The 72,089-nt window shown below is 35.0% G+C and overlaps 1 protein-coding gene and 2 pseudogenes across 1 annotated transcript in view; all 3 read left to right on the top strand.

Moving 5' to 3' along the window:
• Positions 1 to 15,149, top strand: part of NCAM2 (neural cell adhesion molecule 2) — a 517,778-nt gene extending 502,629 nt beyond the window's left edge. Inside the window, exons 17-18 of the mRNA XM_032406278.1 lie at positions 6,093 to 6,212; positions 9,635 to 15,149. Coding sequence (XP_032262169.1) covers positions 6,093 to 6,212; positions 9,635 to 9,746 — 232 coding nt within the window. The 3' untranslated portion in view covers positions 9,747 to 15,149. The remainder of the gene's footprint in view (positions 1 to 6,092; positions 6,213 to 9,634) is intronic.
• Positions 15,150 to 29,965: 14,816 nt separating this feature from the next.
• LOC116633617 lies at positions 29,966 to 30,571 on the top strand (annotated as a pseudogene).
• A 10,045-nt stretch (positions 30,572 to 40,616) lies between these two features.
• On the top strand, positions 40,617 to 41,411 carry LOC116633494 (annotated as a pseudogene).
• Positions 41,412 to 72,089: the final 30,678 nt, after the last annotated feature.

Genomic DNA, 72,089 nt, shown 5'->3' with positions numbered 1-72,089 from the left:
TGTTTGAATTGGGAAGATATTATAGTTTTTTTTCTCAAAAATGTTACATAAAATCACAATGGGAAATAGAATATAACTGATTTGGATGGACTGGATCTCTATTGGCCTCTAAACATGATCGGAAGTATTCTTAGACTAGTACTTTCATGTTATCACAATTATAAGACTGTGCAGATTTTTACAGAATATGTTAATTACACACTTAGAGTATTCTTGTTTAAAGAGTATCAAGTTCCAGAAAAGAGAAATTAAAGTCAGTGGCATACAGAATGTCATTCATGTAAAGTTCTAGAATATTCCATTATTTGGCTCTTATAAATTTAAATTAAACTTACCTTTATCTTGCATTCTCATCATTTATCTAATAAAAATGGTGAATGATTTATACTTTATCAAACTATGCTTATACTCTTGTCTGCCCAAGCATTAATTTATGCTAATAAATATTTATTGAACACCTACATAGTCAGGCACTATTCTAAGCCCGAGAGATACAACTGTGAAGAAAAGCAAACTAGTCCCTTCCATCATCTAGCTTTTACTCTGCTGGGAAACACGTTTCAGTTAAAAAAAACAATCAAATGGATGAATAAATAGTTTCTGTTATAAATGCTATTTTTATAAATAAAAAAAAAGAAAGAATTTTCCTGGTTAGACTTAAGTTGTAAAGGAAGTAAAATATTAAAAACTAATAGAAAGTAATTAGCCAGAGTGTGTGTGTGTGTGTGTGTGTGAAAATGGCTTTTCAATGTACAGAGAGATATCCAAACCAGCCCCCTTTACTGCCAGGTGAGAGAAGGCAAATATATAACTCCAGTCCACTCCAGCCATCCTGACTCACTTCAAGGGGGGAGTCCCGAGAAACAATGGTGAAGTTTAGAGTCCAGGGGTGCAGACTTACTAATGACTGAGGCCTAATGATAGGATTATTGAATGCACCCTCTCCACACCCCACTATTCCACCACATTAGTAAATGCCTATATTTAGCAGTTCCTTCTAACCAGTACATCATGTCCCAGGATCAAGAAAATCTATAAGGTATACTCAAGGCAACAATCATTTTGAAGAGGTAGAACTAGCATCAGGGCTAGATTCAGAGAAGGCAGGGATGTTGGAATTATCAGACCAAGATTTTTTTAAAGTATATGATTAATATGGTGAGAACACTATAGGACAGCATGAGAGATGGGCCATATAGCAGAGAGATGGAAACTCTGAAGAAGAATCCAAAAGAAGTGCTAGAGACCAAAAACATCCTAATAGAAATGAAGAATGTTGGGTGCCTGGGTGGCTCAGTTGGTTAAGAGACTGCCTTCAGCTCAGGTCATGATCCTGGAGTCCCGGGATCGAGTCCCACATCGGGCTCCCTGCTCGGCAGGGAGTCTGCCTCTCCCTCTGACCCTCCTCTCTCTCATTCTCTCTCTCTCAAATAAATAAATAAAATCTTAAAAAAAGAAAAAAAAAAAAGAAGAATGTCCCTGAAGAGCTTACTAGTAAACCAGACATAGCTGAAGAAAGAATCTCTGAGCTTTGTGGAGATCTTAATAGAAAATACCAAAACTTAAAAGCAAACAGAGGGGCACCTGGGTGGCTCAGTCGGTTAAACATCCAACTCTTGATTTCAGCTCAGGTCATGATCTCAGGGTTGTGATATCGAGCTCCATGTTGGGCTCTGTGTTGGGCATGGAGCCTGCTTAAGATTCTCTCTCTCTCTCTCCCTCTGAACCTCCCTGCCTCTCTCTCTAAAAAAAAAAAAAAAAAGCAAACAGAATAAAGACTGAAAAAAATCCACAGAAAAAGAACTATGGGACAACTACACAAGGTGAAACATATGTGTAATAGGAATACCAGAAGGAGAAGAAATAGAGACCGAACAGAAATATCTGAAACATTAATGACTGAGAACTTCCCCAAATAAATATCTGACACAAAACCACAGATCCAGGAAGCTCAGAGAACGTTGAGGAGTGCAAATGCCCAAAACAAAACAAAATAGAACAACAAAAACTATACTTAGTCATATCATTTTCAAACTACAGAAATTCAAAGATAAAGAAAAATTCCTGAAAGAAGCTAGAGGAAATAAATACCTTATCTATAGGAAGCAAAGGTAAGAATTGAATCTAATTTATGTACACAAACACACACACACTGCTATGTATTAATATGCACATATATATGTACATCTATTATTGCAATGTTTTCTCAGATAGCAATGAAGCTTCAAAAAGTACCTTTTCAGCATGTAAATTTCTGGCTCATTCTTTTTATAAATAAGTAGTATTCTATAGTATCAATTACCATAATGCATTTATCCCCTTGTCTTTGATGACAATTTAGATGAAACTTTCAATATTTTATCATATTGAAGTATAATATGCAGTTTGAACTTAACTTTTATATAAATCTTGTTGTAAATGTACATTATGCTCCTAGACAGGGAATGTAAATCAAAACTGAAAAATACTAACAAATTGCCCACAAAATTCTATACTAACTCATACTGTTAATAAAATCAGAGAATATATATTTCTCTATAGCTTTTTAAACAAACATTAAATATTATCAATTTATGTTTATTTTTGTCAATATAGTAAGTGAAAGATACTGTTTAAAATTTGCATTTTTCTGATCCAGGTTAAGTCTGAGCTTATTTGTTTTATGATTTCTCTTTGGTCACTTTATTTCTTCAGGGAGTTTCTTGTTCATATTCTGTACACAAGTTCATGGAGTTATTTAACTTTTCTCTAACTTTTTAATTATATAATACGACCCTTAATTATTTGACATCATATTTATTGCAAATATTTTCCCCAGTCTATTTCAAAGTTTGAGTTTTGCTTATGATGCCATTAATTATATGAATACTTTCCATTTTTATTTGAGAACCGATGAATTTTATGAATCTTTCTTTCTTAGTGTGTTTTGAGATATTTTCATTTTTTTTCCTTTAATTTGTTGAAGTTGTAAGTTTTAGTAATGTATTTCCCAACATAAATCCTCCTTGCCCTCCTAGAATACTGAAGACAGTTACTGATTCAGTGCATATATGTCAGGCACTATTCTAAACACTGAAGAAATTAGTTTGGTGTCACTATCATCTCTGTTTTACTATCCAGGCAACAGGACAGAGAAATGCTTATGCCGTGAGTGAGTGAGAGTCAGCTAGTTTGGTCCCAGGGCACATCATTTTAACTATTCTACTGTACTTGTCATTTCCTGCTTAATAATCAGTTCTAGAAACCCGGCAGGAATTTATTTAGTTTTTACCAGTCTATTGATGGTGAAATTGTCCATAAATTGTGGCATACGTTTTTATGCCAATTTAAATAAAATATTGCCTTACCATTTTTTTAATAATTCGACAGAAAATATCAGTAATAATTCTGATATCATTTCAAGTATAATTAAATATAATTTATACAAGAGAGGCATTAGACTCATGGAAATTATATGTGTGCTTCAGATATTTTCACCTAAGGGTAAGGAAAATATGCATTTCATACTCCTTATAGTATTTATTGTAATAGAAGATATTGGAAACAACCTAAATGTCTGTTGGTTGGACACTGGCCAAATACGTAGTGCATGCATACAATGGGATAGTATGTGCCGTGAAAAAGAAAGAGGCAGCTCTGAATGTTCTAGCGTTCATCGAAAAGGAAAAATTATATTCAGTTAGTATGTACCATTTGTATAAAAATAACTCCCTGCATTTTCACGCATATATGCTAGTATATGAATAGAAGGAATGTCTCTGGAAAACAGTTTGAAAATGTGCTTGTCTCTATGATAGGTAACTTAATATCCTGTAAGTAGGAATGGTAGGGAGGTGTACCTTTCTCTATATGCCCTTTGTAGAATTCTGTAATATATGAATACACTAGCTAGTTAAAAATGTAAAAGATCACTAAAAACAAAAATAAGGATTTTAAGACAACTCACCCATGTTCTCTTGTAACTCTTTTAATTTCCTTTTAGTAATGTTTATTTTATTATTTCTAGTTTAAAGTGGTTTGCTTACGTATTATTTTCAATAAGGAGGATACAATTAAAATCCAAATTCACTATCTTCTTTTTTTTTTTGCATTCTATTTTATTTAATTCACACCCCTAGATCTGCACCTGTTAATATAAACATAAAATCCAACGCTTTGAATCACTTTTTTGCTCAGAGTCAGCAATAGCCACATTTTTCCAAACAGTATCATCCTCTATGTCATCAAGGGCATTGATATCATGAAGAATTTTTTAAAAGAATCAATCACTGCTGTTGTTTCTTGTTTGCAAAAAACAATAGCAAACAAAACAACATAAAACTAAAATTTAATGGTGGTGGGCTCTTTAATCATCTTTACTACTATATAGATATTGCTTCCTTGGAGTCCCTATTCAGGTTGCTGAACACATCAGAATCACCAGGTCTCACAGACATTTGCATTTTAGAGGTATAAAAGGTTCTTCACTATTAACTCTAGATTATAGAGTTCTAGATTTTCTTCCATTTCTATTAACATCCATTTGTCAGATTTTGAAGTGTATGTATGTGAGGCACATACATACTGAAATAAGAGCAATTCAAACCTGCCACCTGATCAAAAGTTTTTTATCATTCTCAATATTTTCCTGTTTGAGAGTCAGCATTTGTAAGGTATGTTAAATATTTGTGCCATTGTTGGGGTTTGGTTGTTTGATTTATTTTGTATGTACTCTTAGTTTACTTGATTTTTAAGAACTAATTTTAATGTCATATATTTGTCATTACAATATTAAATAGATTTAATGTGCCCAGTGCTCCATCATTACATCGCTCCCTCACCTTCAACCTCCAGCAAACAGTGATCTTTTATTTTCTCTATAACGTTGCTTTTTACAGAATTCAGTGTAATTGGGATTACATAGTATGTAGCCTTTCAGACTGGCTTATTTTCCTTATCAATATGCATTTAAAGTTCTCCCAGGTCTTTTTGTGGCTAGATAGCTCATTTCTCTTTATTGCTGAATAATATCCAATTGTATGAATGTACCACAGTTTGTTTATCCATTCACCCGTTGAAGGACATTTTAGTTGGTTCCAATTTGGGGCAGTTATGATAAAACTTCTATAAACATTCATGTGGAGATTTTTGCATGGGCATAAGTTTTCAGTTCATTTGGGTAAATATGTTAGAGTACAGTTGCAAGATTGTATGGTAAGACTATGTCCCTGGGTATGTGAGGACCCCTATCCCTCCCTTACATTTTTTTTTTGTATTTGTGCCATAATTATAATCTGCATTATGAGTGTATCATTCTCAACGCTTTTATCTCACTATACCCTTTATCATCACTAAATGCCTTCCTTGTTTTTCTTTCTTTTTATTCATTTTTTGAGGAATGAAACTTTGCAGTAAACTTTCTAATTTTATGAAAATTCCACAATTATGTAAAATTACACTTATTCTCATATTTTAAAAATCCAATAAAGATGACATGGATTTGAAATTACAAATGAAAACATCATGCATATGTGTTATAATATTGTTTTTATGTAAACTATTTTCTTGAAAACATGAATATGTAAAGTCAATATCATATTATAGTTAAAATCATTCATATAATTCATAAAAAACATTTAAAACAATGCTACATCTCATATATATAAATCTTATCTTCTAAATTTTAATATAGAAGCAATATTTCTGATGCTATATTTCAAATTAAAAAAATCTAAAGCATATGTCTTCTTAGGGGGAAAAAGCTATTTCATGTCATAATTTCCTTTAACAAAATATTTTTTATTAAATTTTCCAAAATAAACTGCACAATCAAATTTAAAATTTGGACTTTTCCAAAAAATTAACACAATTTTGATGAAAAAAAAAGAATCCTAGATAAAATGGAATTTCTCCTTTCTATTTTTTCTGGGTGAAAATTACGTGGTTGAGATGAATTTAAATGAAAAAAAAATTCTTAGGGTATTCTTAATCTGACCATGCTGGATTTTTGGCAGGGGGAGGTGGGATTATGTGGAGATTCTAAACTATGTTTCATAATGCATCTATTTTTACATTACATAAGTAAGGTTTTCTTGTTTGTTTATTTTTCCTAGGAAAGATGGATCGAAAGAACCAATAGTGGAGATGAGAACAGAGGATGAAAGAATCACTAATCATGAGGATGGGAGCCCAGTAAATGAGCCAAATGAAACCACACCACTAACAGAACCTGAGTAAGTAGCTTCAAATGCTTTATTATTTTTGGATAAATATTTGTAAAATGATAACATTATCATTCCTTGTAGCATATACTTACAAATAACATCAATTGTAGAAAAATATTTCTTTTTCAAAAAAAATAGATGAGAATGTCGAAAACCATTTTCTAGAGAGACATTACATATGAAAATTTTGTATCAATGCCAGAGAAAATCTACTGTTCAAACACATATTTATAATTTTATGTAAAAATGTCAAAAAGATGGAACATGTTAGAGTTGGATTTTCTTACACTTATTTTACTTTTTAAGAAAGTGATACTTTCAGGGCACCAGGAGTGCTCAGTCAGTTAAGGTGAAGTATCTGACTCTTGATTTCAGTTTAACTCATGATCTCAGGGTTGTGAGATTGAGCCTGTGTCTGCCTCCCTACTCAGTGGGCAGTCTGCATGAGATTCTCTCTTTCCCTCTCCCTTTGCCCTTGTCCCTCCCCCACTCATGCACTCCTCTCTCTCTCTAAAATAAATAAATAAGGGGCACCTGGGAGGCTCAGTGGTTAAGCATCTACCTTTGGCCCAGGTCATGATCCCAGGGTCCTGGGATTGAGTCCAGCTTTGGGGGTCCCTGCTCAATGGGGAATCTGCTTCTTCCTCTGCCCCTGGCCCTGCTTGTGCTCTCTCACTCTCTCTCAAATAAATAAATAAAATCTTAAAAGAAATAAAAAATAAAATAAATAAATCTTTAAAAAAAGAAAGTGATACTTTCAAAATGTGATTTTTACTGAAATATAACAGGGTCAGGAAATTAGCCATTACTCTGAATATGAATATCACAATTTAAAATAAAAATTAATAGTGTGAAAATGTACACAAGTCTACTTTAAAAAGAAAGAATATTCATTAGAAGGAAGAAGAAATACTGTTAAATTGTCTATCATTTTTTATTTTTTTTAAGATTTTATTTATTTATCAGGGAGAGAGAGACAGAGGCAGGCAGAGGGAGAAGCAGGCTCCTTGCTGAGCAAGGAGCCCGATGCCGAGCTCGATCCCAGGACCCTGGGGTCATGACCTGAGCCAAAGGCAGATGCTTAACCGACTGAGCCACCCAGGCATCCCAAATTGTCTATCATTTTAATGTCTATATAGGAAATGGTGCTTGCTCTCCATTCAAGATTATATTATTTACTTCTTTCTATACCCATCAGAGCTCCATTATAGCCATAGCAGATATTTCAACTAAATCTGCAAAGATGATGAACATGTGCAAAGATGATGTTCAGACAACATGAAAGTTAAAATGATTAAAGCCAAAGACATTACTAAGGAGTGAAATAGTATTCTATAGAATATATTGAATACAAACAAAACCATGACTATCACATTATTCTTTAAATACTGCTCACTAAAATTACTTCTAAATTATATTGGGGTTTTTTTTGTTTATTTTTTTAAGGATTCCTTTTTCTTTACCAGCAAACACTCACAGAGAAATTTGATTTGGGTTTCTCATCCTAAATGGAAGGCTGTGTGTTGTCACAAGTGAAGAAAATAACTTATTTCAGAAATGTCTGCTATCTGCTCTCAAGGGGCTGAAATAATTACTATTTAGAGAAATACAAAGTACTACTCTGTAGCTAAATTTTCAGTATAAATCCTCAGGTCATGTCAGTGACTGCATTTAGAGATTATTACCTTCTAAATTGAAGTTTACTCTTGTAGAGGCAGCTTTTACAAGGTGGGTTCTATAGTTTTTCCTTCAGAAGTTAGAAGTCTTTTCAATGAAGCAAAATTTTACACAATAAAACACATTTCTATCTGTTGATTAACACTTACAATGAGAGATTGGTGCGTATGAAAACTAGCTAAGAACTGGGTATTATATGTAAATGATGAATCACTAAATTCTACTCCCAAAACTAATACTACACTATATGTTAACTAACTGGAGTTTAAATAAAAACTTGAAAATACAAAAAATAAAGCAAAAACAAAAAAAGATGATCTAATAACTACTCCAGTCCTCAATTATAGAAAAGAAATACTCAATATAAAAATAATAGAATTAACTGTAATCTTTAAAGAAAGCAATTTAACATAAATGTAAGTAGTGAAAACTAGGCATGCAAAAATTCGTCATCCAAGAATTAGTTGAAAACTCTGGTTAATTCCAATGTTATAATTCTTTGAGTAAAAATATATTAAGTATTATGCTAACCTCCCACCCAAGCTCTAAATTTCTCTACATTTTGCTACTTAGAAGTGACCTTATTGATTTTATCTTTTATTATCAATATTTGCCGTACTTGGGAGTGGGTGAACGGAAGGACTGTGAAAGCATTATTTATAACACACATAAAATAACCTGCCCTAATAGGTATAAAGTAGATGCTGTTTCCTTCCCAGCGATGGGACATAGTAACATTTACCCATGACTTACTTTTGATTGGTTAGTTTTCACATAATAGCTTTGATCTTCAGAACATAATGGCTTGCTCTTCTCATTCAAAAACAGAAAAGAAATTACACATAAATCCCAGAGAAACTAGCATAGTAGCATTCACTACCCCACAAAATGGTGACCTTAAAGTATGGAATTGAACTGGAATTTGTTTTTGATGTGGAAAAAATATTTTGTCAAGGGAGGAAATCTTCCCCCCAAAGCTGTGTAAATAAGGCATAATCATAAACCATTGGACTCAAGACCGGTAGAAAAAACTATACATCTTGAATCATTGTCATCATAGTAAGATTTGTGAAGCTATCTTAACGACTGAGCCACCCAGGTGCCCCTTACTTTCATTAAGTTCCAAAGAACATAGCTAATTCACCCAGCTTTTGAAGTATGTAACAGAATATGACAGCAACTATTAATGATTTTTATTTGAAAAAACTTAGGTACTAGTAACTCATCTAGTTGACATATAAAAATACTGGCTTGTGGGGGCCTGGGTGGCTCAGGTGGTTAAGCATCTGCCTTTGGCTCAGGTCATGATCCTGGGGTCCTAGGATAGAGTCCCGCATTGGGCTCCCTGCTCCATGGGGACCCTGTTTCTCCCTCTGCCTCTCTCTCTCTCTCTCTCTTTCTGTCTCATGAATTAAAAAAAAAAAAAAAATACTGGCTTGTTTAGATTCTAAACAATTCTATTTTATGTATCAATAACTGGTTATCAAATCTAAGCCACCCTATAGTGAACGATTTGGTGCATCTAAAACTACAAATACATTGTTTCATTCATCATTTTGCAGTACATCACATTTTTACAATGGATAATATTGTCTAATTATTTTTCTATCATTTTGATATTACTTTAACAAATCTGATTTTTTTCATTCTAATAATTGTAGATATTGACTTCTATAAGGCAGTAACTTAGTATTAGGGAGTACCACTTAAACTGCATTAGAAAATGAAGTTCATTATTTTATATTTCCTTCCAGAAAATTGCCTTTAAAAGAAGAAAATGGAAAAGAAGTCTTAAATCCAGAAACTATAGAAATTAAGGTTTCTAACGACATCATACAATCAAACGAAGATGATAGCAAAGCATAACACCAAGATCACAGAGGCTTGAACATACTACAAAAAGCATTTGGATTGCAGTGACCCTATGACCAAAACTATTCCATTGACCTTAATTTCTTGGGAAACTTCTAGCTTGGAATAGCTTGTACACATATACATATGATCAAATATTCCTGCCCATGGTCCATTACCTTTTGTTGTTGTTGTTATTGTTGTTGTTTATTTTGTTATGAATTTCAATATAGAGACCTGACTGGCACCAACTCTTGGGTATCAATTTGATTCTGTGATTTAAATACTGCAATTTATTATACAGCTAAAGTGCTCTGTTTCTTAAGGACTATATATTTCATCGACAACCTCTCCCACAAATAGGGGTTTAAGAAAAAACAAAAGGAAAAAAAAGCTTTGTGAGCTAAATGTATAAGAAAGCCCTGCATGTTTTTCATCCTATCTTGGGCAAACAGATTATTAACGTGGATTTCAGTTTAAGATGAAAACAGTTAATAATTATCAGGAGAATTTCAGGGAACTTGGGCTTGCAGGAGCCAGTTATCTTTAGCAGATATTAAAAATTGAGAGAAACTTTGGAAAATTCTTTCTAAGTTACAGTTACAGTGCTATTTGAATGTTAAGTTTTGATAGACTGAATTGCCAGATCAAAATTGTTACCCATTTGAACGGATATCAGTTGTGTGTAAAATTAGATTAGAAAGATTCCGTAAATCTCTCTCTTTATATATGCCATAATCACTCACAATGGATTACACAAAAAAAATAAATGTATTGCAAGTGAAAATAATATTGATTTCTGCCCTCAGCTTCAAATAAAGTAAATTGAAATGGTAACAATATCAATGTTGTCTTGATATATTTATAAATATGTGATTATATTTTACTTTTTAAATAATTTTATCAAAAAAATAAGTCCTTAGTGTTGAAATACTTCAAACCATATCCTCAGATACATTTTTTTGACCACTGTTTTAGATGATCTTAGTTTAAAAATTCATTTTCCCAGTGTTACAGGTCCATCATTAAATGTAATTGGCTAATGGAAATTAAAATCCTTAGTGGTTAAATAAAGACGAAAATAACATGTAAACATGCCATAAAATTGTCAGTGATAAACAACTGAATTGCCACTATCTGTTTTTCTTTTGGGTGTTGTAGCTAGAAGTCATTTTAAGATTTTGATAAACAACTTTGGTTGAAGAAATTCCTTGGCTATTCAACACAAACTTTCTAATATTACTTTTAGGGCCTATACCAGAATAAAATACTTATTAACTTCCAAGCTATGCAAGCTCCCAGAGGTAAAAGACTAAAACATGATTTTCACTCGTATGTAAGGTAAAATTAATGTTATTTATGATTATAAATATACATACCAGTTGGGAGCAGGTTTTAGATTATTTGTTACCCTAGAGAGCCAAAGGTTTCTTTAGGCCCCATTACATCCATAATCCTTAGTGTTTCAGGTGGTATTATAGATCAAATATTGACTGGTTGGGGAATGCATACCAATAGAACATTGGAGGAGAGTTTTAACAGTGCAGGTCAACCTTCTTCCCGTGTCTCTCTATAGAGATAATTTGGTGATATATTAAATGCAATATTAATGCTACTCATGAACACTTTTATTTACAAAGTGCTTGAAACTATTAGGCAAGGAGAGACAACCAACTAATTTTACAAACCTTTAGTTATTAGCAGGACAGAATGTGTCCATCTGCATGTTCATGCACTAAATCTCCAGTGTCGTTGCCATAATTCACAGGATTATAGTGCAGGAATCTCCCCTTGATATTTTTTTCTGGCATATTCTGAAGAAAAAGAATTCCTGTGCCTACCTAGGAATTTGAGTAGAAATTATCCACCTGGTCTTTTGATGGATTTGACTGTTGCTATTTAAGTCATGTTTCTCTGATCATCTCTTTGCTTTATTTGACTGTTTTTCCCCCTTTTGTACCAATGTGCTTAACTAGTCAAAGTACTTGAATTTGTTTGTGCAAAGTAAACAAGCATAGTAAAATGTCTATGAAGCAATAGCCATGAATGCTAATTTTTCCTGGATAGGGCTGGTTTTAAACTAATAATGGTGGAAGAATTAGGAAAACTGAGAAACCAGTTTAGCATGTTTACTATTATTATATTTGTGCTATACTTCAAGAGCAGAGAAATCATAATAAAGAACAAATATTTTTGTGTTTCTTCAATTTGAAAGTTCTGTCTCTCTTGTTTCTTTGGACTTTCCATGTAAAGCAATTTACTTAAATATTTCTTTTATATATATACATATATATATATATATATATACATATACATATATATGCTGTTAAATTTCTTGCCACTAATGTGGAATAATGATCTGAGGTTAGCAGATAATTTGAAACTAATTGTAGACAGACTGTTTCAAGTGCACTGTTTCAGTTGTCTGGGTGGTCCTTATCTCTTGTCTTTGAAATCTATGCCATTCAGAAGCAAGGCAATACTGTGATTAACAAAAATAATAACATTTCAGTGGAATGCTCCAACTCACTCTATTTGTAAAAGTTTCCAAATAAGAGATTCTTGTAGTAAATTGTAAAATATGAGTAGAACTGAAATAATCTGTTCTTATTTTTCATTCTTATTCTAGATTAAACATGCCATATAACTGTATAAATATTTCTACTGTCTGAGAGTACTCTTAAATATTAGTATAAAATGTCAAAAGAGTGGACTGAATATAATAAGTAGGGTTAAATAATAAGAACCCTATGCTAATTCAAACAAAGAAGAAAAATATCACTGAAAATATTGGTATTTCTTGATAGGTTATGTGCAATTAGGCAATGACAATCTATATTCAACAACATATAAGAAAGAACAGTAATATCAGCATTTTGATAAATATTTTGTTTTTAAAACTGGCACAAATTAATGTGTCAACGCATTTTACAATGATCGGCAAAAGAATTTAGAATTGTGACTTCTAAAAGTTTATTATTTTTGTGGATTGATTTATTGCCATTCTATTGATGCTAATGTCTAACATTAATGTAATGTTTCTCTAGTTTTCCCTTATTTTTAATATTAATACCTATAAAAGCATTTTTCAAAGACTATTTGATCCAGCAAACTTTACATGAATCATAGTCTTTGATTTAAACATTTATATAAATAGAAGGATTTTATTAATAAGATTATTTATTTGAGTGCCAACAATTAATTGCAACTTTATAATCTTACCTTTATTTTATGTTTCTTATTTTAAATAATTAAGATGTATTTGTGCCTTTGGATTAGCATGACATTCTGCTTTATTAAAAAAAAACAACTGCAATCTTTATTGATATATTTTGCTCGTATCTGTGACACTTAAATGGTACTGTTTTATTTACATTTAGTGAATAAGCTCAATTCAAATTACTTTACCTTGAATACAAAATCTAAATATAACAAATTATACTGTGTAACTTATTTTCACTTATGACAAAGCAATTCTTTTGATACACACATAAAATATATTTCATTTTGTCTGTACTGTTCTAGATAATGCATTCTAGATATCGTTAAAATTGTGTTCTACCACTTATGAGACAATGACAACAGATGACATTTTAAGATAGGGTAAATTATTTTAGTGTCACTTGGGTCTACATTATCCTGTTGTACATTTGTTTGGGCATCATACATCATTCTTTATCGTTGATGGTAAGATAAACTCTGATAAAAATATGTACAACTGAAGTGATAGAAAGAATAATCTCCATTTCTTAATTTAAGAAATATTGGAATAGCATATTACAATTACTTATTAAAGTTGCAATTTCCTTTTTCATGAAGAATGATGTACATGCTCAATTTCAGTTGCTCATGGAGTTCTTTCTCACAATCATATCCGGAGTGCTTACTCAACAAACTTTAGTAGGAGTGGGTGAAGCTATTTTTTTAAATGAATTGTTTAACATTATTTATCTTTAGAGAGGAAAGATTTGAATCTTTGTATTAATCCTTTGAAGCATTATTATATTGTCTCTCACACTGAAATTGCATATGGAAGTATTAGGATATGCTAAAATTAAACTATAGAAGGTCACAAAAATGAAGTACTTCAATCCTAAAATGAAAATCTTTCAAGAAAGTATCCTACTCATGGGCTTAATCATGTTCTGAGATGAAACAATTATACGTGTAAATGGGAAACATAGAAGAGCCTAGATGTAGTACTTGCTGAACAAATACAATTTCCTTCCAGGTCCTTCCTCCCTTTTTTTAAAAATTGCATTTACCCATGTAGATGCATCTGTTTAACAACATTATATGAGAATGCAATAGGTTATTTCCCCTCATAAACTTTTGTATTATATATGTTTAATATTTATTTGATAACACATTTAATATTCTTAAAATATAGCTCATTATTCACTATGGAATTTTATCAATTACTTAAATACCTTAGCCTGGTACCACCACTTTAATTTTTTATATAATTTTTAGGATTTTCATCACAGCATGTTTGTAATTATTAATATAAAAATTAGTTATATAAATTTAATATTGCCACTCTTTTTTTTCTAAAACAAAAACACGTAACACACTAAAAGTTGCATCTGGTTTTAGCCTTCTTTGGGAAAAAATAAGCAACGCAATTACTTGGAGCATTTCAAATCACAGCCAGGCACAGGCAAATAGAGGAACAAGGAACTGAACGAATCAAGGAAGGCAAACTGAACTCTTACACAGGAAGGATGTTAGTGTGAAAAGTGCTGGACCAGGGATTAGGAAACACTGCTTAGATAACAATTAAGGCCAATTATATTGATGCAAAGAGAAAGCTGAGTGAAATACAGAGGAGAAAGATAACATAGAACCTAATATTCCATTTTGCGGATAGGATTTTTTTCAAGAACAATATGCATTATATACAATAAATGGTATTGTTAAGAGCAAATATATTTGTTCCAATTCTTAAAAGAATGTTCATGGTTTAGCATTTTTGCCTCTAAACTCTGTTAAGAATATGTGAACTTCTTACAAATAAAGTTAAAGAAACTTTTTTCCTTTTGGTGTATGAATTCTAGGATGTGTTAAGTGTGCATTAAAACATACTTTTATTTTCTTTAACGTATATATCCATTCAAATTCTATATTCTTAAGTTAGCTACCACAAAGTTTTCTTATTGTTTCAATATGGTATGTCCCTATGAAACACTGTATATATATATGTCTAAACTGTAAAAATTATACTGCAACTGTTGAAGTTTTGTATTTATGAGAGACATTGAAAGTATGGCTTACAGTATATCAAAATTGTCACTCTTCACCATTTGTATATTAATAGTAAAGATACTTTTACTTTAATAAAGTGTTGCATTTACGTTTATTTTGAATACCATCTCTGCAGTGAGTGAGTTTACGACTTGACATATATTTTCATTTTTTTTCAGATATTTTCATTTTTAAAGAATTTCCAAACCAATCTCTCTCTCTCTCTCTCTCTCTCTATATATATATATAAAAGGAATGCTTTCTGCCATTTTGCCTTACCCTGAGTCACAATCTTTTGATAATAAACAGTAGGTAAGAGCAGTGCTTCTCAAAATGTGGTCTCCAAACCAGCAGCATTAGCACCTGGGAATTTGTTAGAAATAAATGTAAGTTTATGGACCTCACTAGAGACCTCTTAAATCAGAAGAATCTGGGAGAGGGTAAAGGAGTTTGTGTTTTAGCAAGCCTTTCTAGTAATCCTAATGCACACAGAAATTTGAGATCCAGTGGATTGGAGACACATTTTGGGTGACAATCTAGAAGTTAAAAACTTCTAGTTCATGTTGAAATTTTATTTCTCATTATTATATAGATTATCTTCTTGCAGGACTTCATGAGTTATAAAATAAGAGAAGCTTATCATTCCTCACATGCTTTTATAAGGTGTTTTCCTTTTTTTAACCAGTGTAAAGGTCAACTTATTCTTAAAATGAAAAAAAAAAAAAAGCAAATACCAAATTTTCACAAGGGAGCAATTTTCAACATAAGCCTTACAAATACCACAAAGTACATATGTATGTAGAATAAAAATAACATTAAATAGGTGGTGAAGAATGAAAAAAAGGCATTTATATATTGTGCTTGTTCTGTCAGTATCCTGTATTTAATTAAAAGAATGGTTATAATAAAATACAAAATATACCATGAGAAAGAGGCTAAAACAAAATCTCTGATATATGATAAAAATGGATAAAAAAATATTTTAGAGAATTTCTTCTACTTCTTTCTAACCGAAGCCATCACCTACTATAATCCTCTTTATTTGTAATATAGGTAATGAATGTATGTCTTCTAAGATTCATGTCATACATGGGGTAGTACTTTAAATTTCTTTTTAAATTTAATTAATTTTTCTGAATGAATTTCAACACCTAAATCAGAATGTTTTCAAATCATAAATAATGTTTTCTGTTTTATGTGAAGTGTCTTATATATGTTCTTACCCTTGGCATAACTTTGTTTTCCAAAATAAAATGCATACATTTGGATATTTTCATTTTCCTGGGTAACTTAACTCATCTTCCACAGACAGAATATTTTTTTGGGAGGAGGGGATGCAGGGGGGAAGCAACTGTACTATTGTACTAGAATAATATTAAATTTAATCAAAATTTAATATTTGTAATATTAAATTTAATCAAAATTTAATATTTGTAATATTAAATTTAATCAAAATTTAATATTATTCGTTATTTTATTAATCCAGCAGGCTATAAAGATAGACGTTTCTAGTATTAAGATATCTTAGTATTTGGGGGAAAAAAAAGTTTAACTTGGTGATTCAGTTCACACCAACATCTCTTCTTTCACTTTGAATTTGTACATTCCCCTGCAGATCCCTTTATCTTCCTTTATCTGCCATTTCACAAGCATGGTCAATGTTTAAAACTCACCTGGCAAGATTGAGATATATAGAAGAAAGAATGATTGTCAAAATTAGTCCAATCACACCAAGAAATCTAGCAATTACAAACTTTCTTGGAAGAGTCATTTTTAAAGTGGAGGGTTGTAGAAGGAAGTTGTAATGTTCCCCCTTATAAAGGGGAATGGAACATATACTAGAGATCATTCAGTGGGGGGCGGGGAAGTTTGCCACCTAGTCTGACCATGTGAAGCTCCCCTGACAATTCTAATGGAAACACCCCCTTGAAAAACATAAACAAAATTTTCACTAACTCAAAAACCAAGAGACCCATATCATTACTCACCAGAAGAAAATATTAAAGAATGTCTCACAAAGTTGAAAAAAGGGATAGAACTGAAATCACTAAAGTAATATTAGGAAACAGATAAGAACCCAGATATTAGAATTAGAATATACCAGGGCTCACATTCCAATTCTAAAACTATTGCTAGCTCTGAATTTTAGCAATTTATGTAAAAACTTAAACCTTGATTTCATCATCTATAAAATGTGGTTAGTTCTAAAGTGGATATTGATCTCCAAGAGTTGATGTAAAGATTTATGGAGATAATGTTAATAAAACTCTTTATGCAGTATCTACCACAGAAAATACCAGTAAGTGGTATCCATGATTATCTCTATATCTGCCATATTTTAACACTGATTCTATTAAGTTGTGTTAGACACCGACTTCACATTCTTTAGAGACTGACCATAAATAAGTCAATTATTTAATAATTCATTAAATTGTTTACTGATAGATTAAATTTGAGGCATTGGAAAAGTTGAAAGCATGTCTTTCCATTTCATTATTTCTTCTACTTCTGTTTCAATTATCTTTTGCTGAATAATAAGTCAAGCCAAAATGTAATGGCTTAAAATATATATTAACATATAAAACATATATCAACAATATATTATTTTTCATGACCGTATCTGTTAACTTGACTCAGCTTGGCAATTATTTTGCTCCACATGGTGTAGCTGAGTTCACTTATGTGGCTACTGGTTTCTAAAAGGAAACCCTACAACTGGAAGCATTGATGTGTATGTACTTACCAAGACTCTATTTGCATCACACTTGCAATATTCAACTGGTGAATAAACACATAGTCAATTGTGTGAGCATAATGGGGTGTAATAAGAGCATGATATATTTGAGCAACACTCATGTTATAAGTATGGAAACATCCTCCTTCTGTCCCCTAGGGTTTCACATCTTTTCCACATGCAAAATTTACTTCTCCCCTTCCCAAGATTTTTAAAGTCTTATTTCATTAGCTCAAGAGAATTGAGCTTAAATTTCAGACTTTATCAACTAAATAAATTTGAGGTATCAATAAGATTCCTCAGGTATTGTGTCTTGGGTGCACTTTTTTAGTACAGAGGCACTAAAAAGACAATTTAACTGCCCCCAGAAAACCCTACAGACAACCGTGAGACATGAGCAGAAAAATAACATAGACATTGCCATTTAAAATAAAGAGGGAGGAAATGGAGGAATTCAACAATTAGTGTGTCTGTAGAAATATTGAAGTCCAGCCAATCAAACATTACCAGTTCCCCTTTCCTCCAGCATAGGGCATTTTCCTTGGTTTGGATCCAGTTCTACTCTCCCTGGGAGTGGTTACCTAATCCATTGCTCTCAGGCTCTTAGGATAACTCTAAGATATTCTTCCTTTTCTGTAGGAAATGGTGTGTGGTTGTAGCTGAGCAAATTTCTTGTCTTGCTACCTGGCCATGTATATCTAGTACTGATATATCAAGTCCCATTAAGTCCCATTAAGTTGAAGCTGATACAACTCCTTTAAAAACTGTGTTTTTTTTTTCTTAATGTATCAAATTATAACCACTACATTATAACCACTACAAATCTACACTCTCAAATCTTTTTAAGACAGTGTCCTCTCTGTCTTGGGCTGCAAAGTGAGGTGCTATTGAATAATGCTCTTAAGATCCTTAAAAGCTTATTTGTCTAATTAAGAAAGTCTACAAGGCACTTCCTTAAATTTCTGTGACCAAAACAAAGGACACCATTGTTGTGAGTTTTGACCTCAAGATTATGTTTTACTGACAATAGCCTAATTTGATATTTATCCTTATGCCATTTATTGCTTTGACAAACTCTTGACAGCTCTAAGTGTGAGAATGAGAGAACAAGTCTTGAATGAGAAAAAATAATTCCTCTAAATTCTGCTTAAAATTTGAGCATCTATCTTGTTAGCACATCTTTCTCTTGAAAGATCTTTTCATACCTGAGAGGAAAAAAGGGATAGATACCACTTTCAGTATGCTGCCTGGAAATCTCCTTAGTCAGATTCACAAACTCATTAGTTATATTTTCTGCTTTCCAATTTATCACAGGCAACAGTTTCCCTAATTGTTCTGTCAGTATGAAACGTGATTTTCTTTGTCTCCACTGTCTGATAGTAACTGTTCTAGCAACTTACCCACATTCAGTCCTCTAGCTCCTACTCAGTCACAAAGCTAAGGACAGAAGTTTCAGATTTTGTTACAGTAGTAACCCACTTGCAGTTACAGTTTGTCTTTCACTTACGTGAGTTGTATTGTTTTCCTATTGCTGCTATAAGAAAGTAAAAGGAAGTTGATGACCTTAAAAAAGAAACCCAGGATGCCTCGGTGTCACAGTCCTTTAAGCGCATGATTCTTGGTTTTGGATCAGGTCATGATCTCAGGGTCCTGGGATCAAACCCCACATCAGGCTCCCCCCCCCACATTGGGTTCCAGGCTCAGTGGGGAGACTGCTTAAGATTCTCTCTCCTTTTCCCTCTCGCTCATACTCTCTCTCTCTCTCAAATAAGTAAATAAATCTTAAAACACACACACACAAACGCAAATTTATTATTCCATAGTTGTAAAGGTGAGACTCTGATATGGGCTTCACTGGGCTAAAATCAAGGTGCCAGCAGGATTGTGTTAGTCTGAAGGCTTCTAGAATGTCTTAGTTCAAGCTGCTGTAACAAGTTACCAAAGTATCTGTGGCTAAAACAACAAACATTTATTTCTTACAGTTCTGGATGCTGAAAGTCTGAAATTAGGGTGCCAGCATGGGTGGGTTCTTGGTGAAGGCCCTCTTTCTGGTTATGTCCTCACATGGCCTTTCCTTGGTGTGTGCATTCAGACAGTAAAAGAAGAGGGGGTGGGTGGAGGGAGGGAGAGAGGGAGGGGGAGAGAAAGAAAGAACGGGGGGAGATCTCATTTATAATTCTCTTTTTATGAGGGCATTAACCTTAACATGAAGGCTTGACTCTCATGACCTAATCTAACCCTAATTACCTCCCACATGTTTTACCTCTAAATACCACCACACTGGAGATTATAGTTTCAGCATAAAAATTTGAGGGGGATATAAATATTCAGTTAATAACATGAAAACTGCCCACATTCCTTGACTCACACTACCCTTCCTTCTGCAAAGCCAGCAATGGTATCATTCAGACCTCTGTTTTTATCAACATGCCTTCTCTGACGCATACTCCCTGCCTCCCTATTTCTTGTTAAAAAGCCTGTGATCATTTTGAGTCCACCTGGATTATCCAACATAATCCCCCCTTCTCATAACTCCTAACTTAATCAAATCTGCAAAGCCTTTTTTTTTTTTCCCCTCCCAGGTAAGGCAATATATTTGCAGGTCTTAGGGATTAGGACCTAGACATCCTTTGGGGGTTATTGCTCTGCCCATCAATCTACATTATAAACCATTGCCAAATATAATGGTAAAGCAACCACACTGTATTATATTCTGATTTTTGTGTGTTGGCTTTGCTCAGTTTGATATATATATATATATTTTTTTTTTTTTCTTTTTTTTTTTTTGCCCTAGAGATGTGCTGAGGTCAGTTACACAGCCTCATTCAGCTGCACCTCAGGGGAAACTAGGATGCGGAAAATGTTCTCTCATCCTCTAGGTCTTTCTCCACAGGGCTTCAAATCATTCTGTAGACCAATACAAAGATCTTTAGAGTATGGTGAATGGCTTTCAAAAGAGAGTTTTTCAGGAGCACAAATTCCAGTGTGCAATTATTTATGAAGACTCTGTTTGCATTACTCTTGTTAATATGACAACTTCCAAACTTTGTGCCCACCGAGTTACTGTGAGAGAGGATTTCATCAAGAGGCATGATGGATTAGCAGTGACAAATAAAATATATCCTACCAAGCAGTGAAATGGCTCAAAATATTAAAGTTGCAATAGATAGAAAGAGGTTTTACACTCAGAAAGAAAATCATAGAATAGAATGAAATAAATAATAGGGTTTATATAGGTACTAGACATCTCGCTGTTAATTCGCATTATTTTTATATCTAAAATTCTGATCTGCAGAAAGATGAAATAGTTTTTCTTGGTTTTATGTATCTGGGAAGTGGCAGAAACAAGATTCAAATTCAGGTCAAGCAACTTCTATTCCGATTTTTTCCATTAAGCATCACATATCAAGAGAGAACATTTATTAATGATGGATTTAAAATTAATCTCTGAATATAACTGGTTTAAACTCAAGAACTTTAGTTATGCTCTGCATATATACATTAAATTTGACAATAAAGCAATATTTATAGAATCAGCTATATAACTTTAAAATATATTTGCTGATGATATATTTAAGTGTAAGAAATAAAATATGTACCATCTAAAAATATAAGGAACAGCATTATAGAACATATGTTAAAGCCTGACTATTTAAAATTCAGAGAAAAAATGGTCAACCTCAAATAAAATTAATTTGAATAATCACCTACCTTCTTTTTACTCCAGAGTGCTAAGGAACATTCAAAATCCAATTCTGCAGTCTAAGAATGTTTGGAAAACCGATTACTTTAAATAATCAGTGATATTTAAAAATCAGTAATATTTTAAAGGAGAGAACTGGCTACTTTTTTTTTTAACAGTCTGTTCTATCTCCTCCTGTTGACAAGAAATTATTCATAAGTCATGGATTTAAAAACATGTATTTATAATAACCCATATTTCTTGGAGATGTCAAATTAGTTATTTTATCATTTATCCAGATTTTAAAGTATCTTATACTTTACAAATTGAGCAATAATTGTGATTTTCGGTGTACCTAATAAGTGAATGAAAAATCAAATAATGTTCAGAGAGCACACTTTGTTATGGCTTGACTACTTTTAAATTTATTGGGACTTATTTTATGACACAGAATATCATCTATCTTGGCAAATATTCTTTCTAAACTGGAAAAGAATGTGTTTGCTGCTGTGTTTTTGTGGAGTGTTCTATGAATATCAATTATGTCACTTTGGTTGATAATGCTACATAAGGGGTCTACATCCTTACTGATTTTATGTCTTCTGGTTCTATCCATTATTCACAGAATGGTGTTAAAATCTGCAACTGTACTTGTGAATTTGTCTATTTCTCCTTGCAGTTCTATCAGTTTTTGCTGCTTTTGTTTTGAATCTCATTATTAGATATAGAAATATTTAGAATTGCTATGTCTTCCTGATGAATTGGCTCTTTTATCATTGTGAAAAGATCTTGCTTATCCTTCACAAAATTCTTTGCTCTGAAATCTACTTTGTCTGATATTAAGACAGACACAATGCTAGCTACCAATAAAAAGAGTGAACTATCATGAATAGTACTGCAAAAAACATGGTAATGCTGATATCTTTTTGATATCATATTTTCATTTCCTTGGTATACATACCCAAAAGGAATTGTTGGATCACATAGTAGTTCAAATTTTCATTTCTTCAGGAACCTTTATACTGTATACATAGTGGCTATATTCTCACCAACAGTGCACAAGTGTTCCCTTTTCTCCACATTCTTGTCAACACTTGTTATCTCGTGTCTTCTTGATAATAGTCATTCTAACAGGTGTGAGGTGATATCCTTTGTAGTTTTTATTTGCATTTCCCTGATGATTACTGATGTTGAGCATCTTTTCATGTACCTGTTGGCCATTTGTGTATATTTTTGGATGTATGTCTATTCAGTTCCTCTACCCATTTTTTAATCAGATTATTTGCTTTTTATTGAGTTGTATGATCCAAAATATGGAAACAACTTAAGTACCCATCAATGGATAGATGGGCAAAGAAGATGTGATATATAGTATATATATAAAGTGTTTACACACAATAGAATATGATATGCATAAGAAAGTAGAACATTCTGTTATTTGTGACAACATCATGAACATTGAGGGCACTATGTTAAGTGAAATAAGTCAGGTAGAGAAAGACAAATACTGTATGATATCAATTATATGTAGAATCTCAAAAAGCTGATCTTGTAGAAGCAGAGAGTATAATGATGGTTACCAAGGGTAGGGACTGAGTGAGGAAATTGGGAAATGTTGGTAAAAGGGTACAAATTTGCAGTCAGAGGATGAATAAGTTCTGGAGATCTAATGCACAGCATTGTGGTTATAGTCAAAAATACTGTATTGTATACTTTAAAGTTGTTAAGTGACTAGATAATATTTTATCCAGTAAAGTATACCTTAAACCTACACAATGTTATATATCCATTATATCTGAATTAAAAAAAAGGAAGTGAATTATTGCAACAAACAATGTACATGATTCTCAAAATTATTTCTTGAGTGAAAAAATTCAGAAACGAGAATAGGCTTTGTGATTCCATTTATTAAAAAAAAAAAGCAGAAACAAAAACAAAACAAAACAAAACAAATTTTAGGAAATGTAACCTAATCCATAGTGAATTAAGTATCAGTGGTCCTTGGGGTGTGGGGAAACTGAGGTGGAGCAGAAGGAAGAGATTACAAAGTGGTACAGGACAGATTTGGGGGGATGATACATCTATTTATTTTCTTAATTTTTTTTTTTTTTTAAAGATTTTATTTATTTATTTGAGAGAGAGAGAATGAGAGAGAGCACATGAGAGGGGGGAGGGTCAGAGGGAGAAGCAGACTCCCTGCCGAGCAGGGAGCCTGATGCGGGACTCGATCCAGGGACTCCAGGATCATGACCTGAGCCGAAGGCAGTCGCTTAACCAACTGAGCCACCCAGGCGCCCTCTTAATTGTTTTGATTCTTTCACAGTTATGTACATTTGACAAAAGTAGTCATATTGTATAAATACACATGTACACTCTAGTGTTTACTAATTATGCCTCAACAAGGTTGTCAAAATGAAACATACATTTCTATGGCTCTGATGAAAATACAACAAAATTTGTGCGCTGTAACAATTGATGAGGTCAAGTTATAACTTCTCCAAAAAAGAACATGCATTTTTCACTGAAGATATCAAAACATTATTCATCAAATGCCCTTCAATTTCTAGATGGGAAATTCCAACTACTAAGAATAATTAATGAAATATACTATAAAACATTACCATAATTTAGCCTTTGTTCACTTTCTTTGATATCCCATCTGAAAAAGCCTTATTTTATTCTGACAATTAAGAAAACTGAATTTCTTTCTAAATGAAGTGGGATATTTATTTTGGAGTTTGGAGATATTTTAATGTACCTATGATAGAAAATTAAGTTTTAATTAAAGTGAGTAGGAGTTGTAGCTTAAAAATTATATTCAAAAGTGATGATTGTGAAAAGAGCACCATCGCTTAAAACTCAAGGTGAAATGAAAGGAAGTAAAATAAATTACCTTTGTCAGTTCATTAAGAAAGAATGAGTGAATGAATGAATGAAATGTAATAGACCTAAATGTGAAATGCACAACTATAAAACTCTTAGAAGATAACATAAGCGAAATTTGGATGACCTTCGGTATGGCAAGACTGTTTACATATGACACCAAAGACACAATCCATAAAAGAAATAATTTATAAGCTGGACTTCATTAAAGTTAAATACTTCTGCTTTGTAAAAGACAATGTCAAGAGAATAAGAAGAGAAGCCACAGGGGCACCTGGGTGGCTCAGTTGGTTAAGTGTCCAACTCTTGGTTTCAGCTCAGGTCATGATTTCACAGGTTGTGGGACTGAGCTCCACACTGGGCTCTGCTCATTCGGGAGTCTGCTTGAAGATTCTCTCCCTCTGCCCCTCCCCCTACTCCCATGTGCTCTCTCTCTCTCTCTCTCAAGTCAATAAATAAAGAAAAAAAGAAGAGAAGCTATAGACCAGGAGAAGACATTTGCAAAATATACATTTGATAACAGACTATTACCCAAAATATATTAAAAAAAAATAACCTCTTAAAATTCAACAATAAGAAAACAACTTCATTAAAAAATGGACTAAAGACTAACATACCTCACCAAAGGAGATATATAGATAGCTAATAAGCATGTGAAAAGATTCTCCACATGATACAATATCAGGGAAATGCAAGTCAAAACAATAATGCAATATTATACACACCTATTAGAATGACCACGAATCCAGGACACTGATAACATTGAACACTGGAAAGCAACAGGAATTCTCATACATTACTGATGGGAAGCAAAATTGTACAACCATTTTGGAAGACATTTTAGTGTTTTCTTACAAAACTAAACACATTCTTACCATGTTATCCAGCAACTGTGTTCCAAGGTACTTACTCAAAGGAGTTGAAAACATGTTTATACAAAAACCTGCACATAGATCTATAAACATCTATGTTTATTTGGTGACTTTATTCGTAAATGCCAAAACTTGGAAGTAACCAAGATGTCCTTTCATAGGTAAATGGATAAACTGTGGCATTTCCAGACAAATATTATTCAGCACCAAAATAAATGAGCTATCAAGCCATGAAAATACATGGAGGAAACTTAAATTACTCAGTGAAAGTAACTAATCTAAGAAGGCTACATAGTGCATGATTCCAACTATATGACATTCTGGAAAAGACAAAACCATGGAGACAATACAAAGGTCAGTGGTTGCCATCTATGGGAGTGAGGGAGAGATGAATAGGCAGAACACAGAGAATTTTGAAGGCATAGAAAATATTCCATATGGTACTATAATGATGTACATATGTCATTATATATTTTTCCAATTCTGTAGAATACAACATCAAAAGTGAGCCCTAAGGTGAACTATGGACTTTGGTTGATTATGATGTGTCACTGTAGATTCATTGTTGGTAACAAATGTACCACTCTGGTGATTGTTATTGATAATAGGGGAGGCTCTGCATGTGTGGGAACAGGAAATATATGGGAAATCTCTGTATCTCTTTTCCATTTTGTTGTGAGCTGAGAATTGCTCTTAAAAAAAAAAAAGTATAATAAAACCATACATTAGGACACAAAACAAGTCTCAACAAATTAAAAAAAGATGAAGTCATACCTTGTACTTTTTCCAAGCACAAGTCTATGAAACTGGAAATCAACCACAAGAAAAAATCTGCGGGGCGCCTGGGTGGCTCAGTCGTTAAGCATCTGCCTTCGGCTCAGGTCATGATCCCAGGGTCCTGGGATCGAGCCCCGCATCGGGCTCCCCGCTCAGCGGGAAGCCTGCTTCTCCCTCTCCCACTCCCCCTGCTTGTGTTCCCTCTCTGGCTGTCTTTCTCTCTGTCAAATAAATAAAATCTTTTAAAAAAAAAATCTGGAAAGAACACAACTGCATGGAGGTTAAATAGCATGCTACTAAACAATGAATGGGTCAACAAAGAAATCAAAAGGGAAATAAAAAAAAAATACATGAAGACAAATGAAAATGAAAACACAACAATCTAAAATCTTTGGGATGCAGCAAAAATGGTTCTAAGAGGGAAGTTTATAGTAATACAGGCCTACTTCAAGAAACAAAAAAAATTTCAAATAAACAACCTAACCTTACATCTAAAGAGCTAGAAAAAGAACAAACAAAATCCAAAACCAGTGGAAGGAAAGAAATAATAAATAGAAATAAAATAATAGAAATAATAGAAATAAATAGAAATAAAATAGAAACTAAAAAAACAAGAGAAGAAGAAAATCTTGCATCAAGAAAGAGAGAAGACTCGAAAATCAAAATCAGAAAAGAGAAATAACAACTGACACCATAGAAAAATTATATGCCAACAAATTAGACAACTGAAAAGAAATGGATAAATTCTTAGAAACATATAACCTCCCAAAACTGAACCAGGAAAAAATTAAAAAAAAATTTGAACAGACTGACTACCAGCAATGAAGTTGAATCAGTAATCAAAAACTTCCAACAAACAAAAGTCCAGGGCTAGATGGCTTCAAAACTGAATTCAGCTAAACATTTAAAGAAGAGTTAACAACTATTCTTCTCAAACTATTCCAAAAAATAGAAGAGGATGGAAAGCTCCCAAATTTATTCTACAAGGCCAACATTACTCTGATGTCAAAACCAGATAAAGACACTACAAAAGAGAAAACTATAGGCTAGTGTCTCTGATGAGCATAGATGCAAAAAATCCTCGACAAAATATTAGTGAACTGAATCAACACTACACTAAAAAAAAAAAAAAAAAAAAAACCTCACCATGATCAAGTGGAATTTATTTCTGGTATGTAAGTGTGGTTCAATATTCACAAATCAAAGTGATGCATCATCACATCAACAAGAGAGGATAAAAACCATATGGTAATTTCAATAGATTCAGAAGAAGCATTTGATAAGTACTACATCCATTCATGATAAAAACACTCAACAAAGTAGCTTTAGAAGGAATATACTTCAACATAATAAATCCCATATGTAAAAAATTCATGGCTGGGGCTCCTGGCTGGCTCAGTCAGCTAAGCACCTGCCTTTGGCTCAGGTCATGATTGCAGGGTCCTGGGATGGAGCCCTGGGTTGGACTCCCTGCTCAGCGGGGAGCCTGCTTCTCCCTTTCCCTCTGCAGTTCCCCCTACTTGTGCTCTCTCTCTCTCTTGCAAATAAATAAATAGGTAAAATCTTTAAAAAAATTCATGGCTAACATTATACTCAATGGTGAAAAACTGAAAGCTTTTCTTCTAAGATCAGGAATAAGACAAATATGTCCTCTGTCATTACTCTTATTCAGCATAGTACTGGAAGTGCTAGCCACAGCAAAAAGACAAGAAAAATTTTAAAAAAGGCATCCAAATAGGTAAGGAAGAAGTATAACTATCACTATCTGCAGATGACATGATACTATATATATATAGTCCTTTTTTCTTATATGTTTGTGTTCATATCTTCCTCCAGTTCCAAGTGTCCTTATGTGAAAGCAACACATATAATTTTTAACAAGAGGTTACTGAAGATAGTAAGTAAGCACTCAGATCACTGGTTCTCAAATTGGCTACATGTTAGAATCACCCAGAAAATGTTATAGTAGTAATGCCTGAGTTTCACTTGACTCTCACCCCCAGAAATTATGATTTAAGTAGTATGGGGTATGGCCTCATCCAGTTAAAAGCTCTTTAAGTAATGCTGATAAACAGCAAGATTTGGAGACCACTGACTGATAACTGTTAGGAACAGAAACAGAGCCCCAAATGCATCACCTTTGAAAAAGTATGTTTCAGCAATAAATTATTTGGGTCCTTAATGGGAACTTGGGTTTTAAAAAATTGATGTCAAAACATGTATGGAATTGCACCCAAAACCATAAAATACCTAGGAATAAATCTAACCAAAGGGGCAAAGGATATATACTCAGAAAACTATAGAATATTCATGAAAGAAATTGAGGAAGACACAAAGAAATGGAAAAATATTCCATGCTCATGGATTGGAAGAACAAATATTGTGAAAATGTCTATGCTACCTAGAACAATCTACACATTTAATGCAATCCCTATCAAAATACCATCAACTTTTTTCAAAGAAATGGAACAAATAATCCTCAAATTTGTATGGAACCAGAAAAGACCCCTAATAGCCAAGATGGCGGCATCACAATTCCGGACTTCAAGCTCTATTATAAAGCTGTCATCATCAAGACAGTATGGTACTGGCACAAAAACAGACACAATAATCAATGGAACAGAATAGAGAGCACAAAAATGGACCCTCAATTCTGTGGTCAACTAATCTTCGACAAAGAAGGAAAGATTATCCAATGGAAAAAAAACATTCTCTTCAACAAATGGTGTTGGGAAAATTGGACAGCCACATGCAGAAGAATGAAACTGGACCATTTCCTTACACCACACACAAAAATAGACTCAAAATGGATGAAAGACCTCAATGTGAGACAGGAGTCCATCAAAATCCTTGAGAAGAACACATGCAGCAACCTCTTCGACCTCAGCTGCAGCAACTTCTTCCTAGAAACATTGCCAAAGGCAAGGGAAGAAAGTGCACAAATGAACTATTGGGACCTCATCAAGATAAAAAGCTTTTGCACAGCAAAGGAAACAGTCAACAAAACCAAAAGACAACCAACAGAATTGGAGAAGATATTTGCAAATGACATATCAGATAAAGGGCTAGTACCAAAAATCTATTAAGAACTTATCAAACTCAACACCCAAAGAACAACTAATCCAATCAAGAAATGGGCAGAAGACATGAACAGACATTTCTGCAAAGAAGATGGCCGACACATGAAAAAGTGCTCAACATCACTTGGCATCAGGGAAATCCAAATGAAAACCTCAATGAGATACCACCTCACACCAGTCAGAATGGCTAAAATTAACAAGTCAGGAAATGACAGATGTTGGCGAGGATGCGGAGAAAGGGGAACTCTCCTACACTGTTGGTGGGAATGCAAGCTGGTGCAGCCACTCTGGAAAACAGTATAGAAGTTCCTCAAAAAGTTGAAAATAGAGCTACCCTACGACCCAGCAACTGCACTACTGGGTATTTACACCAAGATACAAATGTAGTGATCCAAAGGGGCACATGCACCCCAATGTTTATAGCAGCAATGTCCACAATAGCCAAACTATGGAAAGAGCCTAGATGTCCATCAACAGATGAATGGATAAAGAAGATGGTGTGTATATATACAATGGAATATTATGCAGCCATCAAAAGTGAAATCTTGCCAATTGCAATGATGTGGATGGAACTAGACGGTATTATGCTAAGCGAAATAAGTCAATAAGAGAAAGACAAGTATCATATGATCTCACTGATATGAGGAATTTGAGAAACAAGACAAAGGATCATAGGGGAAGGGAGGGGAAAATGAAACAAGACAAAACTGGAGTGGGAGACAAACCATAAGAGACTCTTAATCTCAGGAAACAAACTGAGGGTTGTTGGAGTGGAGGGGGTGGGAGGCATGGGGTGGCTGGGTGATAGACATTGGGGAAGGTAGGTACTATGGTGAGCGCTGTGAATTGTGTAAGACTGATGAATCACAGACTTGTACCCCTGAAACAAATAATACACTATATGTTAATAAAAAAATTAAAAAAAAAACATGTGTGGAAACAACAATTGTAAAAATGGGGACATGTCACCTGGCATAGGTAAAACCTTATTAGGCAAAGCCATAGCAAACCAAACCTCAGCCACTTTCTTGAGAGTGGTTGGCTCTGAATATATTCAGAAGTACCTAGATGATGGCCCCAATCTCGTTGGGGAATTGTTTCAAGTTGCTGAAGAACATGCACCATGCTTCATTGTGTATTGATGAAATTGATTCCATTGGAACAAAACATATGACTCAAATCCTGGTAGTGAGAGAGAAATTCAACGGAAAATGTTGGAACTGTTGAGGCAGTTGGATGGATTCGACTCAAAGGTTGATGCAAAGGTTATCATGGTCACAAACCGAATAGAAACTTTGGATCTAGCACTTACTAAATCAGGCTGTATTGATAGGAAGATCGAGTTTCTCTGGCCTGATGAAAAGACTAGGAGGGACATTTTTCAGATCCACGCAAGCAGGATGATGCTGGCCGAGGATGTAACCCTGGACGACTTGATCAAGGCTAAAGATGACCTCTCTGGTGCCCACGTCAAGGCAATCTGTACAGAAGCTAGTCTGGTGGCCTTGAGAGAATGTAGAATGAAATTAACAAATGAAGTCTTAATAAAATCTAAAGAAAGTGTTCGTTATAAAAACAACAACAACAACAACAAAAACACAAGAAGGCACCCCTGTGGGGCTCTATCTCCAGCAGACCACAGTTTCCTTCAAGGAAATGGTTGGGAGTGTCCTAACCACCCCCTCCCCAGCCGAGGGATGAGATTGGGGAAGCTGCCCAGGGGAACCCATGTTCCAGTTGCTCTTTCTTAGCAGAACCTACTGTGTATCTTTTTAAGGTGATGTGTATAATACCCACCAGACTGCCTTCATCTGCTGCTCACATGGAGTACTTTCTCCCCAATAAAGCATGCTTCTTCTCAAAAAAAAAAAAAAAAAAAAAGGGAGGAATGTCAAAATTAGGAAAAAAAAAAACATTTGATCAGGCTGCTTTAAAAGTACGCTTAAGTTTTCACTTTCTTTACAGTGGTTTTGGATGTATCTCTTTGTATAGTTTCCTAGTGGCTGCTCTGTATTACAAAATACATACTTGATTTATAGCAATCTACTAATAACATTTTCCCAGTTTGCACGAAGTGTGGAAACCTCATTTCCATTTAGGTTCCTTTACCTTTAGTTTTCCAAAATTTAATTACATCTATTTGTTGTTGTTGTTTGTTTGTGGGGTTTTTGTTTGTATGTTTTGTTTTTGATTTAACTGTTAGGGATCCGCTCAGTTTCTTGGATCTGTAGGTTTGCATATTTTGCCAACTTTGGCAAGTTTTCAGCCATAATTTATTCAAATGCTCATTTAGCTCCACTCTCTTTCTTTTCTCCTGTGGGACTCTGAAGATGCATATGTGGGATTTTTTATTATTGTTCTACTGATCCCTGTGGCTGAGTTCAATATTTTTCAGCTATTTTTTCCCTCTGTTGATCATACTAGGTGAATTTTATTGCTCTGGCTTTAAGCTTATTGATTCTATCCTTTGTCATCTCTACTATTGAGTCCATCTAGTGGGTTTTCAAAAGTATCTTTTATTCTATTTTCCAGGTATATAATATCAATTTGATTCTAATTTTCAGTTCTACAATATATATATTTGATTGCTTTACAAATATTAGTTCTTTGTTGGGATTTTATTTTTTTTTTTAAATCTGTTTCAAGAGAATCTGTAATTGATCACTGAAGCATTTTTATGATAGGTACTTTAAGATCCTTGTGAGATAATTCATTTCAGTGTGGGCATCAGTTGACTTCTTTTATTATAGTAAATAAGAAGTGGTCAGTCCCCCAGGGGACTTTATCTTACTCCTAGGGCAGCAAGATGATACCCACAGGATTGTTTTGCTTTGTGAGTGGCTTCACTCTTCATAGGTGAGGGAGAAGGAAAAATTTTACCTGCTTATAGAAACGGGGAAAGAGGTTGATATCCCTGCATTCCTGACATTGTATCTTTATTCCAGACATTTGCCAGATAGCCCAACTTCTCAGACTGTAAGGAAGAACTCTTTCAAGGTCCAGGAACTCATTCTTCCTTGAAATGTAAATATTGAGGAAAATAACCCCCAGTGCTCAGGGCTCTTTGGTGGCTTATCTTGAAACCTAGCCAGAGTATAATCATTTGGTCCTCTTAGAGAGAAGAAGTTTTACTATGATTTCACATCAGAAAAATCAAGTAGATCAATGGCTACGGATCTAATTTTCATGGTATATAAAGAGTTTTAGGAAACTATGCCCTTTTTATGGGAATACTGAGAAATCCAGGGAAGTTTTATGTCCCCACAATTAGGAGACTCTGGGCTTATTTCACTTTTTTTTTTATTATTATTATTTAGAGAGAGCCGTGAGCATGAGTGGGACTGGGGGGTGGGGTGGTCAGGAACAGAGGGAACGGGTGGGGGGGGCAAGCAGACTCCAGGCTGAGCACAGAGTCCCTGCAGACCCAATCCCACCTGAGATCCCTACCCCAGCTGAAACTAAGAGTCAGAAGCTCGAACTACTGAGCCCCCGAGGCACACCTATTTCATTGTTTTTACCTTTATTTATTCTCCTTGTTTAGGTTTAGGCCCCAAGTCTTAGCTGACTTTTGTAGGCTGTCAGTGGACTTTTCAGAGCTTTGCAGTTCTGAATTCTGTCTTGATTGACTTGGTTTATCTGTTGCAACTGGCACTCTCCTTTCCCTTGATCACGCTGCCAGGAGCTGGGCAGGGGGACAATAGGGGATTCCCCAGATTAGGAGGTTAGAAGAGGGATTTGGTGAGGTTCCACTAAAGACCCCACTTCCTCCTACTGCAAGCCGCCAGAGTCTCTGGACAGGAAAGAGGGGAAACAGAGGCTGCTGAGAGGATTGTCTGACATTTGGCAGGAAAGAAGAATGCTCCCCCAGCTGGCTGCTTGTTCATGGGGTTCCCAAGTGACCTCCTTACCCCTGATGCTGTCAGAGGGATTCTCTTTTGATTCAGGAAGGAAATCAGCCTCCCTGGACCGCCTTCTGTGGCTAGGCTGGAGGTCTGAAGGCATGGGGTCTGGGTGGCCTCTGTGTGTGTGTGTGTGTGTGTGTGTGTGTGTGTGTGTGTGTGTGTGTGTGTGTGTTGTGGGGGTGCAGCCAAACTGCCTCTGTGTTGTTGTTCAGGTCTTGGCCTCTTTAACCCACTCACCTGCTTACTGCCTGTCAGTCAGTGCTCTGTCTTCGTTGTCTCTTGAGTTATTTCCAAGGTTTATAGTTGTACTTTGTGGAGAGGAACAGGAAAGAATAGGGAGAAATGAGTCTATACTATCTTGTCTGGACTGGAAGTCCCTCACTGTACTTTAAAGGAGGCAAAAATGGAAATCTAAGAAGGATGTACACCTAACGTCCTTTAGGGAAAGAAGACAACCAGTAACAGCATGCTCTGAGTGTCTCAAAAATTTACTGTTGATACAAGCATATGAAATTGAAGGAAAAACTGTTAAAAATGGAATTGTGACATCAGATTATTTTGCAAGTATCTTTAAATATTTGCTTTACAAAAGCAACAATGGAAAGTCGAATGTTTATTGTGCTGTGTTTTGGGAAAGAAAGATACTTTTGAGAACATTATGCTTTAAGAATTGTCTTGGGCCTACATGAAAATAGTAGCCAAAATATATACCTTTATAAGATTTACTATTTTAAAAACGTATATAGTGTTATGATTTTTAAAGTCATTGGCTTTAATTCATTTTGATGACTAAGCTATTCACTACTGATACCAATCACACCAAGGCTATTTTTTAACTGTATCTTATTATTGTCTTCTCATTGTCATGGTAATTTGTTGCTTTAACTAACTGGTTTCTTTTCCATTTTCTCTTCTTTTAGCACATATGGACTGTGAGAGCCAGGAGTACAACAGTTTTCACACTACCAGAATGTTGCTCTATGTTCAAGGCTGGGCAAGAGACACAATCCCACGCAAAGAGATATACTTGGGTTTTGGCAGGGAATATCAGGGTAAATACACTTTCCTATTAGATGAGGATGTTAATCCCAAAAGTTGGGTCCCAATCTTGTAATCACATGTGGTTTCCTGTCTGAAAAAGGTAGCCTAAAGAAACAGAATCAATTGATGGAAGGAAACCAAATTTAATGACATTAGTTGAACCTCTAAAAGAAGTTGTGTTGGGGTACCTGGGTGACTCAGTTGGTTGAGCGTCTGACTCTTGATTTCAGCTCAGGTAATGATCTCATGGTCATGAGATCAAGCCCTACATGGGGGCTCCGTGCTCAGCGGGGAAACTCTTTCCCTCTCCCTCTGCCCCTCCCCCAAGCACTCTCTCTCTCTCTCTCTCTCAAATAATATTTAAGAGAAGTTGTGTCAAAGCCATCCATTCCTTTGAAATTTTCGATTAGAGAAATTAACACATTCCTTAGCTTAAGCCAGTTTGAGTTAAGGTCTTTTTCTCTGTATCCTAAATATTCCTAAGTATATGCAATGATTACAGTGTGCTTTCACTTTTATTTAACTCATTATCTTTATCTACATCTTTCCTGGAAGATTAAATTTCAAAAATTTGGGGTCCAATTTAACTGCACAGGTTTCTTTCTGAGGTGTGGTCAATTGTTAATGACTCTGAATATAATTTATCTCTTCCCACTAGCTATTTACTTACAGATAGGGTACCCCAGGAGGACCCATAAAAATAATGATCACTCTTCATTAAGAGGATCAGAAGGAAATTGGGCCATCTGTGATGCTCCCAATGGTAAATAATAAGTGGATGTCAAACAAATAACAATGAAAAGCCCCAGCAGGGTTTTTAATGTTCTGATAATAACAGAAGCTGTGAGTGACCTATGCTGTAATGGCCATAAATGATCATGAACATGAATGAGTCATTAAGGTTTTGCTATTCAAAATTTTCCTCTAGAAGGACATCCTAAGATGGGAATGAGGTTGAGGGATAGTATAATTGTATTATGGATCATAAAAAAAAAAAAAAAAATTTGCCTCAGTAGCATACATTATATCAAAATTGAAGCATTTAAAAGATAATTATGCTGTTTAAATTCTTAGCCTTTCCAGATTTGCAAATCTAAAATACTTTTTAAAAAACTATCAAATAGCTGTTTTCTGGCTCTAGTTATGATTTTAAATGGATATTGCTTGTAGATTATTAGGTAGGTCATCAATGAAACCTGATGTGTTCTCACACTTTATGTGTCTTCATACTGTCACATAGCCAGAGAGGTGGCAAACCTGGTGACAGGCTTTTATTCCATGGAGGAACTAAATGATCACACTCACATTTTCCATTGTGGTTTTCCTGAAGTTGTGCTCAGTAGCAGATCAAGTACATTATTTCTGTTGCCAGCAGTGAGCTCATTTGGAAGAGATTCAATTCCATGCCAAGGACAATAACCTTCCTTGTTCAGTCTTCCATTCCTGTCCTATTTTGCACACCCACCCCCCAATCAGTCCTGTACATCACAGGCTGATACATACAAACTGTTAAAGCCTAGTCTCCCAGCTTCTTCTCTACCCTCTGTCCCTATCTCTATATGTTTCGTTTATAATGGCATCTCTATTCTCATTGCCTCCACCACAGACCTTCTCAAGACCTTGCCTATGGTGAATCTTCTATCTAAAATGTTCTTCCTTTCTTCTCAATCTGTAAAGCTCCTTTCCATTCCTATGGTCTGGCTCATGGCTTAGTATCTATGCACTTCCTGTCCTGACTCAGTCACTCCTTCCCCCTTCTCCCACTGTACCCCTCCATGCCTTTATTTTATTTATTTGGTTCTGATTCCTCAACAGAATGAACTGGACAAGAAGAGAAGTTGTTCATTTGGTATAGTTTCTTTGACTGATGATTTGTTTTTTACAAGAAATCTTTCTTTAATGATTCAATGATTTAAAAATGATTCCAAGACTATTAGGGGGCAAATTCTTTCTAAGGCTCAAAGATAGACTAAAGGATGTCTATGAAACCTACAAAATTATTCAAAATCATTGTGCATGTTTGCTTATGTACACAAAGAAACCATCATTTGATCAGACACATTCTCAAATGTGTCCCATGGACAACAGAGGTTGAAGACCATGGTTCTAAGGGATTAGGTAAGAAAGCTGAAGATCAAGAAACAGTACGGAAGTCCTCTTTGTTATTTTTTCACATATTTGTTAGGATTCTTTTCTTTTTTTATTATGGCAAAATATAAATAATACTAAATTTCCTATTTTAACCATTTCAAGTTTACAGTTTTATGGCATTAAATACAGTTGACCCTTGAACAACACTAGTTTGAATGGCATGAGTCCATTTAGGTGTAGATTTATTCCTATAAATACAGTACAGTTCTGTAAATGTATTTTCTCTTCCTTATGAATTTTCTTAATAATATTATCTTTTCTCTAGCTTACTTTATTATAAGAATATAGTATATAATACATACAACATACAAAGTATGTATTGATTGACTGCTTATGTTATTGGTAAGGCTTCTGGTCAACAGCAGCTATTGATAGATTTTGGAGAATCAGAAGTTACATGCAGATTTCTGACTGCAGAGAGGAGCCATGTTCCTCACCCCTGTGCTATACAAGGGTAAACTGTACATTCACATTGTGCATCCTAAGTCTTTTACTGGATAACATTTCCACAAAGGTCGAGCTAAATCATAGTGCTTTATTTAATTTGATTTAAAAAATGACCACAAAAACTAAATTATTACTAATCCCTAATAAGATTTTTAGAAATGTTGGCATGAATTAGCAGTCTCAAAGACAAAAATAAAATTGCAGTTCAATTATGGGTTTTGACATTTTAAAATAAAGGCAATCATTCTTTGCTCTGTGCATAATGCTCTGTTTTGCAATTAATGAATGATTCAAAGGACAATGCAAGGGAATATCAGCATGTGAAATACAGTGTACCTCCAATTAAATCATTAACCCATTTGTTTCTGCCCCAAACTGAAAACAAGCTAAAAAAAATGATGTGAATGTGAAGATTACTATTATCCTGTGTGGTTATGGGATAAATTTAGACAAACTATTAAGGCATAGATTTCTGTATATTCTTTCTTGCCTGATGGCACAATCGTGTCTTAAGTAAGCAGGAGTTACAAGAACATTTATGTCCCTTTTTTTTTTTTTACAATGAGTAAAATTAATGATACATTTAACTTTGTTCATTTGATTATCTCTTGTACTAGGCTGTGAGTAAAGTGTTCATTTTATTCCCTACTACATACTCAGATTCTAACTCAGAGCCTGGCACATAACCAGAACTCAGTATGTTCTTGGTAAAGGAGTGTTTGTTTCATTTGGTACCTGACTAACTGAATGAATGAATGAATGAATGATCTCTTCCTCCGCTTTTGGCCTGGCTTCCCTCCTAGCTTCCATCCACCCACGTGCCTCACTCTCTCTCCTTTAATTCCTTCTTATCAGCAAATTTTGACACATCGTCTGCTCTCTGTTTCCAACACCTTTCTTTTTTTTCTCTCAGAATCTTCATTTTTCCTGTCAATGTACATCTGTCCTCAATTATATGTGATTTCATACTACAATTGCAAAACAAAGCCCTGTCGCTTTGTCTTCTTACAAGCAGAATACGCAATAAAAATATTATTTTATGCAATATCCTTTTGCTCCTCTTCTGAATTATTCAAAAGGTAAGATGTTATAAATGTTTATTTTTTATTCTAAAAAAAAATCCTTCATTTTCTTGTTTGTTTTACTCAACTCTAGATTTTTCTATGCTGTGGGTTTGGAATCCTTGACATAAAAATGGTCTATATACCACAGAAATGTAGGGTGAGAAAACATTACTGAAAGAGAGATCAATCTTACCAATCTAAGCAAAAACTAACAGACATGCACAATTAAAATCTTTGTATTACATAGTTTTTTAATGAACTAAAAATCAATTATGAGTTTGTGTGGTTGCTTCAATTATTGGTTATTAGAAAGTGGTTTTTCTGTATACCAGAATCCTGATAATTAAGTTAAATTTTTATACAATGAAATATACATTGACACAAAATAAAACAGATAAAAAGCTTCTTAGGCTTAAGGTCCGTAACCACATGTAAAACCAAACAAATGCATTAATTATAAACAAAATCACATTCTCAATAAAATTTGAATTAGCGCCATTATATTTATGTGATATGTACTGTTGATTTATTGAAATTGTAATGTTGATGTTGGGTTTGGCAGTAAAATGCATCTTTTGAATTTTACTTCTTTCCTTGATCATTGTTATTCAGAACATAATATATTCCCCTTTGAGATGTTTCTATCATTGCTACGAATATACATCCTTTACAAAATTAGTTTTTTATCAGTTCCCCATATCTTGCAGGACCACTTAATTCAATAATGCACCCGTCAAATATGATGATTTTAAATTAATACCAGTTCTAAAGAACAATTACAAGCTAGTAAGTAAAAGGACCATAGTTAGATAATATTCTACTGGAAATATAAAGGTTTTGTGGCCTGTTTTTTTGTTTGTTTGTTTGTTTGTTCAGTTTGTTTTAGTTCAGTATGTTTATACTAGTTTGCACTTTAGGATAACTTATATCTTCTACCTCTTTCACTTTTTCCCTCAATTTAAATCACAGTGAAATCTTTGCTTGAATCTGAACCATTGTATGATTTTACTTTTACTTGTTACAGACAAGTTCATACGCAAAAGCAAATAAATACAAAAACACATGGCCATGTTTGTTTATGAAGTTTATATCTAGCTGATACAGAATATTTTGACACTGATTTTTTTCAAGATCATCATGCAATTTAAAACCCATGATTAAAAATACGTTAGACCTTTGTAGACCCCGAAAACGGTTCAGAAACATGTAAGAAGCACTTTTGTACATTAATAAGTTACGTCCTCAGTAGAATCCCATGAAACATGTAGTGACATGTCTTCACTTTATATAGATCCTAAAATAAAGATCTGGATAAGTTAAATGTAACAACATCCCACCACACTGTTATAATCTACAGAAGTAGGAGTCAGGGTTAGCTCTATCTGATTCCATGGCCTTTATTCTCCCCATCACTGCTGATCAGTTTCTCCTGTTACCTATTTTGATATATACTCAGTAACACTATTTCACTACTTTGATAAATGCAGCTCAGCATTAGGCACAAGCCACCGGACATTTGCAAATATTATGTTAAATTCCAAGTTAAAATTGACCAAAATCCTTCCAAGTGCCACTAATTACGTCTGCAATAACCTCTCAAAATTAAAATAAAAAAAATTTAACTCAGCAATGCTCATTTACTTCTCTTTTAGACCTACAGGGTTGGAGTTTATAGCTCCTTTGAGTTGAATCCCAAAAAAAGTCTTGAGATTTAAAAAAAAAAAAGCTCATAGAAATTTCTATATTGTATAAAAGTGTTACGGTTAATAGGACTGGGAATTCCTGACAGAGTAATAGAAAGAGAGGGGAAAGGAAGCTTGAGATTTGGAAGAGGACGATTGCTTATCAAACTTTTGATCATTTGTTCATCGTGCCATGTTGTGTAATCACTGTACCCATCTTTTCCATCATCAAAGAAGGCAACATGACGTTGTTTGAGTCATTCTCCTTTATTCAATGAGTTTATCAATCAGTCTGCACTTCCATCTGTGTTTTTGCTTTGACCGAACTTTTCTCTGTGTTTAGCACCATTAGATTAGAAACTGCTATGGTGAATCTGAAATGGTTTGGAGACAATGGGAAAGCTGTAGCAAAGGCAGAAGAAAATTATGAGATATTTGATCTCATTGGCAGTCAATTTGATATGTGGTATTTAATAGAAAATAAGTGAACATTTTTACCCCTGACCTTTTCACTTTAAAGTGAATTACTGTCATATATTTTCCATCATTAGTTTTTCCTCTAATCTTTTTTTCCTCATAGAAAGCAATTGACTTGAATAAAACTCCATCTTTTCTGAATCTCAGCATATATTCTGTTTGAATGTGGATAGTAAGTTATTTTTTTTTTCCTATACCTATCTAACATGGGTGTTCTTAAATAGCTTTAGGATAAATGTTAGGGCTTCAGAGGTTTTAGTTTAGTTTTGTTTTTATCTCACCTTTAGCCTGCTGTGAGCCATTTTTCTTAAAGTTGGAAAATCCATTCCTTTAAAATTAATTGGCATTGATTCAAAACAATGTATCCTAAGTTTTGCTGGTATGGTTTATACCATACCATACATAGGTTTATGCCCTAAAGAGAATTAGGATAATTCAAAGCTACACAACAAACAACTAATAAAGTATTGAATAGACATAATAAATTAAAATATTTCATAGGGTATTTGAGACTAAATCGACAGTCAATTAAAAATGGAAAGAGGCTATTCCACAATGTATAACTTGAGAAAAAAGAAATCCTACTATAACAGAAGAATGCTGCTAAATGTTCATAGGAGCACAGATTTGCTACAGGAAAGTAAATATTTGACCTCCTTCACACCGTAGACCAGACACAGTCCCAGACTCATGTCACTAGCATGTCCATGTGACCAGTTTGAGAGGATACCAAGACATGTATGGCTCTGTAAGAGTGATACAGGCCATTATGGGACACATTTTCTGTGGAGAATAAACCAAACCAAACCAAACCAAAAAATAGTAAGTCTTTTTCTGCCTAGTGCAGCCATGGCTCATGGTCCCAAGAAGCACCTAAAGCATGTAGCAACTCCACAGTTTTGAATGATGGATAAACTGACTAGTGTGTTTGCCCCTCATCCATCCACTTGTCCCCATAAGCTGAGAGAATGTCTCCCTCTCATCATTTTCCTAAGGGACAGACTTAAGTATGCCCTAACAGGAGATGAATAAAGAAGTTCTGTATAAAACGTTTCATCAAGATTGATGCAAGGTCTGAACTGATATAACCTACCCTGTTGGTTTTATGGATGTCATCAGCATTGACAAGCCCAGGGAGAATTTCCATCTGATCTATGACACCAAGGGTCGCTTTGCTGTTCATTGGATTACACCTGACGAGACCAAGTATAAGTTGTACAAAGTGAGAAAGACCTTTGTGGGGACAAAAGGAATCCCTCATTTGCTGACTCCTGATGCTCGCACCATCCGTTATTCTCATCCCCTCATCAAGATGGATGACACCATTCAGATTGATTTGGAGACTGGAAAGATTACCGATTTTATCAAATATGGTAATCTGTGTATTGTGACTGGAGGTGCTAATCTGGGAAGAATTGGTGTGATCACCAACAGGGAGAGACACCCTGGTTCTTTTGATGTAGTTCACATGAAAGATGCCAATGGCAACAACTTTGCCACCCGGCTCTCCAACATTTTTTTTTTTTTTTTTTAATTGTCAAAGGTAACAAACCATGGATTTCTCTTCCCTGTGGAAAAGGTATCTACCTCACTATTGCCGAAGAGAAAGACAAGAGACTGGCAGCCAAACCGAGCATTGGGTAGAATGGTCCCTACATGACATGATTGGAAGTCTTTTTACTTAATAAAAGATCATACAGCATGATAAAAAATAAAAACATAAACATCCACCTAAAATTGGTTCTACGTTTTATTGTCATTATATACTGACAATTCCAAACAATATCAGTGATAAAATAATGCTCCTCAAGACAGTGAAGATTGCTCCCGTGGCCTCTCTCCCTTGGTATGTCACTGATCAGGAGTCAAGACTGGAGCCTGCCATGTGTGGTACAAGAGAGTGCATTTGACTACAGAACAAAAATGGAATCCATGGGCCCCGTGGTCATTTTTTTCTCTTTCCCACTCTCAAGGGTTGAGAAGGAAAGAGCTGCTGGTTTTTCTCTAGGTGTTACTTAAGTGGATTTCATAATAGTCCATTTTTTTCTTGATAAGGATAGAGAGGGCTAAAACTTGAAGCAAAACTGGAACATCGAGAAATTTATTCCAGGGAATTTCTCAAGGTACAAATTTCTTAAAATTTATTTCTTAGTTTGTTACTGAGATGCAGAGTTTGGTAAAAAAAGAAAATTAAAAAAAAATGCTTGAATCTTTGATGAAATAGTGCTAAAATGTTACAGATATATTTATGCCTTAGTTGGCTTTGGCTCAGAAAGTTTCTCATCCTCCATTTATGTTAACCCCTTTCTCAGGTTCAATTTAATTCCCCCTTTTCTTTCACATGAGAAAAAATGCCACACACTTCGATTTAGGAGCAGTAATAAGAAATAAATCTTCTGAGATTTTACTTTAATTAAAAAGAGTTATGTCTGCTTACATTTTTTTTTTTTTCTTTCTACATGCAGTGATTCTATTATCAAGGATGCTATGGACAGAGAAGTGGAATGTGTGCATTTGAATATGGGTACATGGACAAGAACAAATATTAATTTAGTAGTTTTACATTACTTGGGAGGCTCTGTATATTATAACATTTCCCATTACAATTCGATCTATCAAGATCCTCAATTTTTAAATACATATTTATATTTTCAGAAAGGCAAAGATATTTCCAGAGGGAAAACCCATGACTGTCTTTTTCATTTTCCCCCCAAATGACTTTCTTTTTAGTAACAGTATATAGTTTTTTCTTAAAGTATTTATGACTCAGAATAATTTCAGAAACCACCTCTGTAGATCTAGAATATACAGAGTTAAGAGGGCATCGGTCCCTCATACTGCTTCATATCATCTGTGATATTGGGAATGTTCTTGATATCCTGGGCAGGAACCACTAGCCACATGTGACACTGAATAATTGCAATGTAACTAATGTGGTTAAGTAAAATTTAAATCTTGTCATTTTCATTCATTTAAACTTAAATGGCCACAGGAAGTTAGCGGCTACCCTATTATTCATTGCAGCATGTACAGCAGTGCATTTAAAATATACTTGCTCTGGAAAATAATTTTTTCTCCTTGCTATTTAATAATACCAGGAAAAGATACTACTTGCCTGTGTGTGTGTGTGTGTGTATATATATATATATATATATATATATATATATATATATTTTAGCCAAGATAGACTGGACTGTTCCATTAATCAGTATACCCTGAAGTTCTAGTGGCTTAACAGAACAAGTATTTGATTTCGCACTGCATGTCCAGCACTGCTTGGGGGCTGTGCACAGGAGTCTGGATGCCTCATGACGTCAAGGGCTGCAGCATCGGCGAGCAAAACTGTGGATAACTCACAAGGGCTCCTAACTGACTCCCACCAGAAGTGACACATGAGATTTTGCCTCACAACCCACTAGTCAGAACAGTCACATGGCCCCAGTAAACCTCCAGGAAGGTTTGGAATCTTGGCAGAGCCCAGAGCAGAGAAAGCGGATAATGGTGAGTAGAAGTAATCACTGTTGCTCTGTATTTCACCTGTGTGATCCTGGACACATCAGATTCTCCAACTTCCAGTTTCTTCCTCCCCTTAAAACAGGAGTATTAAAGCTGATCCCCTAGAAATACTGTGAGGATTTTAAATAGGATAATCTGGTGGAAATTGCATCACACAGAATCTGGCTCATAGTAAATGCACAATAAAGGCCAGTTCTATTGCTTTTTTAGCTCATTGTTTATTTTTTATGCTGAGTATTTTTCCTTTGACTATCAGTTTAAATGCATGCATGCACCGGGCACCTGGGTGGCTCAGTTGGTTAAGCGACTGCCTTCGGCTCAGGTCATGATCCTGGAGTCCCTGGATCGAGTCCCGCATCGGGCTCCCTGCTCAGCAGGGAGTCTGCTTCTCCCTCTGACCCTCCCCCCTCTCATGTGCTTGCTCTCTCTCATTCTCTCTCTCTCAAATAAATAAATAAAAAATCTTTAAAATAAATAAATAAATAAATAAATGCATGCATGCACCATAATATTATCTACTTGCAATTTCACTTGGTGTTATGTTTGTAAATTTTTTCCTAATAGGATGAGAAGATTATTCAGTGACACAAAATTAAAGGAAACATGAAATATAAGTCTTTTAGAATAATTGTTGACACAAAGTATTTATTACCTAATAGTATACCTACTTGGGAACTCAGTTAATATAGAAATGCATATAAAAACTGGAAAAAAATACGAAAGTGTCATCTCTTGGTAATTTTTTTTCCTTTACTCTCAGTAGTAAAAATTTCATAAATCTGAAATATTCTGCAAAATAGAACCACACAGTGTTTTCAGGCATGGTGTGAGCAATGTTAGGGGGGAAGCAAATGGAAAATTAACCATGTATAATGGATACTTGAGTAAATATTAGAATGAAAATATGTTTATATAGCTAGAGGGCAAGTTCCTGCTGTTCCTAGGCATATTTAAATTATGCATTCTTATTTTAGAGGATATGTGACCTTTATATTGTGCTATTTTGGAAATGGCGCCTTTTCATGATTTTGGTAAGAAAATGCCATTGTGTTCTTATTTAATTGTGTCTAATCAGCTTCTAACTAGTATTTAATAATAACAAGGCTCCTTGATTAGTGTCCTTCATTTTAGTGATGGTTCAACAGTGATGGTTACATTCTTTCATATGAAGACAAAAACCAAAAAAGCTCCATCTTAGTTCTTGAGACTGAGACTACTTGACCAATGTTATGTCTCATTAATGCGCCATGAGAGCTGAGGAGAGCTTTAGTCTCATTACAGTGAGGAGATTCAGGGCCTTCTGGTGAGTGTTTGATCACAGTAGCATATTGTGGAATCACCCTGACATCCCTCCCTTTTCCACCTGCTTAGATATCCTCACACCCGCTGTCTTCTTACACACACACACACACACACACACACATACACTCCAGTACCAACTCTGCATTTTCTTTCTTTTTACATTTTTCTGCTGTAGTTCTTAGAATGGAGACTGTTGCCATCCTGGTTTGGACATAGACATATTCCAGAAGGGCCTATATTATGATGACTCAGCTTCAGCTACTATTCTTTCATTCACAACTAGCTTGAGGCTGAGACACTGCAAAAAATAAGCAAAGTCTGGTGCAAAAGCTTATCCTTTAAATAAGCAATCCCATTTCCGATAAGCTGCTATCTGCTGCTCTCCAACCCCATATTTAATAACTCTATGGTCCCATACCCAAACTTGAGAAAGAAATGAACTTTAAAAATGTTAAATGTGGGGGCGCCTGGGTGGCTCAGTCGTTAAGCGTCTGCCTTCAGCTCAGGTTATGATCCCAGGGCCCTGGGATCAAGCCCCGCATCGGGCTCCCTGCTCAGCGGGAAGCCTGCTTCTCCCTCTCCCACTCCCCCTGCTGTTGTTCCCTCTCTCACTGTGTTTCTCTCTGTCAAATAAATAAATAAAATCTTTAAAAAAAATGTTAAATGTGGCTCTAGTTATCTGACACAGATTTTATAATGTCTTCACCTATGAAAGTTGATATCCCTTTCTGTATATCATTTTTAAACAATACTTCCCAGCATACAATTAGAATTTGGAACGTCATAAAACTTAGTAAATATAATTTTAATATAAAAGACTTAATTTTTATTTAGATAGAAAACCGAGCTTCTTAGATGCCACTTTATTTTCTGTGTGTGTTTGCATGTACTTGGAACTTACCAACCCTGTTAAATCACCTTGTTATGTTCAGCCTTGCATCTGAAGCACTGAGCCCGGGAGACCGTCATTGACAAGAAATAGCTTCTGTTTCAAGTTCTTGTAAAATCCATTGTCGTGTCCCTAATTTTCTTGTTACTACTTCTAAAACTAATCAGAATATGTTTTTCTGTCTATCTCAAAATTAATTGCGAAGTTATGTACAACCCGAGGATTCTCTCATTTGTTTCCTTTCCAGGTGATAAGATTTTCAGATCGAACTACAGTTCTTAAAGCTGAATTTCATGTTTGCAAGAGCAAGGAAAAAAATAAACAACTGTAGCAAAGTGTGGACAATGCTTTTGTAAGAAGGGATTGATAGTATCCAATGAAACATTTTAGCAAAATATGCCTTTCAAACCAGTCTATCCTGACAGAAGTTTCTAGGCAAAATTACTCATTAACATTTAATCAAGACAGTCCTGGGCCTTGCATATGCCTCCAGCAACTGTCAAGACACTGTATTTAAATGATGAATAAAGTGACAATGGAAACAAAGGTTCTTCATAGTCTCAAGTGTCAAATTTAGAACAGAGCATAAACCATTAGTTCTAGAATATGTGCATATGAGGTTAATATTTCCCTGTCAAATTCCAGCACAACTTTAACATCTATTTCATAGTGAGATATATATATAAAACATAGATTTAAAAAAAGAAACAGTTAAATCCATCTAATGCAAAAGATGCATAAAAGTAAGATGTAATTGTTCATAATAATATGTATACTTTTAGTTCAATCTGTTTTACAGTCATTAATAAAAATATGAATATTTATAGATTAGATATCAGACTGGGTACAAATATCTTCTCCTTGCCTTCTCAAGGTCTCATTAAATGTCAGAACTTCTAAAATTTCGCAGAGAAAAAAATATTTATATTAAGTATATTTTGTAACCATTTTCAAATATGTTAACATGCATGTAAATGTAATATATTTCTATATTTTTACTCTAATGATAAACTAAGGAATGTGTGTTAGGCAAAATTATTTGCAGGTAACAAAAAGCGTATGACAATCTTGAAGCAGAAAGTATTGAATATAGGGAAATAGTAAGCACAAACATGTTGGAAGGTCTAGAAAAGCAGGGTTTAGGTTGGGCCACCATTGTAATGACTCCCAAAACTGCTATTGAAATCAGCATGACCACTGTTGTGTGCTGACCACAGGCACTTACTTCCATGTCATGTTCCACCAGAACTGTGGGCCCTAGAGCAAGTGGATCTCTGCTTCCATGGTCAGGAGAAAGAGAATGGCTTGAGCACCTGGCCTATCCTACTGTTGCAGGATCGCCGGTTCTTGTCTCACCAGGTCAAAGAACATCTCGTGGACACCAAAGAGTAAAGTGCAGTGAAAGTTCATTAAGTGAAGGTGAGAGCAGAAAGGAAAGAAAAAGCTCTCCGGAGTGAGAGGGGTCCCAACAGTGTTGCCACTGGGGGTTTTTAGGGATGGCCTTTTATTGAAAACTTGACCAGGAAGCTTGTGGCCTTGAGATTCTTGTGCCATCTTGGTTTGAACAAGGACCATTGACAACACCCTTTATGACTTACTTCTTTGAGGTCTGGTCATTTTCTGTGATTACAATGTAGCTGCCAAAGACAAATACTCTCTGCCATCCAGGGCCAGGTGGTCTGGTGTATTCTCTAAATTCGTGTTCACTCTAACTTAGCACTCCTGCCTGCCAGGAATAGTTTCAGAGCCTAGTCAGGGGCTCCTTATCTCTCCCTGCCTATACCTTAACCCTTGCCTTACTCACTACCCCATCAATTCCCTTTTAATATAATTTGTACAACCCAAATTGTAAAGGAATTTAGGAAATCTAGGCTTTTCTTTGTTTTGTTTTGTTTCTGACTTTCTAACCTCCGTGGCACAGGAAGCCCCAGAAAAGTGTTGGCCTCCCAGGTTAGTGATCCAGTCTTACCAGCCTGACACAAAATGCTGAACCAGATATCTGGAAAATTGGGGGGAAAACAGTAAATTAAAAAGGAGCAAGCAGATTGGCAGATTAACTGCAGCACAGAACACCAAAAGAAAGGATAATTCTAACAAAAAAAAAAAAAAAAGAAAGAAAGAAAGGATAATTCCTTTCCAGATAGAACTAGAAGAAATATAAACTCAGAGTAAGTATTAAAAAGCAGGGATGTGGCATGGGGAAATAATAAAAGTGATACGTTAAAAATTGAACTGACAATTGTGTCACTCATTCTGCAACTTATAAAATAAAGCTGACTCACTCTATTTTAAAGATGTCTGTAATATTTTCCTCTAAGGGACACAGACATAGGTTCAAAGTTTACATTTCCTTTACTGTGGATCCAATCCTACAGTTTGATTCAAAAGTAATAAATATTTACATAGTCACAGTATTGTAAACACAGCAATGTATTGTTAATGTTAGAAACAATTTATAGTTAAAAATAGAAGCTTAATTATAATTTTAGAATAAGATACAAATACTATATTCTTTTCAAAAGAAAAACTCAGGGACTAATTTAACAATCTATTATAGGGGTGGGGTGTGTTAGTACATCCTGACTAAAGGTTTTATGTTAAGATACAGAAGATTAGTCATTAAACTATTCACCAGAATTAATAAAAAACAATAGCGTTAACATAGGTAACTTCTATGAATTGGGATTAAAGATAGAGGAAGAAAGACTTCTAATTTTCATGCATATGGTCTATCTTATTTATGAACTTTGATAATCCCAAACCCTCTCATTGCTACTGAACTCTCAATTATTCCATATTTTTTTCACCAAAAGTTTGAGACCTGTTTTTCCCTTTTATACTGACTCCATCCATTTGGAGGCACAGCATGGATATTTCAACATTCCCTGGACTTTGTACTTGGATCACTGCTGTTTTTGTGTATTCATTTATGCTGGGTGACTATACCTATTGCTTGAATTTAATAACTGCCAATATGTGTAAGAACCCCAAGTTTTATGTCTAGCTCACTGGTTTCCTCTACACTTTAGACTCAGATATAAAGCTTCCTGCTGGTCATCTCTATATGGGTAATCCAAGGACATCTGGAAGTCATCATATCCAATGTTGGCTCTCTCAGTTGTTGGAATCACTAGTGACCTGATAGAGCACAGGGTCTTAGTGGAAGATGTGATTTAAGGTGGTGAGGTTTGGAGCCATTGGCCAAGAAAGAATTCGAGACGTCTCCAGTGCAAAATGTGTTTTTATTAAAGCAGAGGGAAAGGACCTGTGGGCAGAAAGAGCTACACTGGGGTCATGAGGAGTGGCCCATTATATACTTCCAAGTTGGGAGGGGGTTAAGGATAGTGTAAGTCTCTAAGGAATTTTGGAAGCAAGATTTCCAGGACCTTGAGGGGGCTAGCTATTGTTGGGAAAAGGTCATTTATTACTGTCTAATAAAACCTTAGTCATGAGACCCTTCAGATGTATATCGGTGGGTCATATGCTTGGGGGATGATTGCCAACATGTATCTGGGGGGATAGAGATAAAGGAAGTTTCCAAAGCAGTTTTTATATGTTAAAGTAGACTTGCAAGATCTTGTGGGGTCAGGATAATGTGAAGCTAAGATTGCCTTTTGCTCTTAACAAAGTATTGACATTGAGCTAACTGAGTTCCTAGAGGAAGGTTACTCTGCCCATTTCAAGGACTTGTCAATGGACTGTAAGTGGTAAGGAAATTTAAGTTTTCATTTGCCTTTGCTTCCCACATCAGTGAATACTTCTCCCACTCAATTGTTCTTTCCTCAAATCAAATTCTTTTGAATTTTTTTCCATGCAAATATTTAATCTTTTTCCCCCTCTACCTTTTTTCATTGTGTTATTTTAGGCTTTCATGTTTTCTTGTCTAGAACCCTATAGTAGAACCTTCCTATATCCCTGCTTTCAGTCCTCTTGAATGTCCCATTTTCAACATAGCTATCAAAGTGACTTGCCTAAAATGCAAATCTAACTGCTTCTTCTCTGCTCTAAAGCTTTCAGGGGCTCCCCTTCCCTAGAAGATATGGGCTAAGAGCCACAATATAATAATTCTGTGACTCTCCATATTATCTATATCTTCAGGCACCTTTTAAATTTCCCCCTTTGTATTTTTATTTCCACAATCCCAAGTAACTTGCCACATCTTACATATATCCAGATGCCACAATGTTTCTCTTCTCCATGCCTTGCTTGGCCTCTCACTACCTTGTTTCTTAGGCTCCTTACTTGCTCTAAAAGAGGTTTCCATGAGTAGTACTTCTCCATGCTTAGTTATGTATGCCTTCTAAACACATATTATCCTGTATTCTTAGTACTCATTGCACTTGCCAGAGTATCTTAGAATAATCTCTTTTTTATGGGTTTGTTTTTCAGATAGCTAGATTCTTGGGGTCAGCATCTGGGTCTTAATTACCTCTTATCCTGTTGGCACATCAAACAAATGCTTGTCAAATAAATTAATTGGTGAACAAATGACCCATTAATGATTCTTTTATCAGTGGGCATAATACACCTCTTCCATGTCAAGAGAGATGTTCTTGAGCTACCAGTATGGCTAAGTTACCAGCATTGCTAAAAACAAAAACAAAAACAAAACAAAACAAAACCCCCCAAATCACAGCTGTTATATTCCAAAGAAATCATTTCCTAAAAATTGAAAATATTAACTGGTATATTTAATGCAGAAGAGGATAAACATGAAACTTTTTTTCTCATTTTGTTTGTTGCTCCAGTCCTAAGAAAGGTGTTTCTTTGAGCAGATGCATCCAGGTGTCAGCCTGCAGGAAGTCATTTAAAACTGGGGCACACCAGGATAGTTTCCATGGAAGCAGAAATTAACCCCCAGGAACCTCATATGTTTTAAGAACCTTCAGGAGCACATCTGGTATAGCCTCCATCAGAGACAACATTTGAGGCAAATTCTTATTATAAAAGACAAGTAGAAGGAAGAGCAACCTCCTTAATCATCACTTCTTATGCTGCTAAAATCTTCCTTTGAAGCGGTATGTGTTTTATATGAATATTCAGAGTAAATAGCCACCCTTTACTTTGATTTTTAAAGTGTTCTTTTCCCAAATCATAAATTATTTTGATTTAAATGATTATACAATAGGAATAATAGATATTTAAGATTGATAAACACTTCCTGTCAAATAGTTTATCCATGCTTTTGCTTTTTGCACAAGTTTTTCTTTTTTTAATATTTGTAAATATCATTAGTCATATTTTCTCAGGAAAGGTTTCAATAACTCAGAAAAAGACTGGATAGGGATTGTCACTCATCATGAAGGAAAATACTGTGGTCTAACAATTCTCATTGTTAAGAAGAATTCTTTAAGGGTCATATTGGGTTTATTTAACAATCTGTGCTATGCACTGTTGTGTTTTATACACATTAACTTATTTAATATTATACATTTGTAAACATGAACTCATTTAATCCTCATAACAACTGTCTCTAATAGAAACAATTATCATCTGGCTCTTTTCACAAAAAAAAAAAAAAAAAAGGAAACTCTGGCAAAGTCTTTTAAAAAATTTTCCCAGATCATGTAGTTAAAAAGTTGCAAAGCCAAAGGTCGACTTTTATCTATCTGGAATCAAAGTTCAAGATCCTTGCTGCTGTGTCATGTCACCTCTTTCTTGTTTCTGCTGCAGGTAGAGTAGATGAAGATCCCAAATAGGGAAGGCTTAAAAAGGCCTGTATGATGTCATTTCATGCAAGGATTTAAGATTTGAAAAGAATGAAAAGAAAATGAATGGAATTCTTGTCACAGATTCTTCAAGTGTTTGTTCCTTGTTCTTGTCTGGAATCTGCAACTGCTTAAAATCCCCTTTTACTTCTGTGACTTTCACTGGAATAACATTAGATGATGGATTTCTACAACATGAAAAAATGATTTTGCTTAACAAGCAGATCCAAAGCAAACGCTGTTTCTCGCCTCTATTTCAAAATTGACAACAAGAAGTACAATTAATGAAACAAGAATTTTAAGGAGAGCCATGTTCTTTTAAGTGTCAGTAAGATATTTCTAAATAATATTAAATTAATAATTCCTTTTTTTTCTGGCTATATCCATTGAAATGTTCCAGGAGCAATTTCAAACCTGTGATTCATCTAAGCATCCGGAGTCTTGTTCTTCTATACTACCATTTTTCCACTACATGGTATCATGACCCTTTGGAGAAGTGAATTCATCATGTTTGGAATTGAAAGGTACCGAGTAGCCTGGAATGCGTTGCTATGTCAGAAGGTAAGACTGCTTTCAAGTTTCATTGCTTCATGTCAAAGACCCAGAGACTAAATTAACAGCATATTGGCTAAGTGCCAATAATTTTAGATCAAAAGAATATTGATTGAATTTGCCTTACAGTTAATATTAAAAAATCATAATCTGTAATGAAATATACACACAAAGATGCTAGCCAACAGTATTGTTGAAGAGGATGGAATACATTGTGCTGAGTCTTCATAATCAGTTATTTTATTATCACTAAATTGTTGTGACAACAAAGAACATAAAAATTAGTAAATGGAAATAAGACAGAGAGGTTGTTGATTTCTACTGATTTGAAATTCTCTAGATTGTCATCTTGGACCACAAAAAGACATGAAATGTATCTTGAATTCATTTGGATATATTTTTAAATATCTTTAAGAGTTTTATGATCTTAAGATTACAAAAGACTGGTGAAATTTTATCAGGTTTAAAGGCATTTAAACTTACCATTTTTCAAGGACCTCGGGAATGTCAGAGTCATTGTGTAAAGAGCTTAGTTGAAGTTGTCTCAGCTAAACAGTAATTTAACAGATGAAAATCATGAACAGTCTCTGGAAATGGCACTGAGGGCATACATTAAATGGAAAAGTACTTATTCAGGAAAATATATATCATAGTAAAAGCAAAGTGTTTGTGGCATTTGACCTCAACTTGCTCCCTCTGCTCGTAGCTTAGACAGAGCTCCTTCTCCACATAGCTCTCAGTCTTAAGGCCACAGTTCCAATCTGGAAGTGATAGGACACTAGAAATTTTTATACCATGTAGCTCTGTGTTGCAGAGCTGTATTCTAGCAAATGCATTCAGGAATACTGGAATTCACTTCCCCACATTGCCCAAAATAATAAGGCAGGCCAATAAAACTGGATTCTAATCACCCTGACACAGCTCACACTTAGGGTAAAGGTTCAAGACCAACTATTTTCTCCCTAAGATAAGGAACAAGACAAGGATGCTTGTTATCACAATTTTTCTTCAATAGTGTAGTGGAAGTTCTACCCAGGGAAATTAGTCAAGAGAGTGAAATAAAAGGAATTCAAATTGCGAAGGAAGAATTAAAACTATTCCCACTTATGTACAATATGATATATCTATCTATCATCTATCTATCATCTATCTATCTATCTATCTATCTATCTATCTATCTATTATTTATCATCTATCTATCTATCTATTGAGAGAAAAAGAGAGAGAGAGAATTCTAAAGAATACATTAAAACAAACACATAAGCATACCCACATGCACACAAATTGAAACTAATAAATGCTCTCAAATAAATGCTCTCAGTAAAGTTACAAGATGCAAGATCACTATACAAATGTCAACTGTAGAGGTGCCTGGGTGGCTCAGTTGGTTAAGCATCTGCCTTAGACTCAGGTCATGATCCTGGGTCCTATGATTGAGCCCTGCATCGCGCCCTGCATCAGGCTCCCTGTTCCACAGGGAGCCGGCTTCTCCCTCTGCCACTCTCCCTGCTTGTGTGCTCTCTCTCTCTCAAATAAATAAATAAAATCTTAAAAAAAAAAGTTGATTGTATTTCTATAGACCAGCGATAAAAAATATAAAAATGAAATTAAAACAACAATACCATTTATTACAATAACATGAAGAACACTAAATTACTTAGAAAACATAGCAAAACAAGCTGAAGAGTTTCACATTGAAAACTACAAATCAGGGGTACCTGGGCGGCTCTGTCAGTTAAGCACCCAACACGTGGTTTCCACTCAGGTCGTGATCTCAGAGTCATGGAATTGAGCCCCATGTCCAGCTCCATGCTCAGTGCGGAGTGTGCTTGAAATTCTCTCTCCCCCTCCCTCTGCCCCTCCCCTCACTTACACACACGCTCTCTCTTTCTCAAATAAATAAATACACAAATAAAATCTTTTTAAAAAAATCCCTACAAATTATTATTGAAAGAAATTACAGATTCAACTAAATGGAAACACATCCTGTGTTTTGGATCAGAAAACAATATTGTTAAGATGGCAATATTCCCCAAAATGACATACAGATTTAATACGGTACATAACAAAACCCTGGTTTCTTTTTATTTTGTGAAAAATTTATCCTAAAATGTATATGGTTCTGCAAGTATTATGAATTGTGTTCTCCCAAAATTTATATGTTGAGTTCCTAATCCCTAGGACCTGAGAATGTGAGTGTATTTAAAGGTAGGTCCTTTAGAAGGTAATTAAGTTATAATGAGATCACTATGTTGGGCCCTAATCCAGTACTAACAGTATCCTTATAAGCAGGAGAAATCTGGACACAGACAGACATAAAGAGAAGACCATGTGGAAACACAATCTACAAGAAGATGGTCACCTATAAGCCAAGGACAGAGGCTTCAGAAGAAACTAACCCTGCTGATTCCTTGATCTCAGACTTCCAGCTTTCAGAATTGCAAGAAAATAAATTTCTGTTGCTTAAGTCACCTACTTAGTAGCATTTGGTTACAGTAGCTCCTGGAAACTAAGACAGCAAAGGACATAGAACAACCAGAACAACCTTAAAGATGAAAAGTTGGAAGACACATGTGTATGTATGTGTCTATATGTATGTGTGTGTGTGTGTGTGTGTGTGTGTGTGTGTGTGTGTGTGTGGTATTCTGACCATTTGCTTTCCTCGGGAAATTTTAAAGTACTTTACTTTTTTAAAAAATATTTATTTATTTATTTTAGAGAGAGAGAGGACGAGTGAGGAGAGGGGCAGAGGGAGAGAGAGGGGAAGAGAAAGAGAAGCAGACACCCCCCCTGAGCAGGGAGCTGGGTGAGATCATGACCTTGAGATCATGACCTGAGCCAAAACCAAGAGTTGGATGCTTAACTGACTGAGCCACCCAGGGGCCCCTAAAGTAATTTACTTTTAAAAGCTAGGGAAGTATCATTGTAGTGGAACAGACAGGTATATTAATGGTGTGCTGCTTCAAGAAGTTACATGCTTTCCCTCTCCTTGACACAGAGAACAGAATGTCATAATTTATTTGTTCATTCATTCATTTATCCATTCCTGAATATATTCAAATCATTCATTGACTATTAGTGAATAATAATCACACTGTCAACTTAAAGCTAAGAAGCCATCTTCTTGAAGTGAATGCCTAGTAGAGGAGATAAGCTTATATCTATAATTGTGTTTTTAAAGGAGACAATGGGGACTGAGAATAACTTTAGTAACTAGTTTAACCCTAAAGATGGTCCAATTAAGCTATTAAAATGTGCATTTATATCTAATTCCAAAATCCTTTCTATAAGTGCTGTACTTTTATCAGATATGAATATATTATAAGGAATATATCTAATTTATATACAAAATAAATTTCTAGGTTTATGTGTTAGCTGAGCTTGAATAATCCTTGATAGGGGATCATATTTAGTTTTCATAATAAGTTGATTCTATTATTTAATTGTGTCAGCAAAACAAAGCTATTTTACTGTTTTCATTTGTGTCAGTTATGGTATCTCCCATTTGATGTTTACAATACTTCACTTACTATTCTTGTATGTCTGTTACATTGACCTGGCCTGTTCAATACTACTGCTGCATCATTTTTTTTTACATTATTTTTTAGAGCATTTATTATACAGAAGAGTGAAATGTATCTGCCTCTCTAATTAGGAAATAACCTCAGGGGAGTAGGGCATGGACTGCCACATACTACATGTTCAAGAAATATTTATTTAATAAACCATTGACTTAGCTGACTGTGCATTCTGGTGGTAGTTTTCAGTTCTTTGAGACTAACTAAACATCTTCCCAGATGTTCATACATTCAAATACTGATTTATGCTAATTATGCTTCTCCTTTAATTTGTCCCTTTCCCACGGAAATAAACTTCACTTTCTTAAGTTACTTGTAATCAATTCTTCAAGTTTTTAATTACTTTCTTTGCCCCAAAGTGAAAGTCTTATTTCTGAAAATGATGTATTATGCCGGAATATGCTTTATCAGTGTGTGTAAGTTTAATTAAACTAGAGAGTTCTAGGTAAGTTTTCTTGTCAAAACAAATTTGTTAAACATAGTGACATTTGGAACCACTGAAAAACAAATTATGCACTTTAATCCTTGATTCCAAGGATTCTATTATTTTTTGTTTTGCTTTCAAGTTGGTTTATTTTTAAAACCTAGTTTGAATTAATATATTGATGTAACAGTAAACTAAAACAATCATAAATGTCTAGGATAGTTTATATAATTTAAAATTTGTGATTATACTATCCATTAAAAGTCTAATAATATTATATCTATTTCATGAATATAATTATTGTGAGCTATATTGCCTTACATTTTTGTGATAATAAAACAAATTTTATGCAAGTTTGTTTTAGATAAAAAATATTTCCCAGGTTTATAAAGTATATAATACGTCTGAGGTTTGGTATATAAGAACATTTATTGACTACTGTGGATCACAAGTGGAAGGATCATTTTTATTCATTCATCAAATTTAAATTGAGTAATTATAACATTTCAACATTATGGTAGGCAGAGTAATCAGGATTTCTTTTTTTTGGAATTACAATGTCAAATTGTATCTTTATTAAAATGATGTAATTAGATGTTCAGTTTGATTCTGAATTGTAGAAAACAAATACATGAAACACAAAATCATAGGCAATAAATGAGACCACTTTGTCATACCAGGAAGAACATTTATTTGAATAACAATTTATATAATGATAAATATTTTTGTAGGATGTGAATCATGAATCAAAACTATATTCATTTTTCATTTGACCTAACATATCCAATGGAATATCATTTGGAAAGTTTTGATTTGACTTAATAGCTTTTGATATATGTAATGTGAGTTAAGGCAAACAATATGTGTTGTTTTGTTTATATGTAGTTCTTGTATTATATAAGAAACTAATAAGAAACACTACTCAATCTCTTCCCTTATTTTCATCTTTACCGCTATATTTTACTTTCTTAATCATCTTATCTCAGACTTGTATATTATCTACATTCTAGATGATATCCATCAACATCTCTAGTTATATTTTTAAAACAAACTGACAGATCTTCAATGTTATAACATTGCTTTTTTCCCCTGAATTCCCAGGGATCATAAATTATTTTCCATTGTCAGATCCTTTTTGTATTCACATTAATGGTAATAATGTTAAACTCTCAGAAAGAACTCTCAGAAATTCATTAGAATGTTAAACAAGGCCCTTCACAAGTTAATCTGAATTTACTTGACCAAACTAACCTCTTTCAATGTCCCATCCCAACTTTCTTACTATCCCTCCAAAGCTAATGGTACGAGTATTGGGCTCTGTATCATGTCTTGAGAAATCTAGTCTAGGCTGTGTAAGAAGTTGAATTTCTAGGAAGAGCTTAAGTTAGTTATCAAAGCCTTGGGTAAGATAAAGAGAAAGCAGGGATCCCAAATGAATTTGGGTCAATAATTGAGTAAATAAGAGTCTAGCTTTTTTGCATAGGAATAATTTAAGAACCCAAACAGAAGAAGACTGTGAGAGTGGAGGTGGAGAATAGGCTATGATACCGTGGACATTACTAGATCTAGGTCAGCAGATCTTTACTTGTCTGCAAGTAATGGCAAATAATAAAAACAAACAAAAAAAACCCCTGCCCTACACAATTTTTTTTTTTAAAGATTTTATTTATTTGACAGAGAGAGACACAGCGAGAAAGGGAACACAAGCAGGGGGAGTGGGAGAGGGAGAAGCAGGCTTCCCGCCGAGCAGGGAGCCCGATGTGGGACTCGATTCCAGGACCCTGGGTTCATGACTTGAGCCGAAGGCAGACGCTTAACGACTGAGCCACCCAGGCACCCTACACAATTTTTATAAAAGCATTATGTCTTATAATTGGAAATCCAAAGTGGAGTGAGGGTGAGATCAATAGCTTAGTGATATCATAAAGTGTCAGATTATTTTCGCCATCTGCCCATCCTATAAGGGAGCAATCAGGAGCAATTACGTATGTCTGGTTTCCTTTCTTGTCACAAAATGAATGCTTATTATGACCATGACTACATGTTACATTGTTCCTACTCAACGAGTAGCTCATGACCTCAGCCAGACATGTTCAATTTAGGTCATGTGACTGCCCTTGGACTGAGGGGAGTCACCATCATAATATCATGCATTGATTGGCTTAGAATAAAAAAGACACAGCTCTGCAGCTAAGGACGGAGAGTCATGTGTCCTGAGTCATATGGGGCACTGGGATAGTAAATGAACAAATTAATTTCCTTTAGGAATGAAAGAAAGATTCTATGTAAACAGTCAACTTTTCCAATACAACAAATATATCTGTCATGTGCAAATAGTAAACGAATATATAATATGAACAAACAAATAATATATGACTATCAAATGGATAAGTGATTAAAAATATATGATACAGAGGAGAGTAAAGAAGCTTACTTGTAGTAAAGAAGCTCAGAAGTTTCAGAACACAATACATGGGCTATACTACATTTTGGGAGATTTCCTGTATTGTTTGTAAACAGAGGGTGCAATAAAACTGGAATGGTAACACCTTTGGAGTCAAACCAATATGGGTCAATTTATTACTCACCATTTATTATCTGTCTAGCTTTTCTTGAGTAACTTCCTCTGAGTTTATGTTTTTTAGGTATAAAATCTTAATTTTGTATGAATAATGTTGATGTGAGAATGAAATGAAAGAATGTATAAAATATATTCAACTCAGAATCATTCCTGTCCTTAGTCTTATCAAGGAAAGTCCTTCTCTCGTCTAATGTAAACTTTAAGATACAGGTCAAAATCACTTCATTTTTTAAACTGTCTACTATAGTAGATTGCAAAAATGGCAACAATTATCCGCTTCCCTGTAACCGTGCCCCTTAGCCACATGTCTTTGCAGCTCTTTCTACAAAAGATAGATTCTATTTTCCTGCCCCTTGAATCTAAGCTGGACCTGCAACTTGCTTTGAATCATAGGACATTTTAGACAAGACATAATGCCAGTTCCATGTGTAGGTTTCAAGACTCCTTTCACATTTCTGCATTCTGTCGTTGTCCTCTGTGACTGTCATATAAACAAGTCTGGACTAAGACACTGAAGATGGAGTGGCCCATGGACCAGAATTGAGTCAGCTCAATTTCTCAGCTGAAGCCCCAGATATCAGCATATGCAACATAGAGCAAGACCAGTTGCTAGCTGTTTCTTTCAAATTTGAGAGCTAAATAAATGCTAGTTGTTTTAAGCCACTAAATATCGGAGTGATTAGTTTCACAGCAATAACTAACTAGTCCACACATCCTAAGGCACATTTATTCCTTTCGGTATGCCAACAGTACATCGCACTTTTTTGCCAGCCCACTTATCACATTATTCTTTGATTTGATATTGTCTTTCTTCTTCTGTGAACCATATATCCCACAGGGACATGGGCCATTTTTTTGCTCATCTTTGTGACCTTAAAACTAGGTGAAATACCTGACAAACAATAGATATATAGTAAATGCTATTAACTGGTGAATTCAGTCAAAGTGGTCAGGCTATTTGTAACACATGGGCAAAATTTAAGATGCTTCTTGTTTCCTTAGCTTATCCAGATAATGCAGCCATGACTTGCTTTATGTTTTCTCATAGCTGCAGAGGCATGAAACATCCTGAGAGATTCAGTGACATTTGCTATCCAAACATTTTTGTTCCAATTAATAGTGGTGCTTCTCAAGGGGAGTGCAGCACAAATGAGTGGTCTCAGAGACATTCTCTCCCTGGGAAAACTGAAGTGGAAAATCAAAATATGCCATGGTTTTAATGAAAAACAGTTCGCATAACTCTCAGTAGAAGTGGAAAACTGGGAATTATATTGTGAAATAGAGCGTGTCAAACACAATGTGGCCATTGCTCTCAGCTATTTTCTCTGGAATAATTCAACAGCAAAATCAATGAATTGATGGATTTATCTCTTTAACAAACCTGTAAGGATTCCATTATTTGACAATGTCACTCTTTTAAAAATCTCTTTCTTTATGTTGCCTACCTATTAACCATAAAGCAATTATGATTTGCTTTATGTATACATTACATGTGTTACCATTGTATAGGAAGTCAGCACTTAACCACGTCTACACAGACACATTATCATAATATATTCGTAAAACCTTTTCAAGTGCATAAAATGCCATTTTTGTTTTAAAGATGTCAACAATCCAGAAAGGTAGCTTCAGAAAAAAATGACCTCTTTCATTTCATACTAAAGACAGCAAAATGCAAAGAATTAATGTATTAAATTTCACAAAGTAGTTAAGAGTCAAGATTAGAACCAAACTCTTACTTCAAAATCATTGTCCTTTTTTGAACAAAAGAAATTTGATTTTATCTGATCTTTAAAAAAATACAAATTTTTGTATTATCCCCTCCTTTTTTCTTCTTTTTACCCTTGAGCACCAGGTTATTTATTTTACTTATAGCTTTACTTTAAAGCATCAAAGAGAGTTAATGGAAGCTTCTAAACCTGATTTCCAATGGTAACAACTTTGCATAGGGAGGAAGTCACTGCCTGCGAATATAAATAACTTTAAGGACGATCATGAAGAGTATACATCTCTTGGTTTCTTTTTTTTTTTTTTTAAAGATTTTATTTATTTATTTGACAGAGAGAGAGAGACAGCGAGAGAGGGAACACAAGCAGGGGGAGTGGGAAAGGGAGAAGCAGGCTTCCCGCCGAGCAGGGAGCCCGATGCGGGACTCGATCCCAGGACTCCAGGATCGTGACCTGAGCCTAAGGCAGCCGCTCAACCAACTGAGCCACCCAGGCGCCCCGCATCTCTTGGTTTCTCAAATAAATAAGTTAAAGGAATTTGCAGCCTGAAGTGACTCTGGAATTCTCAGTAACTGTATGTGATTTTACCTACTCATGGTCAGATGTACATGTTAGAGAAAAATTATTCTTCAACTTTATCACATATTGTCCCTCCTTCATCCATTTAATCAATCTTCACACAGTGCCTAGTATGTTCCAGGGACCATGTCAAATCCTGGCTTTATGGTAGTATACAAAACCAACATGGTGCCTGATTCATGGAGGCTACAATCCAGTGAGAGATGCATATTTTTAACAAATAGACACACAAGTATGAAATTTGAAATTGTAGTCAATGTTTTGGTGAAAAGAACATCTAGGTGTTCTGTAAAGAAACAAAGAGAAGGATATATTGAGAGAGAATTGCAGGATGAGCATGCCAAGGAAATAGAAGAGTGAAGTCTGAGAGATGGGTGAGAGCTTGGAGCTCTGAGGGGCAGCTAGAAGGAAGTGAGTGAATCTAAGAGTGCCAAGAGCCAAATTTTGGGAAGGCGGGAGAAGCTAGGTTATATAGAGCCTTCAATATCAACTCGTCTAAGAGGATTGAGAATCCTTTAGACAAATTTTAAGTTGAAGAATGATATGATCTAATTTGTTTTTGAAATTAATATTTTAGGGGTAAAATAATACAATAACAATCAATCAATGTGATTGGTTGCATATGGAAGTTCAGAAAACATATATATGTCAAGCATGACCTGCAGCTTTGTTGAAAGCATGTCTTCTATCTTGAATATTTCCAGGATTCCTAGGAAAAATGGGATGGAATATAGTTCAGGAGCATTGAACTCAAGACACACGCTATGACATGGAAAAACTTGAAGATGAAGAAATTAGGCTAAGTGAAACAAGCCAGTCACAAAATGACAACGATTGTACGATTCCATTTATATGAGGTATCTAAAGTAGTCAAATTCAAGACTGAAAGTAGAATGGTGGTTTCCAGGGTGTGAGGGAAGGAGGGAAAGGGAAGTCAGTGTTCAAAAGGCACAGAATTTCAGTTGGGGGAGATGAAAATTTCTGGAGATGGATAGTGGCAATAGTTTGCAACAATGTGAATGTACTTAATGTGTACTGAACTTTACACATAAAAATGGCTGAAGTGGTAAATTTGTGTTATATATATTTTACTCCAATAAAAAAAAAATTAGAAAAATACTGAACTCAGCAAATCAATGAATCTTCTTACTTGAATGAATTCATGAAAAACAGGCATGGATATTTAGGAATGTATTCCATATCAATTTAATGCATAATATATATCAGTGTGTGTATGAACTAAAGTATAATGTAAGAAATTGTGCATCATTGCTTTGGTTGCATTTTGAATTTTATTCAGCAATGTTCTGAGGATGCTTTGCACGCTCTGTGTGCCAGGTTTGAGGTATTGTCTTGTTCTTGTTAAGATCTGGTGTTCTACTTTTCCTCATTTTAAATAACTTTCACCTGACTTTCATTTCCATACCAATAAGTTCATTCTAGCAATAAAATTTTATTGTCAGTCTTTCCAAGTTTTTATTTTCACCTTTTTATGAATACTATCAGGAGACAAGAAAGAGCTTTACCCTTACATACCAACATGCCACTCAAATTTATTTCCTAAAGTTAATCAAAAAGTTTTGGGGGATTTACTTCCTCTTATGGTTATCCAGATGTGTCAATTCAGTAACATATAGGTGTCCTGAAAATTCAGCACCATGAAGACCGCGCTAAAGCCATTGTAATTATGAAACTGAGTGAATCCTGAGCTTTTTGAATGTAAAGAAGATATCTCTAACCACCCCCCGTCTGGCTCGATGTCTTAAACATGATAGGTGCAGAAAAAGATTTGACTGGTAGAGTGGATATGTGTCGCCTGTCATCTTTTGATTAGCCTTCTTATATTTGGCTAAGCTCCCCTGTTATTCAACAGAGAAGTGAAGAAAGTCAAAGTCTCAGCTCTCCTTACAGCCAGGATGTGGGCATGCAACCTGTGTTGCCCAGATCAGATGTCTCCATGTGAGACCTTAAGTGAGCAACGTGAAGGCACAGATCTGCCTCAAGCTACTGGAGCAAGTGATGGTAGAGGTGTCTGGTGTTGGGGGACAGCAGTGGTTCAAGGTCAGGTTCTTGAGCCAGAGGTAGCATTTGTGTGGGGCACCTGTGTTTGCAGAGTGGTGAAGTTCCTTTCATTAAGTGCTAGGTGAAAGCAGTAGCAACAACAACAACAGTGTCTTCATAGGACATTTTTGTTTTTTGTGGTTGTTTTTGTTTTTTGCATTCCTTCACTTTCTTCTCCTAGAAGCAGAGCCTCAATCCTGTTTTTCTAGGTCTCATAATGATTCTATATGCCACGTAATGTACTTTTAATTAATTATATTTCTGCTTCAACCAGGGAAAACTGATTCTATTCTTTATAACAAAGAAGCAGATTGATAAAATTGATAGAAACATCTGTTCAGTAGTCAGCCAGTTGTTTATTGATGGCATTTGTAAATGGCATTTATCATTCATGCATTCAGTCATTCATTCACTTACTCAGCATCTACAATATCCCAAGAAGGGAGTTGGGTGCAGGGAGGCAAAGACTAATAACATAATTCTTTGCTGAAAGCATATTTAAGTCTAGTCAAGAAAACTGGTAAGTCTATGGACAATCACAGTAATAGTGAGGTGAGCAATATAAATAAACAGAGTGGGATATATGAGAATACAAGAGGAACACCTTTGCTAGACTTGAGAGATCAAAGAAGGCTCCTGAGGAAAAAAACAGTGTTTTCCAAAGTTTGGTTAATAGACCACCTGCATTAGAGTTACCTGCTGGTGCTTGAACATGCCAGGTTGCTTGTCCAGCTCTATATCTACTGTATACAAATTTCTGGCTTTTTCATCAGGAATCTGCATGTGGAACCAACATCCCAGGAATGTAAGTTGGGTAAGGGAAGGAAATGGATCTGGAAAGCTCCCTATTCAAAGTCCCAAAAGAGGGAACAGCTGAATGATTAGTGTCCAAGACCAAAGACTAAAAGGTATAGATAGGGTTAAGCATCTCTAGACTGATATGCTTTGACATTGATGGAAAGTGCCAAAGTTTTGTGTCAAAGAGGTCTGGATTTGAATCTTCCACTAACTACATTGGCTGTATTGTTACAGTTGTGCAAGCTGATTCTCCACCTTGACAAAAAGGACAGTGAAACCAAACACATTAGAAGATGGTGAGGATTCAATGTTATTAAATGTATAAAAACATTGACTTTCAAAAAAGGTTAGCCTCGGGGGTATAGCTCAGTGGTAGAGCATTTGACTGCAAAAAAGGTTAGCCTCATTAACTTTACATGTGTTTCTGCCAAAAAGAGTTGCCTCTTTTTTTTGTTTTTTTGTTTGTTTCACTTTATGCAATGCACAGGAGAGCTTAATTAATGACTTTCACCGTAGTCATGATAGTGGTTCATGCCTTCTTAAGTTGTGTAATATTACTGACTTCACATTACATTCCACTCAAGAAACATACCCCTTTAAAATATATATATATATATATATATATATATATATATATATATATATGGGGATGTATTTGTTGATTAAATGAATATTGGCTCTGACCTAGCTTGCAAAAAATAGCAAATGAGAGAAAGACTTATTTGGCTAAATGTCAAAGAAAATATTTAAAAATGTATTGGGAAATATGTTAGCAGATGTTTCCCAATGTTTAATATTGTTTTTGGTGAAGCTTACTGTTGGCATAATATTTTCACTCAGATCTAAACTGCTTTGTTCCTAAGAAAATAAAAAGTGTATCCACCTCTCTGATTATGACCTTTTTGTTACTTATTTGAATAGAAGAGAGAAGAGTCGAACAATTATGCTTGAAATCACTCTTTATTGAAGCTTTCCATTTTGATATTTCATGCTGTCCTTGTTTTCTTGATTTCCCATGAATTCAGATATTATTTTCTAATTATGGCAGCACAATAACAGCTGAGCTACAGCAGGCTTTCTTATTACTGAGTTTGGTAAACAAGGTATTCATGATTTCAGCAGATGTCTCTGATTTGAGACATTCTAAGCAGGAGATGAGTGAGCTGCAGACACAAGTCCATCATACCAGGAACAATGTGATAATTACATGGTCAGCAGCCCCAGGACTTTAGCCATTACTTGTCGACCATGAACTATTTGTTCATCAGCCATGTTGTCATGTGCTCCTTTAAAGTTATTTTCATTTCTTCTGCCTTGTAGATTATTGCATAAAACTTGAAATATGATTTAGTTGTGACATAACAGTAATTCTTCCTTCATTTTATACTATTGCTGTTAATGTGATGCTACATTGCAAAAGTGCTTGTTCACCAGTATTTGTTATGGGTCTTTTTGCTTTAAGACACACATTTTTTTTAAAGATTTATTTATTTATTTGAGGTGGGGAAGGGGCAGAGGGAGAGAATCTTCAAGCAGACTCCCTGATGAGTGTCGAGCTCAATACCACAACCCATGAGATCACAACCTGAGTGAAAACCAAGAGTCCGATACTCAACCCACTGAGTCACACAGGCGCCCCATTAAGACATACATTTATATGTCCTCTTATTGTCTGTGATTATTTTTTTAGACTCAGTGCTTTTATTATAGACCATCTGTAGACAAAAATATGTATTTCTTGCTATCTTATACAAAATCTTCCATGATTTGATATTAATCAGGCTTTTATGGATATATCACATGTCATATCTTTTACAAATCCCATACTCTAGCTGACATGACTTCTTTATAAGACATACGTATATCCTCCTAGCTTTATGTATTGATTACTCTGTTTCTTCTTCCCATGACAGAAACCTTTTGCCCATATTTCTTTAAGTTCCTTCTTTAAGGCCATTGTAAATAGAATCCTCTGTCGATGGACATTTAGGAGAGTTCTAATATTTTGCTATAACAAGCAAGCTGCAGTGGACATTCTTGTCTATGTCTCCATATGTGTATGTACAAGGGTTTCTTGGGAATATACACAATATAAAAATATTATATATACATGATATTTTTTATGTTTTACTGCCTAGCTCTCTCTGGCTTCCCAGAGGCCTTGGTAGAAGTTGTGGTGGCCCCCCAGCAGATTCATCCTGTGCTAGGAGGTGGAGGTAGGCTTCCTTTTCCCCTGCTGCTCTCTGCTTGTTCTCATTGGAGCCACCAGTGGAAGTAGGGCATCCACTGCAGACACATGGAAACCCACCACATGTGTACCACCTCAGGGAGCTGTTGGCAGAATTCCATCCTGGTGGGAGGCAGCAAGAACTGAAGCAGGCACTCCTGCAAATTTCTCTTTTCTTTCAAGGGAGATCTAGGCGAGCCACCTCTTCTGGGGGCAGGAGCTGATGCTGGGCCTGATTCACCAGGACTGAAGGGGAAAAGTCCAGCATGAGAGTCCTTTTCCCAGCTCATTAGGTTTAAAGAGAAGACCCCTGTACTCTGAATGGTTTATTTTTGCTTTTGTTTCCCTTGCCTCAGGAAGCATATCTAGAAAAATGTTGCTAGGGCCAATGTCAGAGAAATTACTGCCCATTCTCTCTTCTAAGATTTTTATGGTTTCAGATCTCACATTTAAGTCCTTAATTCATTTCAAATTTACTTTTGAGTGTGGTATAAGAAAGTGGTCCATTTTCATTCTTTTGCATGTAGCTGTCCAGTTTTCCCAACACCATTTGTGAACTAGGTGAAGGGGATTAAGAGTATACTTATAGTGATGAGAACTGAATAATGAATGGAATTGTTGCATCACTACATTGTACAACAAAACTAATATAAAACCATATGTTAATTATACTGGAATTAAAATTTAAAAATATGTATAAAAACAAGAAAATAAAGTATGTTAAAAAAAGAGAGGGAGAGAGAGAAACAGAGAGAGAGAGAGAGAGAGAAAACTGCTGGACATGCTGTTACCATAGCAGAGTAAATCTGGCCAGGAGCTGTTTTTGATGGGAACGTATCTCAAGTCAGTTCCCTTTGACCTTCACAAGGCCATTTATTTGGGTTATTTATCAGTTTGAGGGCAGTGGGATAATTTGAGCTTAAAAACTTTGGTACCACTTCAAATCACATCTATTTCTATTTCTATTTATGTTTATGTTTATGTTTATGTTTGGAAGCAAAGGAAACAAAAGCAAAAATAAACTATTGGGACTTCATCAAGATAAAAAGCTTCTGTAAGTGGAAGAACCAATCAACAAAACTAAAAAGCAACTTTTGGAATGAGAGAAGATATTTGCAAATGGCATATCTGATAAAGGGTTAGTGTCCAAAATACATAAAGAACTTATAAAACAAAACAACCAAAAAATGAATAATCCAATTAAAAATGGGCAGAAGACATGAATAGACATATGAAAAGATGCTCAACATCACTCATCATCAGGGAAATACAAATCAAAACATCAATGAGATGCCACCTCACACCAGTCAGAATGGCTAAAATTAAGAAGTCAGGAAAAAACAGGTATTGGCAAAGAGGAACCTTCTTACACTGTGGGAATGCAAACTGGTGCAGCCACTCTGCAAAACAGTATGGAGGTTCCTCAGAAAGTTAAAAATAGAACTACCCTAGGACCCAGCAATTGCAGTACTAGGTATTTACCTAAAGGATTCGAAAATACTGATTCAAAGGGACACATACATCCCAATGTTTATGGCAGCATTATCAACAATAGCCAAATTATGGAAATAGACCCAATGTCCATTGACTGATGAATGGATAAAGAAGGTGGTGTGTGTGTGTGTGTGTGTGTGTGTGTGTGTCTGAGTGCTGAATATTACTCAGCCATCCAAAAGAATGAAATTTTGCCATTTATAATGACATGGATGGAAATAGAGGGAATTATGCTAAGTGAATAAGTCAGTCAAAGACAAATACCATACGATTAAACTCATATGTGGAATTTAAGAAATGAAGTAGATGAACATAGGGGGAAAAAAGAGAGAGAGGCAAACCAAGAAACAGACTCAACTACAGAGAACAAATTGAGTGTTATCAGAGGGGAAGTGGGTGGGGGATGGGTTAAAAGGGTGATGGGGATTAAGGAGGGAACTTGTGATGAGCCCTAGGTTTTATATGTAAGTGATGAATCACTAAATTCTCCCCCTGAAACTAATATTACAGCATATGTTAACTAACTGGCATTTAAATAAAAACTTGAAATTACAAAAAATATTTCCTATATATGGAACTATAGCATATAAATTTTCAATTTTATAAATTATGCTGAATTTGGCCATAAGTATTTGTACCAATTTAGAATTCTACCCAACAGCAATGATCTTATCATAGTTTAATATTCAGTGCTTAGTATTGGTAGCTTTTAATTATTGCTAAATTTTAAAACATTTTAATTTTGAAACATTTCACAAAATGTGATACCAATGATTTCATTGTGGCTTTAATTTTAATTGCCCTGAATACAAGTGATATTTCCTAAAATTCCATGATCACAGAAATAGATAAATTTTCCATCAATAGAGTAAAACAGTGTAATCATTAACAAAGACACTAGAGCTACATTATAAACATGGATCATTCTTAGAAATTAAAATACTAATCTTAAACAGGTATGTATACTTATATATCTTACTTTCTATATAGTAGGATACCACTTATATAAGACCTAAAAACAGGCAAATCAAGCCAATTTATGCTTTATGGATACATTTATAAATAGCAAAAATGGTTACTTCTGGGAACAATGGTTAAGGGCTATCATTGTGGAGGGGGACACAGACTTCATTTGATTCTGGAATTATTTATCTTACTGGTGGGCTTACCAATATTTTGTTTTTTCTATAGCTTTTCAGCTCATAAATATTTTTATGATTAAAAAACATGGATTGCATATAGGTGATTGCTGTTTTATTCTCTGATCTTTCATTTTTCCTTCCAAGACATGGAAGACAAAAAATGAGTTGTGCTTAACTCCATTCCATTGCTAACCTACCTGGTCTGAGCCACCACAATGCCTTGTCTATATTGTTGCAATGGCATGACAAATGGTCTCCCTGATCCCTTCCCTACCCTTCCTTTATATATTCTATTTCATCTTGAAAATTGCCATTAGTTCTGCAAATATTTAAGTCAGATCATGTCATTTTTCTCCTCAAAAGCTTGTGATCAATTCCCATTCCAGTCAGAATGACAAATATATTTCATACAATGACCATAAGACATTATTTCTCTCAGCTTATCTCTTACTACTCTATGATCAGAAATACAGGAGAATACCCTAGGGCATGTATTCTAGAATCTGTTCTGCTTGGAAGACTATTTCCAAAGGCATGGGCTTAGTTAATCCCCCCACCTCCATCATGTCTTTTTTCAGATCACACTCTCAAATGGGTCCACTTAAACAACTAATTTAATGCCCTAACTTGCTCTCCAATGACAATACATTGCTACAGATCTCTTCTAATTCTACTCCACTTTCCCCATTTTCAATAGCACTTGTCAATTATAATATGCTACACAATTTACTTATGTATTAGGTTTACTATTTATTTTGTGTTTCCTTCCACTAGAACATAAGCTCCCCAAGGCAGGGACTCTTTATTTGGTTCAACAATGATCTCAAATAGCTAGAATATGTAACACTCAATAAATATTTTATGTCATGAGGCTTAAATAAATAACTGAGAGAAGAGAAAAATTCCATATTCTATCTCATACTTACTCAGGGTACTTTCTCATGGAGGACAAATCAGGACAGCTGGTGGCGCTATATAAATATTTTTTTCTCTGTGTGTATGTTTGTGTATTCTTACAACTTCATTTGGCTAAATTTGTCAGCAGTCAATATGTGTATGATGACGCAAATCCATGAAGATATTACCAGGTGCTGAATTACAGACCTGAGGTCCAAGAATTCTGAAATTCCATGAGAAAAGGCCACAATAATATTATGCAGTAATCATGACAAGAAGTATTAACCTTGGCTTGTCACCTTGTTTCTGACTAGAATTCAAAAAATGCTGACCCTAAAACAGTGTAGAAAATAGGCACACATTACTTCTTATTACATTGTCTAAAACAAATCTTGTAGCCATACCTAATTTCATGAGAGTAGAAAAATGCAATCCTATTATGTTCCAGAAGGATAACCAGAAATATTTGGAACCATAATAATGACCACGTAATCGGCCTTACATAATTCAAGGCATTCTTTTTCCCCCTCATGCCCACCTTAAATGTTTCTTTTATAAACAGCTGGAGAGGAGAAAAGGATCAAGTTATTAGTACCTGGTGTTAGCCAGAAGAAAGAAAAGACTTGTACATCTCTGAGAGATCCACCCTTATTTACTAAAGACCAATGCCAATCCAAAATATCACAGCATTGAGTACTCTGGAAATAATCTTTTTGCTAGATTATAACCTTTTGCTAAATTACCTTATAGGTAGATATTATAGGAAGGCATCTAACCTAGAGGTTGCTATTCCTGAATTTCTCTTGTAATTACTTGGAACATGTGTTGAAAACAGACCTTTTGGTATCACTTTACGAGCTCAAGATTGAGTAGACCTGAGGTGAGTATCATGGATATATGTTTAAAATGAATATCTCCTCCAAAGAATGCTGATGTTGCTATGTGGAGTCTAAGATTTGTACACCCCCCCCCCACGAAAAAAAGTTGAAAGTCTCAAGCTTTCCTGTCTTCCAGAAGACTGGTTCAGATATAGCCTGAGGTCAAGGAATCAGTATTTCTAACTAGTACCTCAAGTGATTCTGGTCATCTGACAGGCTTGGTAACTATTAACTCAAACCATTGTTAGAGAGGAAGGGACTGACAGCTAAAGTGAGTTGATCCCTTGTCTTTGAGGCTAAATAGGGAGGTGCAGTGTTGGCACTAGAATTAAGGATGATAGAGAAGTCCGGAATTGTGACGCCGCCAGCTTTGCTTTTCTTTTTCAACATTCCTCTGGCTATTCGAGGTCTTTTCTGGTTCCATACAAATTTTAAGATTATTTGTTCCATTTCTTTGAAAAAAGTTGATGGTATTTTGATGGGGATTGCATTGAATGTGTAGATTGCTCTAGGTAGCATTGCCATCTTCACAATATTTATTCTTCCAATCCATGAGCATGGAACATTTTTCCATTTCTTTGTGTCTTCCTCAATTTCTTTCAAGAGTATTTTATAGGCTTCCGAGTACAGATTCTTTGCCTCTTTGGTTAGATTTATTCCTAGGTATTTTACGGTTTTGGGTGCAATTGTAATTGGGATCGACTCCTTAATTTCTCTTTCTTCTGTTGGTGGAAATGCAAGCTGGTGCAGCCACTCTGGAAAACAGTATGGAGGTTCTTCAAAAAGTTGAAAATAGAGCTAACATACGATCGAGCAATTGCACTACTGGGTATTTACCCCAAAGATACAAATGTAGGGATCCGAAGGGGTACGTGCACCCTGATGTTTATAGCAGCATTGTCCACAATAGCCAAACTGTGGAAAGAGCCAAGATGTCCATCGACAGATGAATGGATAAAGAAGATGTGGTGTATATATATACAATGGAATATTATGCAGCCACCAAAAGAATGAAATCTTGCCATTTGCAATGATGTGGATGGAACTGGAGGGTATTATGCTGAGCAAAATAAGTCAATCAGAGAAAGACATGCATCATATGACCTCACTGATATGAGGAATTCTTAATCTCAGGAAACAAACTGAGGGTTGCTGGAGTGGTGGGGGGTGGGAGGGATGGGTGGCTGGGTGATAGACATTGGGGAAGGTATGTGCTATGGTGAGCGCTGTAAAGTGTGCAAGACTGTTGAATCACAGATCTGTACCTGCGAAGCAAATAATACATTATATGTTAAAAGTAGAAGAAGAAGAAGAAGAAGAAGAAGAAGAAGAAGAAGAAGAAGAAGGAGAAGGAGAAGGAGAAGGAGAAGGAGAAGGAGAAGGAGAAGGAGAAGAAGATAGCAGGAGGAGAAGAATGAAGGGGGGGAGATGAACCATGAGAGATTATGGACTCTGAGAAACAAACTGAGGGTTCTAGAGGGGAGGGGGGTGGGAGGATGGGTTAGCCTGGTGATGGGTATTAAAGAGGGCACGTACTGCATGGAGCACTGGGTGTTATGCACAAACAATGAATCATGGAACACTACATCAAAAACTAATGATGTAATGTATGGTGATTAACATAACATAATAAAAAAAAAACTAAGTTCTTAAAAGTATACATGAAATGACATAATAAAGCTTTCTAAAACTAAAAAAAAAGAAAAAAAAAGGATGATAGAGAATATCCAAATTCAAAAAAAGTATAGAGATAATCTAGTTGCCTCAGTTAAACTGAGAAAATTGAGTTACAAAAAAATGAAGTGGCTTACCCTCAGGGCAAGGAGTTTGGAACTCCTGAGTCCTAACACAGTGACCACAGGATATTTATGACTAAATATGACCTTGGTGTCTTCCTTCTTCCTTCCTTCCCATTTTCCTTTCTTTCCTTCCTTCCTTCCTTCCTTTCTTGCTTCCTTCCTTCCTTCCT

Source organism: Phoca vitulina, unplaced genomic scaffold (genome assembly GCF_004348235.1).
Source record: "Phoca vitulina isolate PV1807 unplaced genomic scaffold, GSC_HSeal_1.0 scaffold8, whole genome shotgun sequence".
NCBI classification, from domain to species: domain Eukaryota; kingdom Metazoa; phylum Chordata; class Mammalia; order Carnivora; family Phocidae; genus Phoca; species Phoca vitulina.
Note: the sequence above shows the minus strand (reverse complement) of the source record. Positions and strands in the feature narration are given on the sequence as shown.